This window comes from Papio anubis, chromosome 1 (assembly GCF_008728515.1).
Source record: "Papio anubis isolate 15944 chromosome 1, Panubis1.0, whole genome shotgun sequence".
Taxonomy (NCBI): Eukaryota; Metazoa; Chordata; class Mammalia; order Primates; family Cercopithecidae; genus Papio; species Papio anubis.
The window spans coordinates 11742108-11812464 of NC_044976.1; the positions used below are offsets into that span (position 1 = coordinate 11742108).

The window sequence follows — 70357 nt, forward strand, 5'->3', positions numbered from 1 at the left end:
ATCACTGGTCATTTGATTTGCATTAGAGAAATGCAAATCAAAACCACAATGAGATGCTATCTCACACCAGTTAGAATGGTGATCATTAAAAAGTCAGGAAAAAACAGATGCTAGAAAGGATGTGGAGAAATAGGAATGCTTTTATACTGTTGGTGGGAGCGTAAATTAGTTCAACCATTGTGAAAGACAGTGTGGCGATTCCTCAAGGATCTAGAACCAGAAATACCATTTGATCCAGCCATCCCATTACTGGGTATATATCCAAAGGATTATAAATCATTCTATAAAGACACATGCACCGTACATGTTTATTGCAACACTATTCACAACAGCAAAGACTTGGAACCAACCCAAATGCCCATCGAGTGATAGATTGGATAAAAGAAATGTAGCTATATACCATAGAATACTATGCAGTCATAAAAAAATTAGTTTAGGCGAGGCGGTGGCTCAAACCTGTAATCCCAACACTTTGGGAGGCAGAGGCAGTGAGGATCTAAAGGTCAGGAGATGAGACCACCCACAGCTAACATGGAGTGAAACCCTATCTCTACTAAAAAATACAAAAACTAGCAGGCAGTGAGGCATACGAGTCCCAGCTACTCGGGAGGCTGAGGCAGGAGAATAAGTAAACCGGGGCCGGAGCTTGCAGTGAGCGAGTTCCGGTACTGCACTCAGCCCTGGGGGACAAGCCCGAGGGCTCAGATCTCAAAATTAGTTCATGTTCTTTGCAGGGACATGGATGAAGCTAGAAATCGTCATTCTCAGCAAACTAACACAGAAACAGAAAACCAAACACCACATGTTCTCATTTGCAAGTGGAAGTTGAACAGTGAGAACTCATGGACACAAGTAGGGGAATATCACACACTGGGACCTCTCGGGGTGTGGAGGGCTAGGGGAGAGCGGGAGGCGGAGCTTGCAGTGAGCTGAGATCCGGCCACTGCACTCCAGCCTGGGCGACAGAGCGAGACTCCGTCTCAAAAAAAAAAAAAAAAAAAAGAGAAATATCTAATGTAGATGATGGGTGCAGCAAACCACCATGGCATGTGTCTACCTATGTAACAAAACTGCACGTTCTGCACATGTATTGCAGAACTTAAAGTATGAAAAAAAAAGAAAAAAAGAAAGAAAAGAAATACCCGTAAAATAATAGGAATGTTGGCTGGTCACAACAGAAGCAAGAAAATATCAAGCACTGATTTCATATAGTAGCAAGGAAAGAGCTTGCAAAATTAGCTACAAGAATAAGGATAAGCCTTGACCAATAAGACCCAAAGAAGCAGGACAGGGCTAAGCTGGTTGACACTGACTGGGTCTAACATGGCATTGGGTTTGACCTATGCCCTATCCCAGAGCTAATTATACACTCGTTATGACACCAAGTCACACACCAGTGCCAGGACAGTTCTGAGCATGTCCATATTTAGTATAAAAATAGGTGACATCTAGCCAGGCACAGTGGCTCGTGCCTGTAATCCCAACACTTTGGGAGCCCAAGGCAGGCGGATCAGCTGAGGTCAGGAGTTTGAGACCAATCTGACCAACATGGAGAAATCCCATCTCTACTACAAATTCAAAATTAGCCAAGTGTGGTGGCGCATGGCTGTAATCCCAGCAACTCACAAGGCTGAGGCAGAAGAATTGCTAGAATCTGGGAGGCAGAGGTTGCAGTGAGCCAAGATCCCGCTATTGCACTCTAGCCTGCGCAACGAGAGCAAAACTCCATCTCAAAATACATAAAAAATAGGTGACAGACACCTCAGTTCTAAGAAAACTTCACCATTTTTTCTTGAAATCCTAATAATTATTCCATCCTCTCCTTAGAGATCCTATAAAATTAGAAACCCAAACTCCCTTGCACACGACTCACTCTCCTGAGTACGCCCTCTTAAGTGTGTACCTTTGCTTTGCAAAAGACACTTCCGTTTTGCTTCATTCTGCCCGCTTCCTAAACTCTTTCTTGCAGCGATGTCAAGAATGTGGACACCAGCTGGTGATTGAGTCTCTTGAGCACCTGGAGACGACCTAAGCACTATGGCAGTAGGCAGAGTCTAAAAATCAAACAGGGTATCACAATTCACTCTCTGGTTTTTCTTGGCGGAAAAATCCAACAACTTTGGCCCCATATTACAACATTTGGTTGTAAGTATGTGGCTTTATTTCTGGGTTTTCTGTTCCATTGGTCTATGTCTCGACCTTTATACTGGCACCATGCAGTTTTGCTTACTATTGCCTTACCATATAATTTGAAGTCAGGTAATGTGATGCCTCCATATTTGTTCATTTTGCCTAAGATTGCTTTGGCCCTTCAGCTTCTTTTTCAGCTTCATATGAATTTTAGGATTCTTTTTGTAATCTTGTGAAAAATGATGTTTGTATTTTGGTGTGTGCAATTTTTAGATTGACGTTTTTAGATTGATGTTTGATGTTTGCAGTTTTTAGATTGCTTTGGGCAGTGTGATCATTTTCATGACATTGTGCCTGTCAATCCATGAGCATGGGGTGTTTTTCCTTTTTTTTGTCATCTATGATTTTTATCAGCAGTGTCTTCTAATTCTCCTTGTAGAGATCCTTTACCTAATGGTTAAGTGCATTCCTAGGTTATTTTTGCTGTTGTCACTGTTTTTGTTGTTGCTGTTTTGCAACCATTGTAATGGGATTCTGTTCTTGATTTGATTCTCAGCTTCCTTGTTGTTGGTTTAAAACAGTGGTACTGATTTGTACGTATAGATTTTGTACCTGAGACTTAACTGAATTCATTTATCTCATCTACCAGTCTTTTCGTGGAATCTTTCGGGTTTTCTAAGCACATATCATCATATCATTGGCAAACACAGGTAGTTTTACTTCCTTCTTTCCAATTTAAATGTCCTTTATTTCTTTCACTTGCCAGATTGCTCTGACAAGAACTTTCAGTCCTTCATTGATTACAGTGGGTGAAGTGAGCATCTTTGTCTGCTTGTAGATCTTACTGGGAATACTTTCAACATTTCTTCATTCAATATGATGTTGCATGTGGATTTGTCATTTTTGGCTTCTATTATTTTGATGTATATTCTTTCTATGGATAGTTTGTGTAAGCGTAGTCTATTATTTTACAAACTTAGGTTTGTATTCTATTTTACCTGAGTACATTCTGCATTTGGCACCTATTTTACCTGATGTAAGTACAGCTACTGTTGCTGTTTTTTGGTTTCCAGTTGCATGGAATATCTTTTTCTACCCCTTCACTTTCAGTCTACATGTATCCTTATAGGTGAAATGAGTTTCTGGAAAGCAGCATATAGTTGGGTCTTATTCTTTTACTCATTCAAGGACTCTATGCCTTTCACTTGCAGAATTGAGATAAATTGTATTCATTGTTATTATTGATAAAGGCTTAGTACTCTCATTTCATTTCTTGTTGTCTGGTTGTTTGGAGACTTCTCTCTTCCATCCTTCTTTTCTTATTGTCTTTCTTTGTGTTTAGGTAATTTTCTCTAATGGAATCCTTGGGATGTGACTTTTCTGGCCAGAAACCTCTGTAGCTCAGGGCACTTTTGCCAGAGTTTTGATGGGGTTCACTGGGTTTTTTCTGCCCACTCAGCCTGGTAGACTCTGTTTGACTCATGCTTCAGGTCTGGATCACATGCCTATTAAGGGCAGATCAGAGCTGGAATGGTGAGGGGTGTGTGAGTGAGCAGGGGATCTGGCCACTTTGGACAGTCACTGGTCCCTGCAGCAGTGGGGCAGGCAGCTCCAGCAGCCAGCACAGGTGCCAGACTTTTGCAAGGCTGCAAATGAACCAGGCACAACACAGGCAGCTTCCATGTTTGTCCCTGGAGTACACGGTGGGGTCTGAAAACTTGGAAATGCCAGAAAGTGCAGAACCCTGAAAAGGGAGTCACAGACCTGGCTTGGGAAGCTCCCACATCTGGGCTCCTGGAAGAGCTCCAGTAGTAGCTCTTCTCTTTCTCTCTTCACCTACAACTTGGTGAGCAAGGGGCACATTTCAGCTTTCTTTGTGTTATTGCTCTTTTAGCCCTACCATTAGGTGGGTCCTGAGTTCTTGTCCTATGACCAGGAAGAATGAAATATGCAGACAAGTAGAGGGTGAGCAGGACAAAGAGGAGCTTTATTGAGCAATAGAACAACTCAGAGACCCACAGTGGGTAGCTTCTTTCTGCAGCCAGGGTGTCCTGATGAGTGTTCAGCCCTGAGCAGAGAGGAGGCCCTGGGGTGGGTGGCCCCTCTCTCCTGGCAGGTTGTTCCATCATCACCACAGCCCTCAGTAGAGAGGAGGCCCTGAAGTGGGCTGCTGCTCTCTCCAGGAAAGTCACCTCATCATCTCCACAGCTCTCAGGAGAGAAAAGGCCCCGGACTGGGTTGCTTCACTCTGCAGGAAAATCATCCCAAGAGTGGGTAGTTTCTCTGCTGCTGCTCATCCTGATGTTCTCCCTGAGTCTAGGGCTCTTTTGGGCATCATGGGGGAGGAAGTATGTGCCGCTTGGGTCATAGGTAGCTATGGACAGGCACAGAAAAGGCACCACATGTCCCCACTCTGGTCAGTAGGACTGGTGGCCCGTCCACGGGCTTCAGGCCCTCCTTGGTCAGAAGGTAGAGCCTCACCAGGGACCCTCACCTTCCCATCCAGGAGTCTGTCTGCCTCCCACCACCACCCACGGCGCCCAGGTCACTCGCACCAAGGAGCATCCAAAGGCCAGCGCTGATCTGTCCTCAGTCCCCTCTCAGCCTCCCTCCTATGCTCATCAGGGCCCAAAGCCCAGAGTGTTATGACAGCAGGGGACGGCGCATCAGCATTAACCTGAGTGTGCACACACTCACCTGGGCTGCGACAGCATACAGGTTCAACTCCAACCCCGCTCCAAAATTAGAGCAGGTGCCAGGAGGGACCACGCAGTTGGAGCAGACACCCCCTTGCTGCAGGGGAAGGGGAGACTTCCTGGGGTCTCAAGAGTACTGGGGGACCTTGGTTGCAACTGTGACCGGGGCAGCTTCAGTTGCGTCCTTGGAGCTACTGTCCTGCCAACTCAGGAGGGCCAGGACTCCCTCTTGTCCCAGGCTCCCATCAGCTGCAAAGTGTGCACAGCCTCAGCGGTGCCCTCTCTCTGTGTTTCCCCACAGAGGTGACGGGTGAGATGCAGGTTCACAGCAGCTCTGGCCAACCCTGCAAAACAAACCCCATGCTTCTGGGTCTGGTTTAATGAGTCCCAACTGCTCTCTAGTTAAGTATATTGCAGGTTAACTGCAGGCAGTGAGGAGTGAGGTCAAGGCTTTGTAGAGGCTCCAGACCTGGGAGCAGGTCCCATTTAGCCATGAGAGGGTATGGGTGGCAGAGCTGGCTGCCTCAGGGACATGGGACGCAGGCCTGGTTCACAACCCTGCCAAGGTGGGGTGCCTCCAGGGGTGGATCGTGGTCCCCAGACCCAGCAATTAGGAACATCAGGCTCTGCGGTCACCCCTGTAGGGGGCAGATCTTGGAAATGCAGCCTCAGGAGGATTAGCACAGAACCTTCCTTCCAGACCCAGGACCTTGGAACTGTTAGCAGAGTGGGCACAGTGGCCCCAAAGCTAGCCAGGTCATTGAACTGGATGCCATTTGTGCTTCCCAACACAGGCCCCTGTAGCTTGACCCCAGCTTGCCTACCACCTCTACCTACCACCTCAAGCCCATCTTCTCCTCAGGGCCCCTCCCTGCCTGTCCCTTTGTGCCTGACTGAGCTGCTCCTTGCAGGCAAAAAAATAAGGAAAAAACAGATGACTGAAGAGAAGTAAAGAATTGGAGATCATTAGCACATCCATAATCCCAGCACTTTGGGAGGCCAAGGTCAGCAGATCACTGGAAGCCAGGAGCTCAAGACCAGCCTGGCAAACACGGAAAAACCCCGTCTCTACCAAAAATACAAAAATTAGCAGGCTTGGTGGCACTTACATGTAATCCCAGCTACTGGAGTGGCTGAGGCATGAAAATCATTTGAACCCCGAAGAAAAGGATTGCAGTGAGCCCAGAAGGCACCACTGCACTGCAGCCTGGGTGACAAAGCAAGATTTTATCTCAAAAAAAAAAAAAAAAGCAAAGAACAAGAATAGGCGGGAATTAGATGTTCTGCAACTCAACCTGAATCACAGATGACAGAGTACTTCGTTATTTTTCCATCAATCACTAAATAGCTAGATATTTCTGATGTATAAATCACTAAAACAAGTCAATCAAATGCAGAGGACACCGGAAAGTTTTCATTGAGGTTCTTTATTTCTGATATTTCTGGGTAACCATCCTTGCAGGGATAACATGCTCATCACTGTAGAACTTTAGCTTCTCTTTCTGACTCTGCAGGACACGGGTCCCAGAAGGTCTCATTGACTCCACCTCAACATTTTCCTCCAGTCTTGCCCCCTGCTGTTATGTTTTTTCCCTCACAGTGAGCACTTGCCTGAAGCAAAGAGTTCTGTGCTTCCTGTAAGTTGCATGTGGCCTGGTCACAGTCATTCATGCCAGTAATCCCAGCACTTTAGGAGACTGAGGCAGGAGAATCCCATGCGCCCAGCCGTTTGAGACCCGCTGGTACAACACAGCAAAATCTTGTCTCAAATTTTCTTTAATAAAATTTTAGAATTATTAAAAAAGTAAATAAGAAAAAAAAAAACCTAACTTGCACGTACATACTAGATTTTAGTGTCCAAGAGCCTGGAAGAGAACTTTGGATGTATCTACCCCGCTAGGCACGCCTTCCCTAGCAGCAAAGATGGAGCTCCAGTTCCTCAGACGGTGATGAGCCGCAGGAAGGGCAGGGGGTGGGGCCAATGAAGATCCTCCTGGGCTGCCTGACTTCCCTCAGTGTCCGCATCAGCTCAGCCCGAAGCGGAGTGAAGATCTCCCAATCGACACGAACCAAGGAATTCAAACTCTCATCAGGGGCGGGATATGTCTCCAGGCTTAACTTGCTCAGCCCGCTGGTGTGGCGCAGCAGGTCCTTCAGGGCATCCACAGACATGAAATTTCTGCCAAAGTAGAAGGTGGTGAGCTGGGAGCAGCAACTCAGGCCAGGCAGGATGGCACTGAGTTGGGAGTAGTGGATCTGACAGCCCTCCAAGATGAGGGTCTCAAGAGTGGCAGCAACTTTCTCTAGCAGAGCTCCGAGGGGCTCAAGACTGACGCGGAACAGCGGCACGTAGCTGAGATTCAGATGCTTCAGGTAACCGAGGCTTGGGTACTGGGAGAGACACTTCACGTCCTCTTCCAATAGGTAGCCACAAGTCAATTCCAAGTTCTCCAAGGGGTTCTGGAGGCACCTATGGAGATCAAGAAGTTAGTTCTGGGCAATGGCACCAGTTAGATGAAGGTAGTGGGGAATAACCTCAAGGGAAATGTCTGCTTCACCGAAACACAAGTTTATTCCCATCACGTGATGGTGGTCCGCATGCAAGTTGCTACGTGATGAGGACTCTGATCATTCAGGACAGTCCCATTTTAGGCTCAGCCCTTTCACCATTGCTTGTGTGATTGGTTCAAGGCCACAAAATCTCTAAAACCTTGTTTCTTTTAGCAGAAAACTTCATCTCTGGGCCACAGGTACCCAGTGGGAGATGTGCACAAAGAACTCAATTCAGCAAGGTCTAGGGACATCAGCCAGGGCTACGTGCCGGCAGGGGCTCCCGGACATGCCTGCATCTGCAAAGCAACTATCACTTTTTACCACTCTCATGCCTACTTCCTCACCCTCCATTCAAGAAGCAGGCATTTCCCATGTCAACTACCTTTCCTGGGGTTCAAAACAACCTTTTACAGACAGGAAATTAGAAACAGAATCATTCATGATCACTAAGCTGTTGAGGACAGAGCTTCTACTGTGACATGCACAGGTTTGATGCACCTTCCCTCCTTTCATACCCTCATCTATTACCTCTTTTATATCATATCAACTTGAAACACACTTTGTACAAGAAATTCGCACGTGCACCCCGGTAGAGCCAAAACCCCCACTAACTAGCTTGTACGTGATGTCCCTCTCTAGCCTCTACCCCAGGTGACCCCGCTGCCCACATTGGATCGATCCTGTGATAGCCACTCCAGGACACGGAGCCCTGAATGGGACAATGTGTTAACATTCTGGTGTCCCCTTCACTGTGACGTTGCCACTGACTGGCACACAGTACATGCCTTCCAGTGTTTGCTGTAACAAAACAAGGCTGTGCTGTGGTCCGCAGAAAAAGTGCACTATCCTTTCTTACCTGATCAGCTGTTCCAGGTGTCCACTGAAGAAGGTGACCAATTTTATTTTAAGCGACTGGAGGTGTTCCAGCCTGAGGAACACAGAGCCGAATTTGGCGACTAACCGTCCCTCGAGGTCATTGTCTGACGTGTAATGATGGCACCTGGAGAAAATGAGTTTGCGAAGATTCTTCATCTCCTTCAGGTAACAATGAAGCTTTCTTATCAGACGTGGCCAAGACATGTTGCGGATTTCCAGCTCCTGAATACTATCCAGGTGGATTATTTTCAATGACTTTCTGAGATATTTAATCGGCGTTAGATAATTCACCAGCTTACTACAGCACAGGTGTACTAAACCTCTCCTTTGGTAAACCCACCGAAAGAGGTATCTCAGGCATTCATCCTGAGGTATTTCCTTGACGCAGATGTCTATGAACACCTTCAAGGGCTGGTGCTCTCCCATCCTCGGACAGTCCTCTGCTGTCTGCCTCATACTCGTGGCCTCTGGGGAGCAGGACAGGGCCCAGGCTCCAGGCTGTACAGCCCAGAAATTCTCATCAACATCCCGCAAATCCAGAACTTGAAGTTTCCACCTCCTGTAGGTAAAGTAAGGGAGAGGCTCAGAATTTAGAAGGACCCATCCCTGACCTTTGCTTTCATTCTCATCCCATTAATCAGCTGCTCCTGTCCTCGGTGCTCCCTGTTCTCTCTCTGTCTTTCTCGATCCCTTTTCCCTTTCAATTCTGACTGGTCCCCACTTGTATTCCCTTTGCCTTCCACTGTGAATAGGCAGGTTTCTGTTCCCATGGTGGACCCTGTATGAGGAGCAGTCCTTTCCCTGAGGATCTGGACAATGGCCAAAGCCTCGCTGAGCTTCCTCACCAGCACCATCCGAAGACACTGGGCCACCGTTGGGCTACTTCTCAGCCTGACCCTGCTGTTCTTTCCCTGGACACCTGAGCCCTATCTACCAGCCCACCTGGGTCACCTCACCTGGGGCGATCCTTCTGTGTAAGCACCATATGAAGCCCTTCCAGCAATGCTTTTAAAGTCTCCAGATGAAGCGTCTTCATCAGCGATCCCAGAGGGAGGCGGGTGAAGGGCCAGGCCTGCACCATCACCGTCAGAGCCTCGAAGTGTCTCCTGCTGAAGGCCTCCATGAAGAGTGGGAGATAGAGCACCCTGGGCAGCTCCTCCATGGCAGAGACGGCCAAGGCCTGGTCTCTCAGCAGGCTCTGCCCCGCCAGCTCCAGGAGCCTGGGTGGGGCCCGGATGCTCATCCTGATGGATTTGCAAGGAAAACACTCTAGAAGACAAACCCAGGGAAAACGCATCACTCTCGGAGCAAACGCAATCACCTCGTCTTCTCCTAGGACCATATCCTTGCTCTGGTAGAGGTAGAAAAATTACCAGTTTACCCCAATTCCACTCCACACTTTGTGGCCTCAAATCTATATTTCTGCTGCTGCTGGTACCAGGAAGAATGTCTTCCACACACCAAGGAGGGAGGGGTGAAGGAGACCACTGGCCCATTAATTTTCATCCATTGCTTGATTGAATCCCAGAACCACCGGACAGTGTCACTGAGGATCCTGAAAGCCAAACTCTACCTCTTTGAGGAAAAATGTCTTGTCACTTACCACCCTAAGCAATGAGAATGACAGTATCCTGTGGCCCCAGACAGCCTACATTCTCAGTTCACACCATGAACATGCTGGGGGAACAGTAAAGGGACTCCCTAAAATCAATGCCATTATTTTTTATCTTGAAAATTTTCAACCAGAAAGGGACCGGGTGCTGTGGCTTATGTCTGAAATCCCATCACTGCTGGAAGCCAAGGCAGGCAGATCACTTGAGGTCAGGAGTTCGAGAACAGCCTGGCTTACATGAAACCCTGTCTCCACTAAATATAAAAAAAATTAAGAATCATATGACTCCAGAAGACAGAGATCGCAGCACTGCACTCCAGCATGGGTGACAGAGTTAGACTCTGACTCAAAAAGAAACAAATTGATTAATTAATTAATTTAAATATTAACCAGGCATGGTGGTGCATGACTGTAATCCTAGCTACTCTAGAGACAGAGGAAAGAGAATCACTTGAACCGCAGAGGCAGAGTTTTCAGTGAGCCCAGCTCAGGACCTGCACTCAACCCTGGGTGAAAGAGTGAGACTCCATCTCAGAAAAAAGGAAAAAAATTCACCGAAACTGTGAAAGTGGTGTGATGGTATTCTACAGCATGTGGAAGGTATGTATAGAAATACTAACTGTAGGTGGGTGTGGTAGCTCACTCCTGTAATCTCAGCACTTTGGGAGTCCGAGGCGGGCAGACCACTTGAGGTCGGGAGTTTGAGACCAGCATGGCCAACATGGCGAAACCCCATGTCTACTAAAAATACAAAAATGAGCTGGGCATGGTGGTGAGTGCCTGTAATCCAAGCTACTCAGGAGGCTGAGGCAGGAGAATCTCGTGAACCCGGGAGGCAGAGGTTGCAGTGAGCTGAGATCACCCACCCCATGGCACTCCAGCCTGGGCAATAAGAGGGAAACTCCATCGCAAAAGAAAAAAAAAAAAAATAACCAGAAACTGTAAAAGTGGTATGATGCTATTCTAGAGCATTCTAACTCTAAGATGAAGGTTCCAATACACATCGCTTCCACATATTCACAATTACCCACTTTTGGACGGATCCCAGGGGCAAAGATAAATCCCGTGATCTCAGCAAAACTCCACTCTGGAGATGGTGTGTGGGATGCCTTTAAGGATTTTATGAAAATGAAAGCACACTTGGAGAATCACAATAACACCAAGTCTATGAACTGTTACTGAAGGCACAGAAACAAATAACTGCAAATGTCAAGAAATAAAAATTCAGTTAACTGTAAATTTTAATATATTTTTTAAAAAACTGCTTTGATAAGAACTTTAAAATGACAAAAACCAAGCACAAGTCACAATTTGAGGGATGAAGACAAAACTACATTTAGAGGAGAAATGAAAGCCTAACTCTGTTCATCTCACGAAACAGACAGGAAATTCTCTGTGCCACCTTGGGCTGCGTGTCTCCATTCCTGACTGAAGGGCTGCAGATCAGACGGGCATGACCCTACGAAGGTGGTGACTTACCAGAGCTGGACTCACTTGGCAGAGTTCTGGGACCTCTCAGAGAACCAAGCAGTAGCTCCAGGGCTGTGCGTCTCTTCTGTGCACCCTCAGGAGCTTTTATGGACCTTTCTAACCCCACCCTTCCCTTCTCAATCACCAGCTTCCAATCAGAACGTGATACCTGATTAGATCTTGTAGTTCCACCCAGTTAATCCTGATTGAGTTTTCAGCTTTCTTCTGCCTAACTGATTGAATTAGATACACATTTATGAAAATGAAAGAATCGATAATAGAGTAAAAGTCCAAAAGTCATTCGTTCATTTATTCTCCAAACACTGATGAAGTTTGGCTAATAGATGACTTTCATAGTGATACAGGGAAGGGATGAATCTGTTCCTGATATTAGACAAAACAAAACAAAACAAAACTGAAGGTGTCCTTATTGGAGGATGTTTGACCGCAGAGAAATTATCAGAATGTTTCAGAGTTAAAACAGCTGGAAGAAGATAGTGATGTCATTCCCAAGAAAACAGAATAAAAAGCTGTGTATATTCAATGGTTGCCCGGGTTTTATGCTGTCTAACATAGCAGATCATACGCACATTCAAGTAGAAGAAAGAAACCACTGAGGGTGTGATCCATCTCAAGACTAAGTCAAGGCTTCACTGAAGGAAATCAGGAGCTTTTATGAACCTTTCTGACCCGACCCTGTGGGGTGACCAAGTGAGGTGGGGACTGAGAAGAATGGGTCGATGTGTTCTAATGGGACCCTGGAAGGGAACCAAGACTATATAAAATATGGCAATTATCTTGTGGGCATCTAGATGTCGGGACTGAAGGTCTTTTGTCTAGATTGAGTTGATTGATGATTGATTGATTGACTGATTGATTGATTTTGAGACAGGGCTTCGTGTGTCACCCAGGCTGCAGTGCAGTGGCAAGATTTTGGCTCACTGCAGCCTCGACCTTCCGGGTTCAAGCAGTTCTCCCACCTCTGCCTCCCAAGTAGCTAGGATTACAGGCGCACTCCACCATGCCCACTAATTTTTGTAATTTTAGTCGTGATGGGGTTTCATCATGTTGGCCCGGCTGGTCTCGACCTCTTGACCTCAAGTGATCTGCCCATCTCAGCCTTCCAAAGTGCTGGGATTACAGGCTTGAGCCATCTCACCCAGCCTAGAGTAAGTTCAGAAATTAAAAGGGGAATCATCAAAAGAGACAGTGCAGACTCTTAAACCATAACATTGGCTTTGAGGACACGGGGCAGGCACAGTCTTGGCCCTACTAGAAGGTGAAGTGTGTTTATTCACAAAAATGATGGGCTACGCTCAGAAAACCAGCTTGGGAAGATAGAATCTGAGAATGTGAGCTGGGGCAGATGCCAAAGAGAAGCAGTGTGGCCAGACCTGGGAAGGGAGATTTTCCCAAGCTAGGAGTCACGGAGGAAGAAACTGTGGGCTCTACAGGATGTGAGAGAGAAATGAATGAGGGTCCGTAAGTCCCTGTCATGGCGCTGTCATCTGGAAACCTTTCCTTTAGACTCAGGGATCTTCCCACAGTGGAACATTTCCCAGCAACCATCAGCCCCAGTCATTTTCCAGGACCCTTCACCCAAATCTTAATCTCACCGCCTCCCTTCCTACTCTAACTTGATAATTCATGTTTCCTCCTTCTTAGAGTCCTTTCCTGTCCCTAATATTGAACATAGAGATTCTTATCAGAGTGTCACCATTAGGCCTACACAGAAAACTCAGGACTAGGCACAGTGGCTCATGCCTGTAACGTCAGCACTTTGGGAGGCCAAGGTAGGTGGATCACGAGGTCAGGAGACAGAGATGATTCTGACTAATACAGTGAAACCCCGTCTCTACTAAAAATACAAAAAATTCGCTAAGCATAGTGGCAGGTGCCGGCACTCTCAGCTACTCAGAAGGCTGAGGCAGGAGAATCGCTTGAACCTGGGATGCGGAACTTGCGGTAAGCTGAGATGGCGCCACTGTCCTCCACCCTGGGTGACAGCGTGACATTCTGTCTCAAAAAAGAATGAAAGAAAAAGCAAGCAAGCAAGAAAGAAAGAAACCAACCTCAGGCCTCTAATCCCAGCACTTTGGGAAGCCAAGAAAGGCAGAGTGCTAGAGCTCAGGAGTTTGTGAGGAACATGGGCAATGTGGTGAAACCCTGTCTCTAATAAAAATACACACTATTAGTCGGGGGTGGCAGTGTGCACCTGTAGGCCAGGCTGCCCAAGAAGTTAAGGCGGGAGGATCACCTGAGCCCAGTGGGGCTTCTGCTTCCCACGCCCCACTTTGTAAACCTGAGGCTGAGAGTGAGCTCAGCACCAAGAATGGTTGTGAGAATCTCTGTTGACTGAGCATCCACAAGGCACAACAGACGGCTGGTACCGAGCATCCCGGACCTCAGCTCTCCTTCATGGAGAATCTAAAGCACGTTCCTATTTTCCCCATTTTTAACCTGGTAAACCTGAGACTTGACCAGAGAAAAACCTGCCCGTGTTCTGGCAGCAGATGATTGGCAGACCCCTCAGGTGAGGGGCTCAGTGGAACCGCCAAGGTGTTCAACAACCTAAATGTTGGAAAGAACTGACTGACTTCCCATTCCTGCCCATTTCAGGGGGCCCAGCAGCACCCCCAGGACCCCAGCAAGAATCCTGCACTCGGGGGCTTTTCTACCACGTCCTGTCGCCTGTTCTTCTCAAGGTGCTCATCTGCTGCCCAGCTCCGAGCAGCCTTTGAAGCCCATCTCAAGAAACGACCTGACCTATTCTCCAGTCCCACAATCCACACTGGGATTCCAAAGCTCCTACAAGGACCTTGCTCAGGTTCTCTAGAATATTCCTGAGCCTCTGTTTTCTCTCCCAGTCTAAGCTGATGGGGCCGGTGTCACTTTATGCATCCCAAGGACATCAGCCCATCTCTATTTTCCCCAATTTATATTGACCGATTTTGGTGAACATGGCAAGGCACAAAGCAGGGAGCTCCACAGCTGCTGCTCTGGACCTAAAGAGGCACCCTGGATTTCTGGGTGCTGACACTGCCTGGCTTGCAGAGGAAGACCTGACCCCTCTGGTCTTCCAAGGCTGCCAGGATGATGGCAGAGCCTAGGACAGGTCCCCAGTGCAGGGGCCATCCCTTCCCACGTCCCCCTGGCCCAGCCTTAGAGTTGACAAGGCTGCACCTGGAATGCAGTAGGTATTTTTTTGTCCAAGTCAGGTCTCTTCTTAGCCTTAGGTGAGGCTTTTTTCAGGCGGGTGCTATGGAAGAACCCCAGGCCGTGGGCATCACTGCCGTGACCACATGGTATGCATGCGTGTGTGTGTGTGTGTGTGCAGCCACCTAGAAAGGTAAAACTCTACCTGTCAGAGCTGATTCCATGGAAGATAAAAGTATAGCATCCCATGTCCCTGGGAGGACAACTTCCTCTAGGAGTCCAGCAAGAAGATGTGGGACCTGTGGACAAGAGGTCCCTGAGTAAAAGCCCTCATTTGAGGATAATGTGTAAAGTTGAACTTTAGACCCTGAGGACTCTATACCCTTCCCACAGGGTTGCAGTGGAGCCAGCACTGACTCCCAGGCACAATAGCCCAGAGAGATCTTGGGAGGGAGGTAAACCTGCTGGGGCCTCAGGGCTCAGAAAAAGCCCTGGACCTATCACCCAGTCACGCCTCTCCCAATCCCAAGTGCCTCTGGCCCTGGAACTGTCGGAGACCTCTGTGTCTTTCCCATGTGCTCCTCTTCTCCTTTCACTCAGACCTGCCTTTGCCAATGCTCCCTGCATTTGCCTCCATGTGGGGCCCCCTACCCCAGGCTCTGGCAGTGGCTGGGAAGCTAGAGGTTTTTGTGCCCACCTGGAGAAAGCCTCACTCAGCACGGGCGGCCCATGTGGATTCTGCAATCTTTTCCTACACAGGGCCACCTACAGGTGTCATAGATGCATCTTCCCTAGAAGAGCCAATGGGGGTGGGTGAGGAATCTGCAATCACTCAAGCACCCCACATACAAATGAGAGCGAGGATCCCTGCAAGCACAGGCCCCGGGGTAGGTCCTGGCCCTTGTTGCTGCCTTCTGATCCCAGAGGCCTTGGGTTTGTGGTCATAGGAGCCCTACCTACTCCCTATGCACCCCCAGCCCAAGATAAACAAATTCCTGCAGATTCCCTGGTCCATGTACTTGAGATCCCCAGATCGTGCCACTTCACTCCAGCCTGGGTGACAGAGCAAGACTCAGGGCCGAAAAAACAAAAATGTAGCCAAGCATGGTGGCGGGCACTTGTAGTTTCAGCTATTCGGGAGGCTGAGGCAGGAGAATCGCTTGAATCTGGGGGGCAGAGGTTTCAGTGAGCTGAGATCGTGCCACTACACTCCAGCCTGAGCAACAGAGCAAGATTCCATCTAAAAAAAAAAAAAAGAAAAAGAAAAGAAAAGAAAATCAAAAGCACTAAGCTGTGTTTTTAATGAGATTCTGCCCCAGGAAGTCAGACATCCAAATGAAATTTCCTCATTTTTATCAGTTCCCTCCTGTTCTTTACTTCTCTTTACAAATCTATTACCTCCTCGCTTTGTTCTGTGGCTGATCAGTGGGTTAATACACACAAGATGCACACACAGGGCCTGGACATTCTATGTGGGCAATGAGTGTGAGTCACTCAAATAAAACCCCTTCTCAGGGTCCCTCCCTGCTAACCAGATGCTGAGACCCTGTTCAGTCCTAATGGGCAGATCCAGAAGAATCCATTTCTGACCATTAGCTGTGCTGGGAAAGAGCTTCGCTGCACAAGGCATGGCCCCTGCTTTGGAAGGGGACATTTACACCAGTGATTATCTGGAGCCTCAGGGCATCACCAAGACATACCTGTCCTGATGGTGGGCAGTGGTCCTTCCTTAATTAACCTAATTGTGTCTTATAAAGATATCAAAATTCCCTTGTAGCAAAATGCTACCAATAATATAAAAATATGGCCGTGCACAGTGGCTCATGCCTGTAACAGTAGCACTTTGGGAGGCTGAGGCGGGTGGATCACAAGATCAAGGGATCGAGGCCATCCTAGCTAACACGGTGAAACCCTGTCTCTACTAAGAATACAAAAATTAGCTGGGCATGATGGTGCGTGCCTATACTCCCAGCTACTCGAGAGGCTGAGGCAGGAGAATTGCTTGAACCTGGGGGTTGGAGGTTGCAGTGAGCCGAGACTCTGCCACCACACTCAAGCCTGGTGACAGAGCAAGACTCCATCTCAAAAACAAAACAAAATAATATATGAACACTAACAATCATATAGACATAAAACATGTTTAAAAATTTCTTTACCACATTCAAAAATCAAGCATGTTTTTTGGGGGCTAAGTCATACTGATGAGAGATCTTTTCTTAACACTCTTCCCATATCTAGCAGAATAAAGAAGAAGACTAGTGTATATAAGGAAAAGAGAGATCAGACTGTTACTGTGTCTGTGTAGAAAAGGAAGACATAAGAAACTTCATTTTGACCTGTACCCTGAACAATTACTTTGCCCTGAGATGCTGTTAATCTGTAACTTTTAGCCCCAACCTTGAGCTCACAGAAACATGTGTTGTATAGAATCAAGGTTTAAGGGATCTAGGGCTGTGCAGGATGTGCTTTGCTAACAAAATGTTTACAGGCAGTATACTTGATAAAAGTCATCGCCATTCTCCATTCTCAAGTAACCAGGGGCACAATGCACTGTGGAAAGCTGCAGGGACCTCTGCCCTGGAAAGCCAGGTATTGTCCAAGGTTTCTCCACATGTGATGGTCTGAAATATGGCCTCGAGGGATGGAAAAGACCTGACCGTCCCCCCAGCCCGACACCCGTGAAGGGGCTGTGTGAGGAGGATTAGTAAAAGAGGAAGGCCTCTTGCAGTTGAGATAAGAGGAAGGCCTCTGTCTCCTGCCTGCCCCTGGGAATGCAATGTCTCAGCATAAAACCCGATTGTACCTTTGTTCTATTCTGAGATAGGAGAAAAAATTGCTTTGTGGCAGGAGGTGAGACATGTTGGCAGCAATGCTGCTTTGTTGCCCTTTACTCCACTGAGATGTTTGGGTGGAGAGAAACATAAACCTGGCCTATGTGCACATCCAGGCATCGTATCTTCCCTTGAACTTATTTGTGACACGGATTCCTTTGCTCACATGTTTTCTTGCTGACCTTCTCCCCACTATCACCCTACTCTTCTGCCACATTCCCCTTACTGAGATAGTGAAAATAGTAATCAATAAATGCTGAGGGAACTCAGAGACCGGTGCCAGTGTGGGTCCTCCGTATGCTGAGTGCTGGTCCCCTGGGCCCATTTTTCTTTCTCTATACTTTGTCTCTGTGTCTTATTTATTTTCTCAGTCTCTCATCCCACCTGATATGAAGTACCCACAGGTGTGGCAGGGCAGGCCCCCTTCAAGTGTATAAAATTGGAGTGTGACAGGTCCCATCAGGTTACGTAAGGGCACATGTCCCCTGCCTGAACCCTGAAGGCCAGGTGGGAAGCCAAGACTCTCGTGCCCAGCCAAGAAGCAGGTGTCCCCGAGAACCCAAGCATCCCAGAGAGTATCTCAGAACCTACCAAGCAAATGAAACTGATTGCTCAAAATCAGTGGACAAAGAGCTAGAAAATTCACTTAAAAGCAGTTTGGAGACAGGAGGTGGTGCAGATTTTGGGGGCTGTTGCTGCTGCTGCCCAGGAGTGCCCTGCATGTGAATCCTAATCAACTCATGTATTTGCCAAGCTGGGCTCGTCTGAGTCATCCTTTGATCTCTTGACTCCTCTCCGGTTTGGCGGGGAAAATGATACAGCCCGGTTTTTCTCGGAGCAAGCATGTTTTGGAATCGCACATCCTTAGAGGGCAGATAATAGTCAAGTGCCTGTGGGTGATGAGTGACCTTCCCTACGGTGAGAAACCTTACACAAAGGGCATCCGAGTGAGGACCCTGCTGAGGACTCAGGTGAGAAACCCTACACAAAGGGCATCCGAGTGAGGACCCTGCTGAGGACTCAGGGCCTGGTGTTGTTAGGCAGGGACCTTGAGCAAGAGCCTCAGTTTTCCTGAAAAATGAGGATAGTGATGCCCACCACCTGTGTGACCCTGGTAGGATCCAATGAGATGGGGCAAGTTAAGGGCTTGGCATAGGGCCTGGCATCCAGGAAGAGTGAAATTAATGCATTTTTTTCCTCCTTTTTCCCTTCCAGCAGAAGCCCCCATGATTATTCATCCGTTGTTCTGAAAACTAAAAATAAAATCCTAAGCTCCCCCTATGTACTGAACAGATTCCCTCTCGGTCAAGTGTGCCCACCAGAGAAATCTTTAAAACTGTTCCTGGCCATGGCGGGATGGGAGGTTAGACACGTCTCATTTTATTTCCTTCCTTTCATGGTTTAGACACAAAAACTGACCAGCATTCATGTTAAAATAGAGATTATAAGGCTGACTGAATAGACTATTTAGGGTCATAAGATACCAAGTTATATACAGGACCTAAGGTCTTCCCAGGCAAGGGTTAAGTCAGGGGCCCCTATCCTTAAAAAATTAACTATACACCTTTTTAATTAATTTTTTTTTGAGGTGGAGTCTCGCTCTGTAGCCCAGACTGAAGGGCAGTGGCATGATCTTGGCTCACTGCAATCTCCGCCTCCCAGGTTCAAGCAATTCTCCTGCCTTAGCCTCCCGAGTAGCTGGGATTACAGGTGCACACCACCACACCTGGCTAATTTTTTGTATTTTTAGTAGAGACAGGGTTTCACCGTCTTGGCCAGGCAGGTCTTGAACTGCTGACCTCGTTATCCACCCACTTCAGCCTCCCAAAGTGCTGGGATTACAGGCAAGAGCCACTGCGCCCGGCTGAATGAACTATATTCTAACTGCCACAGGGTTTTTCTCTTCCTCTAGCAGCTGAACAAGCACTGGCCCTAAGATAAGCAATATTGAAACGATCGCGGCTCATCCATCCCAGATTCTGACTAACTGACCCCCTGCTCCACGTGCCATGACTCCAGCTTTGATTGGACAAGAGATTGATTCCAGTTACTTTCTCCGGATGAGAGACCTCTGGCCATTGACTGGTTCTGACCACTTGAAAGAGACTTAGCACACGAGTGTCTTCGTGTCTCTGATGCAGCCTTTGATGTAGAGGGTATAGCTATAATGCACTGAAATGTGAAGTCTCGGTGCAGTGTGGTGGTTCACACCTGTAATCTCAGCACTTTGGGAGACCGAGGCAGGCAGGTCACCTGAGGTCAGGAGTTCCAGACCAGGCTGACCAACACAGTGAAATCCTATCTCTACTAAAAATACAAAAAGTAGCCAGGTGTGGCGACACGTACCTGTAGTCTCAGCTCCTTGGCTGAGGCAGGAGAATCGCTTGAACCCGGGAGGCAGAGGATACAGTGAGCCGAGATGGTGCCATTGCACTCCAGCCTGGGTGACAGAGCAAGACTCTGTCTCAAAAAAGAAAAAGAAATGTGAAGTCTCCACCCCAAAGTGAACATGGGAGGTAAGCCACGTGTGTGTTTATTCAATATGCATGTGTTAGGCCTCCTTCATGAATACTCATAGCCCATTTCATAACCTGTTGGGTGGATATACTTGCCAGCCCACTCAGCATACATTCCTGCCTCGTCACTTCCTCCCTGGAAGTGCCAGTGACGGATCTTTTCTGAAAGCTGCACTTTCCAGCCTGAGGCATGGCCAGCCTGCAGGCCGTAAGCTACAGAAATATATATATATTTTTTTCTTTTTAAGTAGAGACAGGGTTTTGCCTTGTTGTCCGGGCTAGAACTCCTTGGCTCAAGTAATCCACCCACACTGGCCTCCCAAAATGCTGGAATTACAGGCATGAGCCACCTCCCTTGGCCTATAGAAATAGATTTTTTTTTTTTTTTTTTTTTTAAGAGGGAGTCTCGCTCTTTGCCCAGGCTGGAGTTCAGTGGCACGATCTCGGCTCACTGCAATCTCCACCTCCCAGGTTCAAGTGATTCTCCTGCCTCAGCCTCCCGAGTAGCTGGGATTACAGGCATGTGCCACCACGCCCAACTAATTTTTGTATTTTTTAGTAGAGACCGGGTTTCACCATGTTGGCCAAGATGGTCTCGATCTCTTGACCTTGTGATCCACCCACCTCGGCCTCCCAAAGTGCTGGGATTACAGGTATGAACCACTGCGCCCAGCCTAGAAATATATGTTATAATAAAAAAGAGCCATGTGTGGTGTCTCATGCCTGTAATCCCAATACTTTGGAAGGCTAAGATTGAAGCACTGATTGAGCCTGGCAGTTCTAGACCAGTCCAGGTAATACAGAGAGACTCCAGCAACATGAGACCTCCAGTACATGTTGAATAGGAGTGGTCACGTGTAGATGCTCATCACAGCACTATTCACAATAGCAAAGACATGGAATCCACTGGAATGCCCATCAGTGGTGAACTGGATTAACAAAATGTGGTACATATACACCATGGAAATCTACACAGCCATAAACAAGAACAAGATAACGCCCTTTCACCAGGTCCTCTTCCTCCCTTTGCAGCAACATAGATGAAGCTAGAAGCCATTATGCTAAGCAAACTGAAGCAGGAACAGAAAACCAAACACTACATGTTCTCACTTATAAATGGGAGCCAAACATTAAGTATACATGACATAATAATGGAAACAATAGATGCTCAGGACTACTGGGGAGTGGAGGGTGGAAGCGGGGTGAGTATCAAAAAACTAGCAAAACTGGCTGGGCATGGTGTCTCACACCTGTAATCCCAGCACTGTAGGAGGCCAAGGCTGGTGCACCATTTGAGGTCAGGAGTTCAAGACCAGCCTGACCAACATGGTGAAACTCTGTGTCTACTAAAAATACAAAAACTTAGCCGGGCATGGTAATGCAAATCTGTAGTCTCAGCTACTTGGCAGGCCAAGGCGGGTTAATTGCTTGACTCTGGGAGGCAGAGGTTGCAGTGAGCTGAGATCAGGGCACTACACTCCAGCCTGGGTGGCAGAGTAAGATGCTGCCTCAAAAAACAACAAACAAACAAACAAACAAAATACCAAAATTATCTGATAGTTTGTCTATGATCTATAGAACAAACCTGCATCTGTCTTTCTGAAACTAAAATACAAGTGTGAAAACCTGTGATTTTCAGTGATTGGTTAGAGAGCTGACAACTCACCATCTCTTTAGAGTCACCCACTAGATTTTGGTTTTGTCATTTTGGGGAGGTCACGGTTTCCTGTTTGCTCTAGTTTGTTGTAGATGTAGATCTATAGTTTTGCACTGAAGGAGGAATGATTTGCTCCAGTTTTCCGTCTGGCTTGTTTTGATTTGGACTGAATACATTCCCTTGGTGAATCTTCACCACTAGGTTGCTGCTGCTTCTTGACTCCAGGTGGTGGTTTAAGCTCAGGTTTACCTAAGTTTTAGTAAACCACGAGAGTGCTGCCAGTCCCAAATGGGAGAAGTCCCAAAGGGATTCTCATGGCAGTGTAGGAGCGCTAGCTAGGTCGAGCCCAGGTTTTTCTGTTTTTTGATAAGGAGAGAAGGGAGGTGACAGGAAGATCTCTCATTGAAATGAGTTCGTTTCCAAAAGGATATCTATTTCCATTAATGTGGGCTGGAAATATTTAGAATGTATTATCCACCTAAATGATTTTAGCAGTATTCTGAAGGAGAAATTGGATATCTTTACTGGACACAGTTACTTTAATTCAGTAAACCCCACTAGTCACCATGAGGACAGGTCACTGCCCTGGTTTTCCTGTTTTTTGATAAGGTGTTACAGGAAGGTCTCTCCTTGAAATGACTTAATTTCCAAAAGGATGCATATTTCTATTGATGTGGGCTAGAAATGTTTAGAATGTATTATCTACCTAAATGATTTTAGCATTTTTCTAAGAGAAATTGGACATCTTTACTAGACACAATTACGTTAATTCAGTAAAACCCACCAGCCAGCATGAGGACAGGCAAAGGTTGGCGATGCCATGAGGCTCCCGCTAATACACACTACGGCCATTCCCTTCCAAGGCAGGGGGCCGCATCTTTGTGCGGTGAAGCCCTTTCCTGACATGGCCAATGATCAGGAACAGATTCTCCTGGATCTGCCCATGAGGAGTGAACAGGGTCTCAGTATCTGGGGCGCAGTGAGGGCCCCTGACAAGAAGAGGGTTGACTCAATGGCTCATCATCACTGCCCACACAGAATGGTCCAGGTCCCAGGCATGCATCTTTTGTGGCTGAACCCGGTGAACAACTACAAGAGAAAGTCAGGAACAGATGACTGGAAAGGTAAAGAATGGGCATAAATCAATCAAAATAATCGAAGTTTAGGCCGGGCACGGTGGTTCACGCCTGTAATCCTAGCACTTTGGGAGGCTTCCTTGAGGTCACTTGGGGTTAGGAGTTTGAGACCAGTCAGGCCAACATGGTGAGACCCCGTCTCTACCAAAAATGCAAATTCCCTTGAACCTGGGAGGTGGAGGTTGCAGTGAGCCAAGATCGCACCACTGCACTCCAGCCTAGGTGACAGAGCAAGACTCCATCTAAAAAAAAAAAACAAGTCAGGCTCAGTGGCTCATGCCTGTAGTCCTAGCACTTCGGGAGGCCAAGGTGGGCAGATTACCTGAGGTAGGGAGTTCGAGACCAATTTGACCAACATGGGGAAAACCCCATTTCTATTAAAAATACAAAATTAGCCAGGCATGGTGGTGCCTGCCTGTGATCCCAGCTACTCAGAAGACTGAGGCAGGAGAATCGCTTGAACCTGGGAGGTGGAGGTGCGGTGAGCCAAGATCACACCATTTCTCTCCAACTTAGGCAACAAGAGCAAATCTCTAAAACAAAAAACAAAAAACAAAAAAAAACAAAAAGAAAGAAAAGAAAAAAACAACAACAAAACGAAGTTTATTTGGATTCCTTTATTTCCTGCAGATGAACCTAAATCACAGATGAACTAGTATCTCTTTTTTGAATTCACCAGTAACTAAAGATTTCTGATGTATAAATCGCTAAAACAGGCTAATCAATCATGAAGGACAGCAGAGTTGCCATTTAGGTTCTCTTTACTGCCGAAATTTCTTTGTATCCATCCTTGCTGAGATAACTCCCTCACTCTAGAACTTCAGGTTCTATTTCTGACTGTCTAGGACACAGGTCCCTGAGTCTCATTGACTCCATTCAACCTTTTCCCTAGTGCTGCCCCCTACTGGTTTTTGTTTTTTTTTGTTTGTTTGTTTTTTCCACTCACAGGAAGCACATGCCTGAAGCAAAGGATTCTCTGCTCCCTTTATAACGCACCTATAGAACTGGCACAGCAGCTCCTGCCTGTAATCCCAGAATCTTGGGAGGCCAAGCAGGAGGCTCGCTTGAGCCTAAGAGTTTGAGAACAGCCTGGACAACATGGGGAAACCCTGTCTCAAATTTTTAAATAAAAATTGTAAAATAAGGAAAAAGAAAAAGAAAAGGCATCTATGTCCCAGATTTTAGTTTCCAAGTGCCTGGAGAAAAAGCTTTTTATACCTCCACCCCACTAGGCAGGGCTTCTCCAGAAGCAAAAACTGAGCTCCAGTTGTTCAGTGAGCGACGTGCCACAGCAAGGGCAGGAGACGGGACCGAAGAAGATCCTGTTGGGCTGCCTTACTTCCCTCAGTATACGCATCAGCTCAGCCTGAAGTGGGGTGAGGAGCTCCCAAACGACACGACCCCTGTTGTCAAGACTCTCCCGAGGGGCAGGATATGTTTCCAGGCTCAGCTTGCTCAGCCTGCCTGTGTGACGCAGCAGGTCCTTCAGAGTATCCATGGAGGTGTCATTGCCGTGAAAGCAGAAAGTGGTGAGGTTGGAGCAGCGACTCAGGGCAGGCAGGATGACCCTGAGTTTGGAGTTCCCAATCCCACAGTCCACTAAGAAGAGGGTCTGAAGAGTGGCAGCAACTTTCTCTAGCAGAGCTCGGAGGGGCTCAAGACGGAGGAAGCGCAGCACACCGTGACTCAGATTCAGCTGCTTCAGTTGACTGAGACTTGGGTACCGGGGCAGACACTTCAAGTCCTCTTCCTCTAGGGAGCCATAAGTTAATGCCAACGTCTCCAACGGGCTCTTGAGGCACCTGGGGAGAGCTAGAAGTTAGTTCTGGGCAATGGTACCAGTTAGAGGAGGGTGGTGGAAAATAACCTCAAGGGAAGAGCCTGGTCCACCGAAACACAAGTTTGTTATCTAATCACGGTCCTCCTGCAAGGTGCTGCCTGGTGAGGACTCTGATCATTCAGGGGCAGTCCCATTTTAGGCTCAGTCCTTTCACCATCACTCGTGTGATTGGTTCAAGGCCACAAAATCTCTAACGCCTCTTTTCTTCATCTTCTAGCAGAAATCTTCATCTCTGGGCCACAGGGGGCCTGTGGAAGATATGCCCAAAGAACTGACCTGAGCAAGGTCTAGGGACGTCAGTTAGGGCTGCCTGCCTTCAGAGGTTTCCTGACATGGCCACATCTGCAAACCACCTATCTCTTTGTACCACTCTCATGCCTGCTCCCTCACCTCCATCCCAGAAGCATGCATTTCCCATGTCAATTACCTTTCCTAGAGTTCAAAACAACCATTTACAGACAGAGAATCAGAGACAGGATCATTCACGTTCACTAAGCTGTGAAGACAGAGCGTCTTCTGTGAAACGCACAGGTTTGATGCACTTTCTCTTCTTTCATACCCTCCTTTCTGTTGCCTCTTTTTTTTTTTTTTATCATATTAACTTTAAACACACTTCCTAACCAGGAATTCACAAACAAAAGCACCCTCACTACATCTGAACCCCCACTAACCAGCTCCCCACACGATGTCCCTCTCTGTAGCATCGACCCCCGGTCATCCCTCTGCCCTTACTGGAGCCATCCTGTGATACTCACTTCAGGATATAGAGCACCAAACAGGACAATACATTCTAGTGTCCCCTTCCCTGTGACATCGTCAGTGGCTGGCACACAGTAGATGCCCACTAGTGTTTACTGTAACAAAAAAAGGCTGTGCCATGGCCCACAGAGAAAGCTCACCATCCTTCCTCACCTGATCAACCGGTCCAGGTAGCCTTTGAAGAAGCAGATCCTTCTTATATAAAGCGTCTGGAGGTAGTCCAGCCTGCGGAACACAGCGCTGAATGCAGCAACTAACTGTTCTTTGCTGTCAGGGCTTGGCAGGTAACAATGACAGCCATCGGAGACAAAGAGTTTGCGAAGATTCCTTATCTGGCTCAGGTAACGGCTAAACTCTACTATGATACATGACCAGCACATGTTCCAAATTTCCAACACTTGGATACTGTCTGGGTGTACTGTTTCCAATATGTTTCTGAGATTTAGAATGCACGTTGAATAATTCACCACCTTAGTACAGCACAGGTATACTGAACCTCTTCTGTGCTGGACCCACCCAGAGAGGAAGCTCAGACTTTCATCCAGGGATTCCTCCTTGAAGCAAACATCCATGAACACCTTCAAGGGCTGCTTCTCTCCTGTCCTTGGACAGTCCTCCACTGTCTGCGTCTTACTCATGGCCTTTGAGGAGCAGGACAGGGGCCTGGCTCCAGACCATATGGTCCAGAAATTCTCATCAACATCCCGCAAATCCAGCACCTGCAGTTTCCACCTCCTGTGAGTCACATGGGGGAAAAGCTCAGAATGTAGGCAAGGACCCACCCCCGACCTGGGCTTTCACTCCGCATCGAGGACCTCAGCTGCTTTTGTCCTCAGTGCCCCTCCTTCTGTCTCTTCTCCATCCCTTTCCCCCTTGGATTCTACCTGGTCCCCGCTTCTAGTGCTTTTACCTTCCACTGGGAGGAAGCAGGTTCCTGTTTCCTCGGTGGACCCTGCATGGTGAGCAGTCCTTTCCCAGAGGAGCTGGGCCATGGCCAAGAACTGTCCCAGCTTTCTCACTGGCACCATCAGAAGCCCCCGGACCACCCTCGGGCTCCCAATTTTCCTGACCCAGCTGTTTATTCCCTGGACACCTAGGCCCTCCCCACCTGGGTCACTCACCTGGGGCGAACCTTTTGGGCAAGCAGGCAATCAATCCCATCCACTACATAATGTAAGATCTCCAGATCAGGCGTCTTCATCAGGGACCCCAGAGGGAGGCGGGGGAAGGGCCAGGCCCGCACCATCACCTTCAGAACCTCGCAGCGTCTCCTAATGAAGGCCTCTACAAACAGCAGGGGGAAGAGCTCCCTGGGCAGCTCCTCCAGGACGGAGATGGCCAAGGCCTCCTCCCTCAGCAGGCTCTGCCCTGCCAGCTCCAGTAGTCTGGGTGGAGTCTGGAGGTTCATCCTGATGCAAATCTGCAAGAAAGCAAATCCAGAGAAAAGACGAACTTCTCAGGCCAGTCCTCTCACACCCTGACTTCTCCTAGGGCAGAAGTCACTACTCTGGCAGGTGTGAAAGGGTCCTTAGTTTACCCCAATTCCATTCTGCAATAATTGCCCACAGAGACATAGTTCCGCCCTTCTGGTACCAGGAAGAGTGTCTTCCAACCTCCAAGGAGCAGGCAAGACCACTCCTACTCCATGAATATTCATTCATTGCTCCCCCCAACTTTATTAGCTCTGGGAAGTGTTACTCAGGATCTCCAAAGCTCAGCTCCTTTTTTGAGGAAAAAAATGTCTTCTCAATGTAAAGGTCTAAAACAATGGTCATGTGGCTGGGCTTAGTGGCTCACACCTGTAGTCCCAGCACTTTGGAGGCCCAGGTGGGCGGCTCACTTGAGGTCAGGAGTTAAGAGCTAGGAGTTAGGAGTTGTTGGCCAGCCTGGTCAACAAGGTGAAACCCAGTCTCTGCTAAAAATACAAAAAGTAGCCAGGCATGGTGGTGGGTGCCTGTAATCCCAGCTACTTGGGAGGCTGAGGCACAAGAATCGCTTGAACCCAGGAGGCGAATGTTGCAGTGAGCCTAGATAGCGCCACTGCACTCCAGCCTGGGCAATAGAGCGAGACTCAGTCTCAAAAAGAAAAACAAAACAAAACAATAAAACAGTAAAACAATGGTAATGGGAGTCTCCTGTGACCCCAAACAGCCTGCAGTCTCAGTTCCCACGATGAACTTGGCTGGGAGAGACTCAAGGGATTTTTTTAAATTAGATGCCATTATGTTCTCTCTAAGAAGAGTAATGAGGGGCAATGCATGGAGGCTCAGAACTGTAATTCCAACACTTTGGGAAGCCAAGGCAGAACAATCACTTAAGCCCAGGAGTGGCTGACCAGCCTGGGCTACGTAGTGAGACCCTGTCTCTCCAAAAAAATATAAAAACTAGCTGGATGTTGTGGTGCACACCTGTAGTCCCAGTTACTCTGCAGGCTGAGGTGGAAGGATGGCTTGTGTCTGGGAAGCAGAAGTTACAGTGATCTGAGACTGTGCCACTGCACCCCCAGCCTGGGCAGAAGAGAAAGAGTCTGTCTTAAAAAAATAAATAAATAAATAAATGGAGTGGAGTCCAGAGAAACAAATGGATCCCACATTCAGAACAAAGACTCCATTCTTGAAAATGGTGCATGAGACTAGTCATGCTGGCTCATGCCAGTAGTCCCAAGACTTTAGAAGACGAAGTAGGAGGTTTGCTTGAATCTAGGTGTCCCAGACCAGCCTGGGTAACAAACTAAGACCCCATCACTATTAAAAAAAAAAAAAAAAAAAGGCCCGGCACAGTGGCTCACACCTGTAATATCAGCACTTTGGGAGGCCGAGGCAGGCAGATCACCTGAGTTTGGGGGTTCAAGACCAGCCTGGCCAACATAGTGAAACCCCGTCCCTATTAAAAATATAAAAATTGGCTGGGCGCGGTGGCTCAAGCCTGTAATCCCAGCACTTTGGGAGGCCGAGACGGGCGGATCACGAGGTCAGGAGATCGAGACCATCCTGGCTAACACAGTGAAACCCCGTCTCTACTAAAAATACAAAAACTTAGCCGGGCGAGGTGGCGGGCGCCTGTAGTCCCAGCTACTCGGGAGGCTGAGGCAGGAGAATGGCGTAAACCCGGGAGGCGGAGCTTGCAGTGAGCTGAGATCCGGCCACTGCACTCCAGCCTGGGTGACAGAGCGAGACTCCGTCTCAAAAAAAAAAATAAAAAAAAAAAATATAAAAATTAGCCAGGCATGGTGGCGCACACCTGTAGTCTCAGCTACTCAGGAGGCTGAAGCAGAAGAATCACTTGAACCCGGGAAGCAGAAGTTGCAGTGAGCCAAGATCGTGCCGCTGCACTAGAACCTGGGCAACAGAGTGAGATCTCGTTTCAAAAAAAAAAAAAAAAACACGACAACAAAAAATTAGCCAGTTATGCTGGTGCATGCCTAAAGTTTCAGCTACTCAGAAGGCTGAGAGAGGAGGATTGCTTGAGCCCGGAAGACAGAGGTTGCAGTGAGTCGAGATTGCAACATTGCAACACTGCACTTCACTGCACACAGCAAGACACTATCTCAAAGAAGAAGAAGAAAAAAAGACTTCAGTCAGTTTCATTCTTTTTTAACTGCTTGATTAGGAACTTTGAGGTTGGGCATGGTGGCTCACGCCTATAATCCCAGCACTTTGGGAGGCCGAGGTGGGCAGATCACGAGGTCAGGTGTTTGAGACCAGCCTGGCCAACATGGTGAAACCCTGTCTCTACTAAAAATACAAAAATTAGCCAGGCATGGTGGTGGGCTCCTGTAACCCCAGCTACTCAGAAGGCTAAGGCAGGAGAATCGGTTAAACCCGGGAGGTGGAAGTTGCAGTGTGCCAAGACCACACCATTGCACTCCAGCCTGAGCAACAGAACAAGACTCCATCTCAGAAAAAAAAAAAGAAAAAACTTTGAAATAACATCAACTAAAACACAAATAAAATATTTGGAGTGAAGAGATAAAACTGCATTAGAGAAAAAATTAAAGCCTACATCTGTTTATCTGAAAATCGGGCAGGAAAATTCTCTGCGCCGCCTTGACCTGCATGTCACCATCTCTGCTGGCTGACTGTGGGCCACAGGAGTGCCCTTGTGGAGGTCCCTGACTTACCAGATCTCGACTCACTTTGCAGTCTGCTGGGACCTCTTGGAGAACCAAGCAATAACTCCAGGCACCACAGCTCGGGGTCTCTTCTGCGGATGTTCACAAGGTTTCTTGGACCTTTTTTTTTCTTCTTTTGTTCTTTTTTTTTCCCCCCGAGATGGAGCGTCGCTCTTGTTGCCCAGCCTGGAGTGCAATGGCGCGATCTCGGCTCACCGCAACCTCCACCTCCCAGGTTCAAGTGATTCTCCTGCCTCAGCCTCCAAAGTAGCTGGAATTACAGGCAAGCGCCACCACGCCCAGCTAATTTTGTGTTTTTAGTAGAGACGGGGTTTCACCATATTGGCCAGGCTGGTCTTGGGAACTTCTGATCTCATGATCCGCCCGCCTCGGCCTCCTAAAGCGCTGGGATTACAGGCGTGAGCCACCACACCTGCGGCACCTTTCTTAGACCTTCCTAATCCCACCTCCCTTATCAACTTCCAGCTTCTCATTAGAGAGTGATGCCTGATTGGATTTCTGAGCCCCACCCAGTTAAGTCTGACTGAAGTTTTGGCTTTCAGCAGAATACTGAATGGAATCAGGTATCCAATCATGAAACTGAAAGCACTGTAATTAGGGTGGAAGTCAAGAACTCATTCTGATGATTTTGATGTGACCAAAAAACTCCCAACCATAAGACTTTCAGGTTTTGTTTTTCTGTCTAATCTCAGGAATAGGTTGAACCCTTCCCTGTCTTCCACTCAGGACTACCGAGGTCACATATTACTACCACTCATCTCTGTTTGTGGAGTGCATTAATGAATGAATTCTTGACTTCCACCCTAACCTTAACAGGCACCGATGGAAATTACCAGTATGTGACCTTCTTTGTCCTCAGTGTGAGACAGGGAAGCTTTCACTCTGTTCCTGACATTACACAGAAAAACAAAATCTATAAAGATTAATGTTGGGGAAATGTTTGGCCCCATCAAAAGTATCAAAATGGGCCGGGCACGGTAGCTCTCGCCTGTAATCCCAGCATAATCCCAGCACTTTGGCAGGCCCAGGCGGGTGGATCATGAAGTCAGGAGATCAAGACCATCCTGGCCAACATGGTGAAACCCTGTCTCTACTAAAAATACAAAATTAGGCTGGGCGTGGTGGCTCAAGCCTGTAATCCCAACACTTTGGGAGGCGGAGGTGGGTGGATCACGAGGTCAGGAGATCGAGACCATCCTGGCTAACACGGTGAAACCTTGTCTCTACTAAAAAATACAAAAAAACTAGCCAGCCGAGGTGGCGGGCGCCTGTAGTCCCAGCTACTCGGGAGGCTGAGGCAGGAGAATGGCGTAAACCTGGGAGGTGGAGCTTGCAGTGAGCTGAGATCCGGCCACTGCACTCCAGCCTGGGAGACAGAGCGAGACTCCATCTCAAAAAAAAAAAAACAAAATTAGCCAGGCATGGTGGTGGGCACCTGTAGTCCCAGGTACTCAGGAGGCTAAGACAGGAGAATCGCTTGAACCCAGGAGACAGAGGTTACAGTGAGCCAAGATCGTGCCACTGCACTGCAGCCTAGGTGACAGAGAGAGACTCCATCTCAAAAAGCAAAACAAAACAAAACTATAAAATGTTTCAGCCAGGCACGGTGGCTTATGCCTGTAATCCTAGCACTCTGGGAGGCCAAGGCAGGTGAATCACAAGGTCAGGAGATCGAGACCATCCTGGCTAACACAGTGAAACCCCATCTATACATATATATGTGTGTGTGTATATATATATGTGTGTGTGTGTATATGTGTGTGTGTGTATATATGTGTGTGTGTATATATATTAGCCAGGTGTGTTGGTGCATGCCTGTAATCCCAGCTGCTTGGGAGGCTGAGGCAGGAGAATTGCTTGAACCAGGGAGGTGGACGTTGCAGTGAGCCAAGACTGCGCCGTTGCACTCCAGCCTGGGTTACAGAGTGAGACTCCACCTCAAAAAAAACAAAAACGAAAACCTACAGATCACAGTTGGCAGGCTTCCAAGCCAACTATCCGGGGAAGGACTTAGGATGCAAGGCTTACATCCTGTCCCTGCGTAAATATGCTCATCATGAGCTTCTCAGACTCTTCAACTACTCACGAAGGCTTCACCTTCTGACATTGAGAAGGACACTGATTTGATTTTGATCATGAAGTTTGGCTGATTGTCTTGTGCATCATCAAGCATTTTGGCCTGTTCGTTGTCATCCTTGGCCAATGATTGTAACTGCTGTATTGTACCCATCATTGAAGAAGGACAGCTCAGCCATGAGGAGTCCCACTGCCTTCTACACTCTCATGAAAGCATTCCAACTTGTAACAGACTTTGGAACACACTCACTTTGTTGCTGTGGGTTCTTGGGTCAATTCTCACATTCGGCTTCCAATAAACTTTTATCAAATTATTTCTCCTCAACAGTCTTAATTTCCACTGACACCAGATTGCGTGATGGTGGTTTACATTGGGATAGAGGAGCAAGTATGGTGGTTAACACCAGTAATCCCAGCATTTTGGAAAGCCCAAGTGGGCAGATTGTTGAGTCCAGGAGTTCAAGACCAGCCTGGGCAATGTGGCAAACAAAACCTCATCTCTACAAAAAATACAAAAATTAGCTGTGCATGGTGGCATGCACCAGTACTCTCAGTGACTTGGGGGGCTCAGGTGGAAGGATCACTTGAGCCCAGGAGGCAGTGAGCTGAGATCTGCCACTGCACTCCAGCCTGGGTGACAGAGTTAGAACCTGTCTTATAAATAAATAAATAAATAAATAAATAAATAAATAAATAAAACTGGGCTTGGTGGCTTACTCCTGTAATCCCAGCACTTTGGGAGGCCGAGGCGGGCGGATCACCTGAGGTCAGGAGTTTAAGACCAGCCTGACCAACATGGAGAAATCCTGTCTCTACTAAAAATACAAAATTAGCCGGGCGTGGTGGCACATGCCTGTAATCCCAGCTACTAGGGAGGCTGAGGCTGGAGAATCACTTGAACCAGGAGGCAGAGGTTGCAGTGAGCCGAGATCACACCAATGCACTCCAGCCTGGGCAACAAGAGTGAAACTCCATCTCAAAAAATAAATAAATAAATAAATAAATAAAAATAAATAAATGTAGGAAGAAAAAGTATTTTAATGAATTAGATGAAGTAACCATTGCATGCTACCTCCATTAAAGGATAAGCAGCTTCCTCTACAAAATGCCCTGATTATTGATGCATCTAATAAACCAAACTATTGGCCGGGTGCAGTGGCTCATGCCTGTAATCTCAGCACTTTGGGAGGCCAAGGTAGGTGGATCACTTGGGCTCAGGAGTTTCCGACCAGCCTGGCCAACATGGCAAAACTTCTTCACTACTAAAAATACAAAAAATTAGCCAGGCGTGGCGGAGAGCTCATGTAATCCTAGCTCCTTGGAGGCTGAGGCAGGAGAACTGCTTGAACCCAGGAGGCAGGGGTTGCAGTGAGCCAAGATTGAGCCATTGCACTCCAGCCTGGGTGACAGAGTGAGACTCTGTCTCAAAAAAAATAAAAACAAGACAAGCAAACAAAAAAAGCTATTATTTATTTCAAATAGTAGAACTGTAGAGACATTCCCTTTGCCTCTCGTGTTTCCATTAAACCAATGTCTAGTTTTTTGCTTTTTGGTTTTTTTTTTTGAGACGGAGTCTTGCTATGTCACCCAGGCTGGAGTGCAATGGCATGATCTCGGTTCACTGCAACCTCTGTCTCCCAGATTCCAGAGATTCTCCTGCCTCAGCCTCCCAAGTAGCTGGAATTACAGGCACTCACCATAATGCCCAGCTGATTTTTGTTTGTTTGTTTGTTTGTTTTTGTATTTTTTGTAGAAACAGGGTTTCACCATGTTGGCCAGGCTGGTCTTGAACTCCTGACCTCAGGTGTTGATTACGTAGTAGAGGGTAACATGATCATGGTCATGTTTTGTTTTGTTGTTTTGCTTTGTTTTAGACAGAGTCTCACTCTGTTGCCCAGGCTGGAGTGTAGTGTTGCCATCTCAGCTCACTGCAACCTGTACCTCCTGGGTTCAAGCTATTTTCATGGCTCAGCCTCCCAAGTAGCTTGGATTACAGGTGCCTGCCACCACACCCAGCTAATTTTTCCTGTATACCACACCCATCAATTTTTCTTGTAGTGATGGGGTTTCACCATGTTGACCAGGCTGGTCTTGAACTCCTGACCTCAAGTGATCCGCCCTCTTCAGCCTCCAAAAGTGCTGGGATTACAGGCATGAACCACTACCCCTGCCTGTTGCTTTTTTGTTGTTGTGTTTGTTTTATTTTTTGAGATAAGGCCTTCTTCACTCTGTTGCCCAGGCTAGAGCTCAGTGGCACAATCATAGCTCATAGCAGCCTTGAACTCCTGGACTCAAGTGATCCTTCTGCTGCAGCCTCCTAAGTAGTGGTCATGTTCCAATTCTATATCTATTTCCCTTACACATAGGCTTCCAATCTCCATAATGTGTGTCAAACCAAAGAGTCTGATTACAGAGGGAGTCTGGAACACTGCCTAGTTAAACCCAGTTGCACTAAGGTTTTCTATGCACAGAAATAAATTTCCAGGCCTTGCTTGGTGGCTCACACCTCTAATCCCAGCACTTTTGGAAGCCGAGTCAGGCAGATTGCTTGAGCCCAGAGGCCAGGAGTTAGTGACCAGCCAGGGCAGCATGGTGAAACTCTGTCTCTACAAAAAATAAAAAAACACAAAACCTAGCCAGGCATGGCAGCACATGCCTGTAATCCTAGTTATTTAGGAGGCCGATTTGGAGGATTGATTGAGCCTGGCAGGTCAAGGCTGCAATAAGCTGTGATCGTGCCACTGCACTCCAGCCCGGGTTGCAAAACAAGACCCCGTCTCGAAAAAGAAAAACAAAAATAAAGATTTTTAAAAAAATGTATACATAGCCAGCAATTGCTTTGCTTAGTGAAAGAAGCTAAACTTTGCACAGTAGAACTTAGAAAATGTTCAGTTTGAGGCCAGGCACAGTGGCTCACACCTGTAATCCCAGCACTTTGGAAGGCCAAGGTGGGAGGATCGTTTGAGGTAAGGAGTTCGAGGCCAGCCTGGCCAACATGGTGAAACCCCGTCTCTACTAAAAATACAAAAATTAGCCCAGCATAGTGGCACACACCGGTAGTTACAGCTACTTGGGAGACTGAGGCAGGAGAATCGCTTGAACCCGGGAGGCAGAGGTTACAGTGAGCAGAGATCGCACAACTGCACTCCAGCCTGGTAACGCAGCAAGACTCCATCAAAAAAAAAAAAAAAAAAAGATCAGTGGTAAAACTTTTGGTTAGGGTAATCTAGTCTTCCCTGTAGATGTAGCTAATTTTATTTTATTTTTATTTATTATTTTTTTTTGAGACAGAGTCTTCCTCTGTTGCCCAGGCTGGGGTACAAAGGTATGATCTCGGCTCACTGCAACCTCTGCCTCCTGGGTTCAAGTGATTCTCCTGTCTCAGCCTCCCTAGTAGCTGGGAATACAGATGTGCACCACCATGTCCAGCTAATTTTTGTATTTTTAGTAGACAATGGGGTTTTTCACCATGTTGGCCAGGCTGGTCTCGAACTCTTGACCACAAGTGATCCACCCGCCTCAGCCTCCCAAAGTGCTGGGATTACAGACGTGAGCCACCCTGCCCGGCCTGATTTAGCTAATTTTTGTTTCAAGATACCATGTGTTCATTCAACCTTTGCAGAAGGCTGAGGATAACAAGAGCAATGGTAGTGCCATTAAATTTGTAAAATCTTCTTTAAGCATTTGATAACCTGTCCAGGAAAATGTGTTCCTGAGACAGGATTGTTTCTTTGACCTTGACCTTCATGCACAGGAACTAGAGTGGCTTATTTCACTCTGGCTGCAGTCTGTGGATGGCAAAGCGTGAACAGCTCAGTGTAGGGTCAGGGCGACAGCTTCCCGCACCTGCCCTTTTTAACACCCAAGTTCTTATTCAGTGTAAAGGAAGAACCAGGTCACATTAACTATTTAAAGAGTAGCATATGTCAAGGATTTTACTGGGCGACAAATGTGGCTCTCAGTGAAAAGGGGAGTTAGAAAGGGGATGGTGCAGCAAGAAGGTGATCTTCCCCTGAAGCCATACCACCTGAAGTCAGCTGCATCTCTCTCTAGGCTTTAATGCTCATCGGCTTGTATCCCCAACGTTCAGCCACTTGTATTCCGATGCTCAGCATCTTGCATCCCCGACCACTCGCAACAGCCGCTTGCTCTGCCAGCTGGTCTTTTTATGGGCCCAGGATAGGGTGTGGGGAAGGCCAAAAGGACAATCATTTGGACAGAAAAATGGGGTTAGCTGTTTTCACTTAAGGCCGAGGTTCCAGACTTGTAGGTGGGTTTAGCTGGGAGTCCAGCTGTTCTGTATCATTTCCCTATTGCTGGCCAACAAGGTAAAACCCTGTCTCTACCAAAAATACAAAAATGTGCTGGGCATGGTTGTGTGTGGCTGTAGTCCCACCTACTCAGGAGGCTGAGTCAGGAGAATCACTTGAAGCCAGGAGACAGAGGTTCCAGTGAGCTGAGATTGTGCCACTGCACTCCAGCCTGGGAGACAGAGCAAGACTCTGTCTCAAAAAGGAAAAAAGAAAAGAAAAGAAACACAATAATTTATTTGGTGTTTGTTTGTTTGTTTTTAGAGACACAGTCTGACTCTGCTGTCCAGGCTGGTGTGGCACGATCTCGCTCAAGTGATTCTCCTGCCTCAGCCTCCAAGTAGCTGGGACTACAGGCACCCACCACCATGCCCAGCTACTTTTTGTATGTTTAGTAGACATGGGGTTTCACCAAGCTGGCCAGGCTGATCTCAGGTAATCCAACCACCTTGGCCTTCCAAAAGTGCTGGGATTACAGGCATGAGCCACTGCGCCTGGTATAATTATGGTTTAGGAGTCACGCAGCTGGAGGCTACAAGATTCTGGTCCTCCCCAAAGTGCTCATGGGGGTCACATCACCATTATAAAGCCTAACATTGGTGCTTGAGATATTTTGCAGACCCTGCACTTGACAGATCAGCTGGCACCACTCACATCAGTAAAACGGCTCATCTGATCCCATGGCCCCCACCCAGGAACTGACTCAGTGCAAGAGGACAGTTTTGACTCCCAAAGATTTCATTTCTGACCCAATCGATAAGCACTCCTCGATGACTGGCTTTCCCTAACCCACCCAGTTGTCCTTAAAAGCTCTGATCCCTGTATGCTCCGGGAGACGGATTTGAGTAGTAAAATTTCGCTCTCCCACACAGCTGGTCTGTGTTAATTAACTTTTTCTCTATTGTAGTTCCCCCATCTTGATCAATTGGCTCTGTCTTGCCCAGGCTGGAGTGCAATGGCGTGATCTTGGCTCACCACAAGCTCCGCCTCCCAGGTTCAAGTAATTCTCCTGCCTCAGCCCCCCCGAGTAGCTGGGATTACAGGCATGCACCACCACACCTGGCTAATTTTGTACTTTTAGTAGAGACAGGGTTTCTCCACATTGCCCAGGCTGGTCTCGAACCCCCAACCTCAGGTGATCCACCCTCCTCGGCCTCCCAAAGTGCTGGGATTGCAGATGTGAGCCACCGCGCCCGGCGTAACTCATGATATATAGGGTTAAATAAAACCCATCTGATGAAAATTTATGGTTTGTAGGGCATGACTCCCCAGACTCCTTAGATAGGAATTTGCACAAGATAAAAAAAATCGAGTTTAGCCCTCATTATTTTTTTTTTTTTTTTTTTTTTTGAGACGGAATCTCGCTCTGTCGCCCAGGCTGGAGTGCAGTGGCCGGATCTCAGCTCACTGCAAGCTCCGCCTCCCGGGTTCACGCCATTCTCCTGCCTCAGCCTCCCGAGTAGCTGGGACCACAGGCGCCCGCCACCTCGCCCGGCTAGTTTTTTGTATTTTTTAGTAGTTACGGGGTTTCACTGTGTTAGCCAGGATGGTCTTGATCTTGTGACCTCGTGATCCGCCCGTCTCGGCCTCCCAAAGTGCTGGGATTACAGGCTTGAGCCACCGCGCCCGGCCTAGCCCTCATTATTAAAAAACAACATAAATAAAATGGAAACTGATAAGATTAAAACATAAGTCTTAACACTCCTAAAGGTTGAGCAGACCAAAGGGAGCCCCTAATGGTTCCTCAACATCAAAGGAGCCCAATCCAGTTTTCTGCATTTACCCAACATTGGAGAAATTACTCTTCTTTTCTTTTCTTTTTTTTTTTTTTTTTTTTTTGAGACAGGGTCTTACTCTGATGCCAAGGCTGGAATGCAATGGCGAGATCGTGGCTCACTACGACATTGACCTCCCAACCTCCCAAGCTCAAGCAGTCTTCCCACTTCACATTTCCAAAGTGCTGGGGTACGGGGGTGAGCCACCGTGCCCGGCCTGAAATTTCTTAGAAAGGAGGAGGCAAAGATCACAATGGGAAAGCTGACCTAGATGGCCGTGGTGGTACACGCCTGTAGACCCAGCTAATCAGGAGGCTGAGGTCGAAGGATTGCCTGAGCCCAAGAGGTTGAGGCTGCAGTGAGCTGACCTTGCCACTGCACTCCAGCCTGGGCAAAAGAGATCCTCTTAAAAAAAAAAAAAAAAAAGAGAGAGAGAGAGATTGAAAGACAGACAGAGAGAGAGGAAGGAAGGAAGGAAGGAAGGAAGGAAGGAAGGAAGGAAGGAAGTTAGTTAGTTGACCGCAATCACCTGGGGCAATGTTGCGATAGATAAATAAGAAAAGATTGACAAAGGATTCCAGTCCCTGGGCTCAACCCCCTGCAGGGATCCCAAATCCTTTTTCACTGGAAAGGGCAACAAGGTCTGGGGGTAAAGAAGAACAAAGATTCCTGAGACCAGTACGTTAAAATAAAGGGGTTGGTAAGATTATGCAAGTTAAAATAAAACAGGCTTTATGTAAAGTAGTAGTGACTCTTTTACCTACATGTTTTATATATATATTTATATATATATATATATATATTTTTTTTTTTAAGATGGAGTCTTACTCTGTTGCCGAGGCTGGAGTGCAGTGGCATGATCTCTTTTCACTGCAACTTCTGCCTCCCGGGTTCAAGCAATTCTCCCGCCTCAGCCTCCCGATTACAGGCACCTACCACCACACCTGGCTTTTTCTTTTTTTTTTTTTTTTTTTTTTTGAGATGTAATCTCGCTCCTGTTGCCCAGGCTGGAGTGCAGTGGCACAATTTTGGCTCCCTGCAACCTCCGCCTCCCGGGTTGAGGTGATTCTCCTGCCTCAGCCTCCCCAGTGGCTAGGATTATTGGCACCCACCACCACGCCCAGCTAAGTTTTGTATTTTTTTTTTTTAATAGAGACGGGGTTTCCCCACGTTGGCCAGGCTGGTCTGGATCTCCTGACCTCAGGTGATCTGCATTCCTCGGCCTCCCAAAGTGTTAGGATTACAGGTAAGAGCCACCACACCCAGCCAAAATTGTATCTGACTGCAGAGTATTTTCCCTACCTAGTACTGTGAAACACAAGGCATGTACATTCACCCTTCAAGCAATATTAACTGGATGTGCTAAATGGGAACCAGTAATGTTGCCCAAGACTACAGATTGTAGAATGGAAGCTAAGGTGCTGGTAGAAACGCATTCTCCACTCGATAGTTCCCTGTGGAGCATCTACTGGGCCTCATGACAAAAGCCTGTGACCATCTCCCAACAATGTATACTGCGGTCATTGCTGGACACATCCTTCCTGCCCACTGCACAGACTAAACCAGCTCACTGACACCATGGCATCACAGTAAAGAAAGAGTTTAACTGGTGCCCGGCATAGTGGCTCACGCCACTGCGTGATCTGCCCACCATGGCCTCCCAAAGTGCTGAAATTACAGGTGTGAGCCACTGTGCCCAGTCTAATTTTTGTATTTTTAGTAGAGACGGGATTTCACTGTGTTGGCCAGGCTGGTATCAAACTCCCGAACTCAGGAGGTGATCCACTCACCTCGGCCTCCCAAAGTGCTGGGATTACAGGTGTGAGCCACCGTGCCTGGCCCACAAATTGTTTTTACTGTAATTTTCCTTTGGCAGAAATGGAGGCTAGAGAGGAAAAAACATGTTTCATAGGAAAACTATAATACACTTGTTCCTAGATTTCAACCGTGACTTTCGTTTTTGAGTTTTTATTATTTGCCTACAAGTTGGGCTAAATCCTGAATTATTTCCTGGCTGCAATACGTCTCTAAAGAAGAACCGAGTGATATTTTTCTTTATGTTGTTTTTAATTGGCTCTTTAATGAAATAGATTTCTTTTTCATTGTGACACACCAATTTACTTTTGATCGTGAAATTATTAATGTTATTTACCTCTTATTCTTTCATTTCCTCTGAGAAAACCAGAATCACGTTATTCTGAAAACTAGAGATGATTTAACAAAGCCTGGGACTCTCCCTGTTTTAGAATCCCACTGGGCCCGATCTGTTCTGCATTGCCAATGTACTGCTTCTAAAACTACGGAAGTGCCCCACCCCCCAGGCCAAGGGATTATTGTGGAAGTCGTGGATGCATGAATTTGTAAGGGCTGGTTTTGAGGGACAGAATTATTTCAAATTCTCCAACTCAAGAATGGGCACAGCCAGGCGCCGTGGCTCACACCTGTAATCCTAGCACTTTGGGAAGCCAAGGCGGGCAGATCAAGAGGTCGAGAGATCAAGACCCTCGTGGCCAACATGGTGAAACCCTGTCTCCACTAAAAATACAAAACTTAGCTGGGTGTGGTGGGCGGGGGGCGCCTATAGTTCCAGCTACTTGGGAGGCTGAGGCAGGAGATTCCTTGAACCCGGGAGGAAGAGGTTGCAGTGAGCCGAGATCACGAGATCAGGCCACTGCACGCCAGCCTGGTGACAGAGCGAGACACTATAAAAAAAAACAAAAAAATTATGTTTTGTATAGCTAATCGCTACAAGTCTAACTGAAACCAAGGTTGCAGTAGCTCAATGCATAGAATTTACAGATAAGTCAGTTTTGTAACCTTGCTTTTTGGCTTTGGTTTTAGGCTTATGTTGCTTAAAAGGTTTTAAGGGTTGATGCATGCCTGCCCACCACTATGCTCATCTGGCCTAGGGTGCTTTAATTGGCTGTAAGTCTTTTGGCTCTGAATCTCATGTCCCTAGGAGTCCCACCTAAGGGCGGGGTGGACCGAGGCAGGTAGCTGCGCCACCCTGTCATCCACGAGACAAATTAAAACTTTGGCCATTGATGCTGCTTCTGGCATATCTTGGCGAACAGGGGGAAAATGAGAAATAACAGTGAATTTCTAAGCCTGCTGACTGAAGAAACAGACCCCCTGTTGGTCAAGAGGGACCCCCAGTTATCCTTGAAAACTGAGTTCTCAAGGAGAACAAGATGGTGGGCAGGGGGTTCCACACACTTCACTATACTCCCTCCCTTGCTAACCACCATTAGCCATTCTCTAGTAAAAATACAAAAATTAGCCAGGCGTGGTGGCACGCATTTGTAATCCCAGCCACTCAGGAGGCTGAGGCAGGAGAATCGATTGAACTCAGGAGGTGGAGGTTGTAGTGAGCCGAGATCGTGCCACTACACTCCAGCCTGGACCACAGAGCGAGACTCTGTTACAAAACAAAACAAAACAAAACATAATTAGTTGAACATTTGAATTCAACCAATGTATTTAAACAAATAAATAAGAACAAAAGCACCAGAAAATGATCATCTTAATTGATGTAGGAAAAACATTTGAAAAAATTCAATGACTCATTCAGGATTTTAAAAATATTCTCAGCAAATAAGAAAATAATTCCTCAATATGAATTACTCAATGGGATTACAGGCACACACCACCCTCCTTATCAGTCAGTCCCTTAGTAAATTCCATCAGCGTTTGTTAGGATTAGGGTGGAAGTCGAGAATTCGTTCATTAATGCCCTCCACGGAGAAGGAGTTGTTCTAATATGTGACCTTCCTAGTTTTGAGCTTGAGACAGGGAAGGGTTCAGTCTGTTCCTGAGATTAGACTGAAAAACAAAACTTGAGAGGTTTATGGTTCACAGACCTTTGGCTGGATCAACATTATCTAAATGAATTCTTGACTTGCACCCTAATACCAACACTTTCCGTTTCATGACTGGATATCCAAAGGATTGAATGGCCACCTGAATTCACAGGCTTAACTGGGTGGAACTTCAGAAATCCAATCAGGCATCGCCCTCTGATGGGAAGTTGGTGGTTAAAAAGGGGAGGTGTGATGAGAAAGGTTCAAGAAAACTTGTGAGCACCCCCGGAAGAGATCCAGAGCACACTCCAATGAGTGACCTCCATGAGGTCCCAGCACACTGCAAACTGAGTCCAGATCTGGTAAGTCAGGGACCTCCACAAAGGGCACTCCTATGACTCACAGTCAGCCAGTCAGGATGGCAACATTGCAGGTCAAGGCGACACAGAGAATTCTCCTGCCTGTTTTTCAGATGAACAGATATAGTCTTTGATTTTTCCTCTAATACAGTTTTATCTACACTCCAAATATATATATTTTTGTTTGTTTGTTTGTTTTTTGAGACAGAGTCTCACTCTTGCCCAGGCTGGAGTACAGTGGCACAATCTCGGCTCACTGCAACCTCTGCCTCCCGGGTTCAAGCAATTCTCCTGCCTCAGCCTCCTGAGTAGCTGGGAGTACAGGAGCACACCACCGCGCCTGGCTAATTTTTTGTATTTTTAGTAGAGACGGGGTTTCACCATGTTGGCCAGTATGATCTCCATCTCCGACCTCGTGATCCGCCCACCTCAGCCTCGTAAAGTGCTGGGATTACAGGCATGAGCCACCGCGCCTGGTGCCTATTCATTCTTCAATGGAGATGGCATGCGAGGATAACTTTATAAAATTCATAGAAATATTTTTTCTTCCCACCCCAATCCAAACCATTACCATGCAACTTGGTGTCAGTGGACGTTAAGGCTGTTGAGGCAGAAATAATTAATAAAGCTTCATTGGAAATTAAATGTGAGGATTGACCTGGAAGACACACTGACAAAGTGGGTGTGTACCAAAGTCTGTTACAAGTTGGAATGCTTTTGTGAGAAAGGTTACAAGAAGGGAATGGGACTCCTCATATCAGTTTGGTTTTTTGTTTCTTTGTTTTTGTTTTCTTGACCTGGCAAGCCTCAAATAGAGTTGTTTTTTGAATGTGTCCTTTCCACTGGAAGATATAATACAGAGGCTACCATCATTGGCCTTAGATGACAACATAATAGGCTAAAATATTCTGCAAGACAACCAGGCAAACCCTTCGCCATTCAGAACTCAAACAGTCCTTCCACCGGCCTGTAGGTGGAAGGCTTCACTGTAGTACCTGAAGAGTTTGAGGCACCTGAACTCACGACTGTGATTCTCAACAGGGACAGGATGTAACCCAATCCTAAGATCTCCACCAGGTTAATTAAAGCTCCTCGCCCCATGACCGCAGGTTTCACTGGCAATATGCAGGGTGGATATGGATAAGAATAACCATAACCTTCATATCACCCCCAGCTGGTTAAGAATGGGATCCTTTTGACCCTTTCTCTCCATAAAACCAGGTTACTCATCTTGTGTGGTGACAAAATATATGGTCTGCTTAACAGAGAAAGAGATTCCAGAAAAAATAAAAAATAAGGGACTTTATTATGAAATGAGCAAAACAATGGAATAATGTGGAGATTATCCATGGAGGTAAAAGAAGACAAAGATTTGAAAGGAAAAATAAGGGAAGACAGGAGTAAATCGTTTGAAAGACCCATGGCTCTTTAAGGATCAAAACCCAAAGGGGTGACAGTAATGTTGAATCGACCCTCCTCCACCCACCAATAACCCCCAACATGTTTCACCCTTGGTCCACTCCCAGGGATCCCATTAAAATCCCAGCCTAACCCTCCCTGCCCAGCCCCCACCCTCACTTTGTACTTCCTTGATGACTTTTATTAGGACTATCGAAATTCTATGCCTGTAGCATAGTAGCTACCAACATCTCCCAGAGACAAGCAGGGTTTTGCAGTGAGAGAGTTTTAATGATCACAGGTGGCTGGAATGAGAGAAGCCAGGGAGGAGAGATCCCTCAAATCTCATCTCCCAAGGATTACCTGTATTTCAGGGACTGGACAGCAAGGGGCTGGAAAGTTGGCGTATTTTGGTGGCGGTAAGAGGTATGAAGTCATCAGGATGTTGAAACTGCATTTTTTGGTGAGTTGGTGCCTTGCAGGGCCCTTCAGATCAGCTGGCATCAGTAGTTTCACTGACATGCAGAACCTGAAAGAATATCTCAGATGAAAAGTTAATGTTTTACAATGTTTAAATTGTTGTCTGCAGGGCAGTTAAGGGGAACATGTAATCTAAGGTCCACATGATTTTGGGACAGCAGGCTGCCAGCAACCATGAGGAAGCAGGTCAGAGAGCAAGCTGACCTCATGATGAATGCTGAGTGCGCTGCAAGCTTGGTTTATTTTGGTTTCTCCCCCTCCCTTCTTCACTGATTAAATTTATAAAGTTTATAGGTATGGTTTGAATTTCTTCCAAAGAAGTCTTAACCTAAGCCCTGAGATCACTCATGCCCTCAGTGGCACCTCTCTTCCACCAGAATGAGTGTATAATCTGCTACATTAGGTGATATAAAACCCAGAAGACCATTCGATACATGGAGATTTTTATTCTGATTTTGTAGGGACGACACCTCTGTTTTTACAAATCTATTTTCACTATAAAGCATTTTTTTTTTTTTTTGAGATGGAGTCTTGCTCTGTCGCCCAGGCTGGAGTGCCTCAGCCTCCTGAGTAGCTGCGATTACAGGCGTATGTCACCAAGCCCAGCTAATTTTTGTATTTTTAGTAGAAACCAGGTTTCACCATGTTGGTCAGGCTGGTCTCGAACCCCTGACCTCATGATCCACCCACCTTGGCCTCCCAAAGGGCTGGAATTACAGGTGTGCGCCACCGCGCCCAGCCACTGTAAAGTGTTTTTATAATTTTGATGTGGCCAAAGATCTCCCAACAATACTACTTTCAGATTTTATTTTTCTCTCTAATATCTTGATCAAACCCTTCCCTGCCTCACACTCAGGACTGTGCAGGTCACATATTAGTAAAATTCCATCAGTGGGAGTTCAAGTGAATGAATGAATTCTTTTTTTCTTTCTTTTTTTCTTTTTTCTTTCTTTTTTTTTTTTTTTTTTTTTGACAGAGTCTCCCCTCTGTCGCCTCAGGCTGGAGTGGTACAATCTCTGCTCACTGCAACTCTGTCTCCGGTTTGAGAGTACTCCTCCCTACTTCAGCCTCCCAAGTAGCTGCATTACAGGCCCCCACCATCATGCCCAGCCAATTATTTTATTTTATTTTATTTTGAGACAGAGACGGGGTTTCACCATGTTGGCCATGCTGGTCTCGAACTCCTAACCTCAGGTGGTCCACCCACCTCAGTCTCCCAAAGTAAGTGATCCACCTCATGCCTGTCTTAATTTTTCATTTTAGAGACAGGGAGCCACCATGCTGGTTGTATTGACTTTAAACCCCACCCTGCATTGTCCCACCTCCCCTGGCCTGATGGGATTACAGGCCTGAGCCACCGAGCCTTGAATGAATGAATTCTTGACTTCCACCCTATCCCTAATGCTGTCACTTTCTTGATTCATGAAATGAATCATATCTGATATGAATGGATATCTGGTTCAATCCATTAATCTGTGGAGAACCAAAACCCCAAATCAGGAATCAGTAGAGCCTTGTGAAATGCAATCAGATAATACCTTTTGATTGGAATTTAGCAGTGATATGTGTGGAGGGGTGCGGGAAGGTGATTAGGGCACACACTAAAGCTTAAAGACCCACAGAGACCCAAAGTCTTCAAGTCTGGAGTTACTGCTCGTTCTTCTGGAGGTCCAAGGGATAGCACCTGCAAACTCTGTAGTCCATGACCAGGTAAAGTCCCTAATCTCTACAAGGAGAAGCCCATTTGATTCAAGGCCAACCCGTGTGGATGGTGACAGTGTAAGCACAGAGAGTTATATATCCTGTTTTTTGTTTGGTTTTTGGTTTTTTTTTGTAGGCTTTAACACCTGTGAAGCTTTGAATTTTTCTTTTAATGCAATTTTCTTGTATTCTATTTCAAAACATTTTGTTTCTTTTGTTTTTTTGGAGACTGAGTCTCACTGTGTTCCCAGGTTGAGCAAAAAAGTATCCTGCCTCTCATACTGTAAGCTCCTCACTGGTTCATTTATTCTCCCTACTTCAGTCTCCTAAGTAGTTGGATCTATACTGCCCACTGCCTCCCTCCTCCTGGCTTTTTTTTTTTTTTATTTTAGTAGAGGATTTGGTTTCACCATGTTGTGTCACAGATAGTCCTCGGATTCCTTTGACCCAGATCCACCCTGGCCTCGGCCTCCAAAGTGCTGGGATTTCATAGGTATTTTTCTGAGTCACACCGGGCCTGGTTTCAAATACTCTGATTTTGTGCTTACTTTTATGTCATTTCTTTTTTTTTTTTTTTTTTTTTGAGGATGAGTCTCTCACTCTGTCACCAGGGTTGAGTGTGGCACTCCATCTCGCTCTCACTGGTAAGCCTCAGCCTGGTTCAGCCATTTCCTCCTGCCCTAGCCTCCCGAGTAGCTGGGACTATACAGGCGCCTGCCACTGTGTCTCGCTAATTTTTGTATTTTAGTAGAGACGGGAGCCCACCGTGCCAGGGATGGTCTCTGATCTCCTGACTGCATCCTCACTGCTCCTCCCAGTGTCAGCTGGATTACAGGCGTGAGCCTCACACTCGCTGTTTTTATGTCATTTCAGAATTGGAAATGTAATTCATGCCTTGAAGGTGGCTCTGCCCTCCACACCTGTGTGCTCAGTGAACGTGAGACTGGCAAAAGGTAAGAAATAAGACACAGAGACAAAGTATAGAGAAAGAAAAGCGGGGGCCCAGGGGGACCGGCGCTCAGCTTACAGAGGACCCACGCCGGCACCGGCCTCTGAATTCCCTTAGTATTTATAGATAATTGTCTTTACCATCTTAAAGATAAGGGAGTGGCAGGACAATAGGATCGTTTTTAGGGAGGAAATTAGCAGTAAGACATAAGAACAAGGATCTCTGTGACATGAATAAGTTTAAAGGAAAATCCTGTGCCTTGAGATAAACCTTTTAGCAACATTGTTTCATCCTATCACATGGGGATAAACCTTGGACAATACCTAGCTTTTCTAGGAACAAAGACACACCCTGCACGCCCAAAATCCATTAAACCTTGAGTTACCACAGCACATGTCTCTTGCAAGGATAAGGTTGGGGGTAGGGTCACAGATTAACAGCATCTCAAATACAGAACAAAATGGAGTCTCTTATGTCTACTTCTTTCTATATAGACACAGTAACAGGCTGATCTCTTTCTTTTCCCCACAATGCCTATAACTGTGGGAGCAGTAATTCATGCCTATAACCCGAACACTGGGAGGCCAAGGTGGGAGGATCATTTGAGCCCAGGATTTCAAGACCAATCTGGGCAACATGGCAAAACTCTATTTCCACAAAACATTTTTTTTTTGGTGGGGGATAGAGTCTTGCTCTGTTGGCCAGGCTGGAGTGCAGTGGCGTGATCTCGGCTCACTGCAACCTCCACCTCCCAGGCTCAAGCAATTCTCATGCCTCAGCCTCCTGAGTAGCTGGGATTACAGCTGCCTGCCACCATGCCTGGCTAATTTTTGTATTTTTAGTAGAGGTGGGGTTTCACCATGTTGGCCAGACTGGTCTCGAACTCTTGACCTCAAGTGATCCACCCATCTTGGCCTCACAAAGTGCTGGGATTATAACCATGAACTACCAGTCCCCAGCATCTACATAAAATATTTTTAAATTAGCCAAGCGTGGTGGCATGCATCTGTAGTCCCAGCTATTTGGGTGGCTGAGGTGGGAGAATCCCTTGAGGCTGGAAGTTTGAGGCTGCAGTGAGCCATCCTCCCACCACTGCTATACTCTAGCCTGGGCAACAGAGTGAGACCTTTCCCCCCCACAGAAAAAAAGTCTTAAGCAAACAGCTAAAAAAAATCCAACTACTTGAAATCAGTAGGCAGATCCCAACCCACCCCCCAACCCTCAAAAAAGGGGAGAAAGAGTTGAGAAGCCTCTACATACTAGCATCCCATTCAGACTATTTAATCCTACAATTGTGGTTTTGTAAGAAAAACAGTCTTAAAGATTTCCAATAATTCCCACAGTGGCCATACATTATCCTGGGTGTGTAATTTTCCCATCAGTTTAAAAATGCATATGAGAATAACCATGAATTTTGAATGTATAGCTGGTTGGAGTCCCAGAAGCTTTGTCTGGGATGCCTTAGAATTTTGAGGATCCTATTCCACTTCTTAATAATATCTGTAGAGCAAAGGAAATCTTAAATTCTGTTGGAATGTGAAGTTTGGGCAAAGTGATTTGCTTTGACAAGTGTTCCTTGTACAGAATTCTCTTTTTATACTTGGTGGCGGCCTGTGCCCACATTGTTCCACCAGTGACCAAGTCTTTCCGAGTTGCATGAAAATTGTCTTGAGACTTGCTTATGTCCTAGTGGTAATTTTTGCCCACCCATGACCAGATTATCCTGACACTAGAGACTTTCTCTCTGGAGTCCTTTATACTTGGCTGTGACCACCATAGTGGCGTTTAATTGGTCATCCTGTGCTGCCTTTAATTTAATTTAATTTTTTTTTTTTTTTAAGCAGAGTTTTGCTCTGTCACTCAGGCTAGAGAGCAGTGGCGCCATCTTGGCTCACTACAACCCGCCTCCCAGGTTCAAGTGATTCTCATGCTTCAGCCTCTCAAGTAGCTGGGATTAGAGGCATGAGCCACCACACCAAGTTAATTTTTGTATTTCTAGTAGAGACAGGATTTCATTGTGTTTCCTAGGCTGGTCTCCAGCTCCTGGCTTCAAGTGATCAACCCACCTCGGCCTCCCAAAGTGTTGGGATTACAGGCATGAGCCACCACGCCTGGCCTCACATTCCTTAATTTTCTCAAACTGCTTTGCTGAGCTAAGCCCATGTCTTTGGGGAGGAAACACCCTTTAACTTCTTGGAAACATTGAACTTCTCTCACTCCTCTCAAGGATAATGTTGAATTTTCAGATTCTACATCTTCTCTTTTGTAGCTACTTAACCTTTTAATTTTTAACCTCAATCTAGACACAAGACTTTCAATTCTTGCAAGATCCCCAACAGATCCCCCAAGATCCCCCAACATATTCACATGTCGTGGTTTCTTCCCCAAATTTCATTTAAAACAATCAGCCCCACCCTGCCCGGCTCCCACCCTTCTTTTTCCTATCTAGTTTTCATTGTAACTGAATTATCCTGTCTAGTTTTTCATGGTAATTTTGGCCTGATTTCCTTCAGAGAATCTTTGACCTTAATTTTAAACTGATCATATCCTCACTGTAACTCTTCCACCCAAATGGAGACGTGGGGGTGCATGCCTGTAATCCCAGCTACATGGAAGGATGAAGCATGACAATCACCTGAACCTGGGAGGTGGAGGTTACAGTGAGCCGAGATGACACCACTGCACTCCAGCCTGGGCTAGGAAGTGAGACTCAGCCCCCAACCCCACCACACCAAAAAAAAATTAAATTATACCACCCAGGTAATCATTGGATACATGATGATTTCTATTGTGTTTTCTTAGGGAATGTCATCTCTTGTCTTTGTAAAACTTTTTAAACTCTGAAATATTTTGATACATTTGTGACCAGGGATCCCTCAACAAAGATACTTTCAAGTTTTTTCTTTCTGTCTAATGTCAGAGAGAGATTCAACCCTTCCCTATCTCACACTCAGGACTATGAAGGACACATATTAGTAAAGCTCCATGTTTGTGGAGTGAATCAGTGAATGAGTCCTAGACTTTCACCCTATCCATAAATCTTTCACTTTGATGGATGAATATTTAAGTTCATCAGCTAATCTGGAAGAAAGCCAAAAATCCAATCAGGATTAACTGGGTGGAGCTTAAGAAATCTAATCAAATGTAGTTTTCTTTTTTTCTTTTTCTTTTTCTTTTTTTTCCTGCTTTTATTTTTGAGATGAATCTAGCCTATTTCTCAGGCTGGACTGCAGTGATACAATCTCAGCTCACTGTAACCTCCGCCTCCTGGGTTCAAGTGATCCTCCTGCCTCAGTCTCCCTAGTAGCTGGGACTACAGGCACACACCACTGCACCTGGCTAATTTTTGTATTTTTAGTAGAGACAGCTTTTTGCCATGTTGGCCAAGCTGGTCTCAAACCCCTGACCTCAAGGGATCTACCCTTCTCAGCCCCCTAAACTGCTGACACTACAGGTGTGAGCCACTGTGCCAAGCCAAGGTGTTTTCTGATTGGCAAAGGGGTGATGTGATTAGAAAGGTCCATAAAATCCTCTAAAGATCTATGGGAGAGACCTGAGGCCTGGAGTTACTTCTTGATACTGTGAGGAGTCCAAGCACCCTGAACACTGAGTCCAGATCTGGTAAGTTACCACCTCCATAAAGACACTCCCATTTGATCTGCAGTCAGCCAGTTTCAGATGGCTTCAGGCAGCCCAAGATGGCACAGAGAATTATCCTATCTGTTTTATCAGATGAACGGATTTTGGCTTTGAATTTTTCTCTAAATGCAGCTTTGTCTTTATCCTCAACATTTTGATTTATGCTTTGGTTTTTGCCGTTTCAAAATTCTTAGACAGGCAGTTTTTGTGTTTTTGTTTTTTGTTTATTTGTTTGTTTGAGAAGGAGTCTCACTCTGTTGCCCAGGCTGGAGTGCAGTGGCGTGATCTCGGCTCACTGCAACCTCCGACTCCCTGGTTCAAGCAATTCCCCTGACTCAGCCTCTCAAGTAGCTGGGACTACAGGCGCCCGCCATCATGCCTGGATAATTTTTTTTTTCTTTAGTAGAGATGGGATATCACTGTTTTCCAGGCTGGTCTTGAACTCCTGACCTTGGGATCCACTCACCTCAGCCTCCCAAAGTGCTGGGATTACAGGCGTGAGCCACCACACCCAGACTTTCTTGACATTTTAAATACATATTTTGTGATTTTGTGTGCCCTTAAATTATAGTTCATAGACTTTGGGGTATTGTGATTCTACAAGTTAGGTTTTCCTTTTTACTAAAAGTTTTTTTTTTTGAGACAGGGTTTCACCCTGTCAACCAGGCTGGAGTGCAGTGGCGCAATCTCTGCTTCCTGGGTTGAAGCGATTCTCGTGCCTCAATCTTCCAAGTAACTGCAATGGCAGGTGCATGCCACCACACTCAGCTAATTTTTGTGGGCTTTTTTTTTAGTAGAGACGGGGTTTCACCATGTTGGCCAGGCTAGTCTCCAACTCCTGACCTCAGGTGATACAACCGCTGTGGCCTCCTAAAGTGCTGGGATTACAGGTGTGAGCCACCACACCCGGCCCCTTCAATAAAAGTTTTAAAACATTGTATGTAATATATATATATATATATTATGTAATTACATTCTATGTAATATATATATATAGACATAGTCTTGCTCTGTCACTCAGGCTGCAGTGGAGTGGCCCGATCTCAGCTCACTGCAACATCCACCTCCCAGGTTCAAGTTATTCTCCAGCTTCAGCTTCCCGAGTAGCTGGGATTACAGGTGTGTACCACCATGCCCAGCTAATTTTTTGTATTTTTAGTACAGACAGGATTTCACCATGTTGGCCAGGCTGACCTCAATCTATCTGCCTGCCTCAGCCTCTCAGAGTGCTGGGATTACAGGCATAAGTCACCATGCCCAGCCATTTTTAATGGTTCATTTTTAATATGTGTAAGAGGTGTGTATGCAAACATCTCTGTCTTGCGAATGATGCATAACACTGTCACATAGCTTTCAAAGTTTCCCACTGAAATTTTCAATAATGAGGCTGGGACGGATGCTCATGTGTGTAATCCCAGCACTTTGGCAGGCCAAGGCGGGTGGATTGCTTGACTATAGGAGTTCAAGACCAGCCTGGACAACATAGGGAAACCCATTGTCTTTAAAAAACATCAAAAACTAAAAGGTTAGCTAGGCATGGTGATGCATGCCTGTGGTCCCAGCTGCTTGGGAGACTGAGGTGGAAGAATCCTCTGAGCCTGGGAGGTCGAGGTTGCACTGAGCGGAGATTGTACCACTGCACTCCAGCCTGGGTGACACAGCAAGACCCTGTCGAACAAAAAAAAAAAAGAAAAAAAAGGAGGAAGGGAGGGATGAGGGAAAGAAGAGAGAGAGAAAGGGAAAGAAGAGAGACAGAAAGAGAAAGAAAGAAAGCTTAAATAATGAAAAGAAAGCAAATGGAACCCATTCTAGGGATGCCCTGTGAATGTTCCCAACCAGCTAATTTGTAGGAACTGGGAATGTAGGCACGTAGGCTTGTGACACTCCCATTCCCAATGTTTTAGAACCTTGAGTAATTAGAAATTTCCCTCAAAGGTGGGAGGGATGAACTTTCAGGTTCCTCCATGCTCACTAGTCACTGGCTGGAGCACTGGATAGAGAGGAAGGGCTAGTGCGGGTCCTGCCTCCTCACTGCTTGGGAGACGCTCGTGCTGATGCAGCAGAGGCAGAAGGCTGGCTTTGTGGCCATGAGTACAGAGTAGAATTGGAGTAAACTGAGGACTCTTTCACCCTCGCCAGAGCAGTGACTTTGGCCCTGAGAGAAGATGAGATTGCAGGAGCTTGGCCTAAGAGTGATGCCTTTTCTCTGCATTTGTCCTCTGGAACTTTTCCTTGCAGATTCATGAAGATGCGCATCCGGACTCCACCCAGACTCCTGGAGCTGGCGGGGCGGAGCCTGCTGAGGGACCAGGCCTTGACCATGTCCACCCTGGAGGAGCTGCCCACGGAACTTTTTCCCCCGCTGTTCATGGAGGCCTTCAGCGGGAGACACTGTGAGGCCCTGAAGCTGATGGTGCAGGCCTGGCCTTTCCTCCGCCTTCCTCTGGGGTCTCTGATGAAGAGGCCTTGCCTGGAGACCTTCCAAGCTGTGCTCGATGGGCTTGATGCACTGGTTACCCAGAGGGTTCGTCTCAGGTGAGGTGGCCCAGATGGGCTGGTGGGGAGGGCCCAGGTGTCCAACAGAAGGAACAGCTGGGTCATGAGGAGTGAGGAGGTCCAAGGGGGGCCCACAGGCTTCTGATGGTGCTGGTGAGGAAGCTCAGAGAGGCCTTGGCCATTGCCCAGCTCCTCAGGGAAAGGACTGCTCACCACACAGGATCCACTGAGGTAACAGGAACCTCTCTTCTAGTGGCACTGAAAGGCACCACTGAAAGTGGGAAGTAGGCTGGGCACAGTGGCTCACACCTGTAATCCCAGCATTTTGGGAGGCCAAGGCAGGTGGATCGCCTGATGTCAGGAGTTGGAGACCAGCCTGGCCAACATTGTCTCCAGAATCGGTTCCTGCCGGTGCATTCGTAGTCTTGCTGAGTTCAAAAATGAAGCCACGGACCTTCGTGGTGAGTGTTACAGCCCTTAAAGATGGCACGAACCCAAAGAGTGAGTGGTGGCAAGGTTTATGGTGAAGAGCGAAAGGACAAAGCTTCCACAGCATGGAAGGTTGCCGTGGAAGCAAGCAGGTTGCCGCTGCTGACTGGGGTGGCCAGCTTTTATTCCCTTATTGTCTCCTCCCATGTTCCATTTCTGTCCTATCAGAGTTCGTTTTTTTCAGTCCTCCCCATGATTGGCTACTTTTAGAATCCTGCTGATTGGTGTGTTTTACAGAGCACTGATTGGTGCATTTTACAATCCTCTTGTAAGACAGGAAAGTTCCCCAAGTCCCCACTCGACCCAGGAAGTCCAACTGGCCTCACCTCTCAATCCCCCCTCTAAACAGGACACCCCAACTGCTGTTGGGAACTGGGTGGTGACCGCTCTAGCTACTTCCCGCTGGATAGAGGCAAAGAAGGAGCCCTGCAGTTGTAGCATCCTCCAGAGGGGAGCTCTCTAGGCCAGTCAAAGGGCCAGTGGGTCAGTCCAGAGGTTCTAAGTAGAAGTTGTGAGTGGAGCTCATTTGGGGTTCCATTTGTAAGACTGTCTGTAGCTTGATGACCTTGATCCTGGAGGAAACAAATTTGACAAGGAGGTTAAAAATACAGGGCCCGAAGGCGAGTAATAACAAGATGGGTGTCACTGGATGTAGAAAGGGGAGAAGCCAGGTCACCCAACTCCAGAGGTTGGTATAAGAGTTGGAAAGGCGTTGTCTGACGTCAGAAGCCTTTTCCTGTAAACACCGGGCAGCATCTCATACTATCCCTGACTGGTTAGTGTAAAAACAACACTCTTCTCCTAAGAAGGTGCAAAGTCCTCCTTTCTCAGCAATGAGGAGGCCTGGGCCTTGGCAGTTTTGGAGAGTCACTGCTGCCAAAGGGTCTATTTGGGATTGTAGATTAAGGATAGATTTTGTTATTTCTTGCAAACTGCCTGAGAAATCCTTTCAGCGTGGTAGTAGGATAATGATTTAGATAAACTAGCTATTCTGGTTCCTGTAACTGTGGCCATTCCTAACCCTATAAGTAGGGTTATTAGTTGTATGACTCTGCACTGACAGACTTGAGCTTCGAGGGGCACTGATAGGGTCTGATTTCCTGGGGCAATGTCAATGTTGGGACTTAGGAAGACTAAGGTGCAGGTGCCTGTCCAGTTGGTGGGGAGGCAGATATAGGTTGAAATTCCATATTCTTATAGAATATGCCTTGGCTGGGTAGGCAGAACTGGTTGTGTACGTTAAAAAGCAGTGTGAGTTTGTTGTTTTCAGTTTCCATACTCCTAGAGTACTTGCCAAGGTAGTTCCCGTGAGCGGCTGGAAAGGGGCACTGGGAGCAAACTGAGTGGCTCCCTGTGTTCTATTTTCCCATTGGAGAAGAAAAATTTTGTATCTACTAGGAACCATTCAAGAAAGTAATTGAAAGAGGAGATGAGAAGGCATTCACTAGTGGTGGCGGCGCTGCTGCAGGGGGTTCCAGGGGTGAATGGTCATGCAGGGAATATGTTTGCCATTACCAAACCCAGACTGTTTGTTAAGCAGGGAGGAGGTGATGGCTTTTGGGGTCCCTGAGAAGCAGACAAGCTGTCTGAATGGAGCTGTTTGGGTGACTCGGAAGTCACTATGATCAATGGGGACTTGAAGCTGTAGGGTGTAATTACTCTGCAGGCCTGATAACAGATTGGGTTGGATGCATAAAGGGACTTAGAAAGTTAAGATGTTATTCATGGTTACAGGGCCGCATATGGGTTTTTCATTGCTCATGTGACAGGTGAGGTTGGAAATGTAAGAGCATACAAGCTGGATTGTGCATCCTGTTAGGGTATTTTTGGTCCTATCAGAGATGGGGAAGTCGGCTAATGATTGCATATTTAGAAGTTGGAGAGGGTCTTTTCCTTCATAATGGGGGTGGTAAGTTAAGTTAGTAAAGACCCAGTTTTTTGGCGGAAAGGGGAGGGCAATGAAAGAAGGGCCGGATGAGAGATACAAAGCCAACAGTCATTTGCCAGGGGAAGGTTAGGATTGGTTTGGTTGAAAAGTGTGTGGGGTGATTTGTGTTTATAATTATTTTATAATTTTTTTTTTTTTTTTTTTTTTTTTTGAGACGGAGTCTCTCTATGTCGCCCAGGCTAGAGTGCAGTGGTGCGATCTCGGCTCACTGCAAGCTCCATCTCCCGGGTTCACACCATTCTCCTGCCTCAGCCTTCCAAGTAGCTGGGACTACAGGCACCCACCACCAAATCCAGCTAATTTTTTGTATTTTTGGTAGAGACGGGGTTTCACCGCGTTAGCCAGGATGGTCTTGATCCCCTGACCTCGTGATCCGCTCTCCTCCGCCTCCCAAAGTGCTGGGATTACAGGCGGGAGCCACCGCGCCTGGCCTTCACTTATCTTTTTAAGGAGGAAGGGGTTTTTCCTCAGGATCAGTTGTAGGAGCCTTTTTAGTCTGGGATGTTTCCTTCCAAAATAGGAGACGCAAGTCCTCCAGTGGTTCACAGTTGTATTGAGGCTGATCTGGCTGATCTTGGGACTCCTGAGCTGAGGGTCCCATAGGTTCTTCAGGGGGTGTCCAAAGTTTAACTTGGCTGTGGTGAATCCAATATTCCACTCCTGCCACCTTAACTGAAGTAGGGGTAGAAATGATTACCAAGTATGGTCTTTCCCACAAGGAATTCATAGATGGGGAGGTAGAGGGGAGGGACTTGTCCAACACTAGATCTCCCGGTTGGAACAACTCTATTCCCTTGTCTCTGTGACATCCATCGGGTAGGTTTTTAAGGTTTTGTTGATATTTTGTCAAGGAAGTTATATCCTTGACCAGGTTGGCCATTTCCTGATCAAGTAGGAGGTCATTTGTGAGAAAATGTTGTCCATACAGTATTTCATATGGACCAAGCCCCATTTTGTGAGGAGAATTTCGGATTCTCAACAAGGCAGTGGGCAAGAGAGTAGGCCATGGGAGATGAGTTTCTCGTTAGTATCCTTAAGTGTCTCTTGAGTGTTTCTTTTGCCTTCCCGACCTTCCCTGAGGATTGTGGCCTCCAGGTGCAGTAAAGGTGATATTGTATCCCTAGGGCCCTGGAAATTCCCTGAGTTATCGTGGCTTTAAAAGCCAGATCATTGTCACTTTGGGGAAGCCCAAATCTAGGAATTATTTCATGAATTAGGACTTTAACCACTTCCTGAGCCTTCTCTGTCTTGCAGGAGAAGGCTTCTCTCCAATTTGTAGAGGTATCAACACAGACCAACAAGTATTGAAATCCCCTTGACTTAGGCATATGCGTGAAGTCTAACAATAATAATTGAAAACTTATATACCTCTACAAGACTCTCAACTTAACCCACTCTCTGTTAAACCAGTCTAACTGCCAGTCCTCTCTGGGATAGTGCCCTATTCTTTGTTCCCCCAGAGAGGCCTTATGATGAACCAAGGGATTATTCCTTTGGCACACCTCATAGGCTTTGACTACTTGTCAGATGGTCAGGAGGAGATTTGGCCCTGTAAATAGGGATTTGGCCATTTGATGAGTGCTCTCAATACCCATATGAAAAGTTTACTGGAGGGTCTTAAGTATTTACCACTGGCTGGCTTCGGGTATGAGTACCTTTCCCTCTTCTATCGTTGACCACCCCGGGAGGAGAAAACTATGCCCCCGTGAAAGTCCCCATTCTGTTTCTGTCGGGAAATACTGGGGCTTAATCTCTTGGAGAGGGTTGTTCCATACCAAGTGTCCTTCCACAGGAATTTCTAATGGGAGGTTCTGCCTGGCAGCAATTTTGGCCTCAGTGTCTGCCTGACAGTCTCCTTCTGCCTTTTCTCTTTACCTTTTTGATGGTTTCAGCAGTGTAAGACTGCCACCTCCTTGGGTTTTTGCACTGTGTGCAATAACTCCATGATTTCCTTGTGTTATTTAATGGGGGTTCCCCCAGAGGTTAGGCACTCCATTTCTTTCCATATTGCCGCATGGGCATGTATGATTAGATAAGCCTACTTGCTATCTGTATACACATTTATTATTTTTTCCTTTCCCAGTTCTAACACTCGGGTAAGTGCCACTAGTTCTGCTAACTGGGGGCTGGTCCCTGGGGGAAGAGGCTTACTTTCAAGTACTGTTACGTCACTAACCATGGCATAACCTGCCCTTCGTATCCCATTCCCCACAAATGAGTTTTCATCGGTTTATGGGTTAAGGTCAGGATTAGCTAAGGGGATTTCTAAGAGATCCTCTCAGGCGGCATAAGTCTTGGCTACAATTTGTTTGCAGTCAGGCTCAATTGGTTCCCCATCCTCTGGGAGAAAAGTAGCCGGGTTGAGGGTCACTATGTGCATATTCGAAGCACCGGTCCCTCAAAGAGTAGCACCTGGTATCTAAGCAGGTGGTTGCCTGATAGCCATAAATTTCCTTTGGCACCTAGTATGCCATTTACATCATAAGTAGTCCAGTGAGATCCTTTCCTTGTATTATTTGATAGCCTCTGATACTAAGATGGCCACTGCCGCAATTACCCGTAAACTGTGAGGCCAGCCTTTTGCTGCTACATCAATTTCCTTACTTAGGTATGCCGCTGGTTGTGGGGTTCTCCCACAGTCTGAGTAAAGACTCCAAGAGCTATTCCCACTCTGTATGTGACATATACAGAGAAGTTTTGTCCTGTGGGAAGGCTTAAGGCTAGAGCTTGTACTAGGGCCTGCTTTAAGGTTTTGAAGGCTGTTTCTGCCTCTGGTTGCCATCCTACTAGATGAGTATATAGAGGAATTACTGTCTCATTGATGGCACTAGGTCTCCACTGACCATTTGGTTTTTGCACTCCTAGAATTGGGGTGTTGCAGGGACTGCTGCATTTTCTTACTAAGACTTGAATTTTTAAATGTCTAACAATATCCTGCAATCCTTTACGAGCTTCAGGCCTTAAGGGATATTGCTTTTGATAAGGAAAAGTGTTGGGTTCTTTTAGCCTGATTTGGACTAGGCGGGCATTTTTTACCCTTCCAAATTGTCCTTCCAATGCCCAGACTTCAGGGTTGATTCCCTCCTCAAGTAGAGGACAACAAATGGCTAACTTGTTCCCCATATTCATATAGATAATAGCTCCAGCTTTGGCTAATATGTCCCTCCCTAATAAGGGTGTGGGACTTTCAGGCATAACAAGAAAGGCATGTGAAAAGAGCAAAGTCCCCCAATTACAACTGAGGAGGCGGGAGAAATACCTGGTTACAGGCTGTCCCAGGATTCCTCGGATGGTAATGGACCCTGAGGACAGCCATCTAGGGCAGGAGATTAACACTGAGAAAGCTGTGCCAGTGTCCAGGAGGAAGTCAATTTCCTGGCCTTCAATGGTTAAACTTACCCAGGGCTCAGTGAGGGTGATGATATGAGCTGGCACTTGCCCCAGGTGCCCTCAATCCTGTTGTTGGATTATCTGGTTGGGGGCTTCTGGCCCAGAGAACCTTTGTCCTCTGGGGCAGTGTGCCTTCCAGTGATTGCCTTGGCATAGTGGACATAGGTGAGGGGGTGTCTTGTTTCTCACTGGACAAATGTCCGGGCAAACCACACTGATAAAAAAGCCTTACCAGATGATTGGTCTGCTCCATTTTCTGTCTTCTCTGAACCACCAAGGTTTGTTTGTCTGAGGACCATGACTAAGGCTGTGGCCTTTCTCTTATCTTGTTTTTCCTTTTTGAACTGTTCGTCTTGGTCTCTATTATAGAACACCGAGGTTGCCAGGTTGAATAAAGCCTCAAAATTCTGTCCAGGGCCCCGGGCTAACTTTTGGAGTTTTCTCCTGATATCTGCGGCTGATTAGGTAATAAACTTAGGATCAATTGACCCTTGCGGGAGTCAGGTGACAAAGGAGTATATTTTCTTAAGGCCTCCCATAGGCGCTTGAGGAAGGCAGTAGGATTTTCTTCCTTTTCCTGAGTTATGGTGGACATCATTGAATAATTTATGGGGTTTTTCCCGTTTCTCCTTAGTCCTTCTAAAACACAGGTCAACAGATGTTTGCGACTCCAGTCCCCATGATCTGAGTTGAGGTCCCAGTGGGGATCCATACTGGGGATGGCTTGCTGACCAGTATAGAATTTGTCCCTTTCTTCAACTGTCATTCTATCATTTACTTGACTAAGATACCAGGTATCTCCAAACTCTCAGGCTGCAGCTAAAGCCACATTTTTTTCATTTAAGGCCAGGGTTTGATCTAACAATAGCATGATATCTCTCCAAGTGAGGTCAAAGGTTTGCCCTGGACCCTGTAGGACATCTATATACCTATCAGGATCATCTGAAAACTTCCCCAGGTCTACCTTGATCTGCTTTAAATCAGAGGTGAGAAGGGGACATGTACCTGAATTGCCAAATTCCCCTCTCCTTACAGCTTGAAGGGGTCATAACCGATAGCCTGGGATGGGGGGTTGTGGTCCCTTGGAGACTTCTTTTCTTGTTTCCTTCTGGGTGGGGGAGATTAGAGGAGGCTCATCATTAATAGGAAGGAGAGCTGTAGGGAGGCTAGGATATGGGTGTAAGCTGAGAGGTCCTCCTGTGGAATGTAGATTGCAAGCTTTGCATAGTTGTGGATTATCCTTCAATGAAAAGAAAGCTTGGACATGAGGTATTTCACTCCATTTGCTTTCCCTCTTGCAGGAAAGGTCAAGCTGCAGGATAGTATTGTAATTTATACTTCCCTCAGGTGGCCATTTTTCCCTCTCAGAGAGATAATAATGGGGCCAGGCTGTAGTGCAGAAAAAAATAAGCTGCTTCTTTTTCAGGGTTTGTGGGTCAAATTGGTCCCAATGGCTTAGAATGTATTTCAAGGGTGAGCTTGTTGATGCCTGAGTGTTTCCTATCTAAAACAGAAAAAAAACACCTGTGGTTTTGGTCTATTTTTTCCCCCATCCAAGAACCCACAATGGTCCCTGAACCCTGCTGTTCGGAATAGTTGTACTCACCGAAGCAGCAGCGGAAACACCTGTTTTCCTCCTGACCACGAAGAGGACTGAGGAAGGTTGGATTTAGTGGCCTTTACCAATGCATTCTCAAAAACCTGCACCCTTGCCATTCCTCTTAGACCACAAAGAGGACCAAGAAAGGTCGGATTTAGTGGCCCTTACCAATGCATTCTTGAAAACCTGCTAATTAGTGCTAAGCTTTTTCTCCTGTTGATATTGGGACCTTACCCTTGTCTTATAAAGATGATATTTCTCAAGTGGAGGACCATACCCTGAGGGAGGGAAGGGATCTCCAGGGTTGGAAGAGTGATGCCTTTTGTCCTCACTTCTCATCATATGACTAGGAAGGCTATCCCCCTCAATTTTGGAGTCTATAATTTCTGAGGCTCCCCATATCCTAGCTTCAGGAATAGCCTTTGTTAGACCTGCTAGTCTGAGGAGGGATCCTAAAATTCCAGATTGTCCCCCTCACAACAGGGCTGTGGGCAAAAATTGTCTTTCTGATTGGTGAGCCCAGGTGCCTAAAGAAGGGAACAGTGTCCCGAAATTTATATTAGAAATAATCCTTATAGAAGAAACTAGAAGAGCACCAGGGACAGGAAGTGGTTTCTAGATGCAGGACTAGCCTCGGAAAAAGAAGTGGGAGGAAGTTTGTCTGACAGGCATTAGGACCCAGGAGGCAAGGGTCAGGATAGATAGGATAGATGGGCAGGTCTCACTTGGGCAGCGTAACTTTGAGAGCTCCACTCATGGCTTCAGAGTTAACCAACTTTTTTGTTGGGACCCCGGAGCTGAATGGCTTTCCTCTCTGTTGACCCTCGGCTCAGCCCAGAAATGCAGGAAAAGTAGAAGCTGGTTTCAGGCAAACCAATGCTCCCAACTCCAAAGAGTCGGGGGTGTTAGTGGGCCCTTTCCCAGAAAGCCTGAGACCCATGTCTTTAGTCCAGCAGCTGTGCTAGTCGCTTTTAACCGGCTGATAGGTGCCCAGTAATTAGCCCCCGAATTCTAAGGAAAAATAGGACAGAATAGCAAGTGAAAGGGGTCTGATGGTACTCATCATGTGGTGAGATCCCAGACGAGCCCCCCAGATTTGTCCAAAGCTGGTTCCTGCTGGTGGGTTTGTGGTCTCACTGACTTCAAGAATGAAGCCGCAGACCTTGAAGTGATTGTTACAGCTCTTAAAAATGGCACAGATCCAAAGAATAAGCGGTAGCAAGGTTTATTGTGAAGAGCATAAAGACAAAGTCTCCACAGCATGGAAGGGAACCTAAGTGGACTGTCACTGCTGGCTGGAGTGGCCAGCTTTTATTCCCTTATTGTCCTCTCCCATGTTCCATTTCTGTCCTATCAGATTGCCCTTTTTTCAATACTCTCCACTATTGGCTACTTTTAGAATCCTGCTGATTGGTGCATGTTACAGAGCACCGATTGGTGCATTTTACAATCCTCATGTAAGACAGGAAAGTTCCCCAAGTACCCACTCGACCCAGGAAGTCCAACTGGCCTCACCTCTCAACATGGTGAAACCCCGAATCAGTTAAAAATACAAAAATTAGCTGGGCATGGTGGCAGACACCTGTAATCCCAGCTACTTGGGAGGTTGAGGCAGGAGAATTGCTTGAACCCAGGAGCTGGAGGTTGCAGTGAGCTGAGATTGCACCACTGCACTCCAGCCTGGGCAACAGAGGAAGACTTTATCTCAAAAAAAACCAAAAAACAAAAAACAAAACAAAACAAAAAAAACAGTGGAACTGGGCAGGATTCAAGGGTAAACCAGTGTGGAGAAAAGTCAGAGAGAGGGAGAAGAAGCAGGGAGGAGAGAAGCTGATATCCAGGATGTGAAGTATAAGTTCAGAAGTGGGTCCTTACATTCTCAGCTTCTCTTCTATTTTTCCACAGGAGGTGGAAGCTTCAAGTGCTAGATTTACAGGATGTCAGTGAGAACTTCTGGATGGTTTGGTCTGAAGTCATGGCCGGCGGGTGCTTACCAAATGATATGTGGAACAGAAAACCAGTGCAGGACTGTCCAAGGATGAGAGGACAGCAGCCCTTGACAGTGTTCATGGACCTTTGCCTCAAGACCAGGACTCTGGATGAATGCCTCACCTGCCTCTTTCTATGGGTCAAGCAAAGGGAAGGTTTACTACACCTGTGCTGTAAGAAGCTGAAAATGTTGGGAATGCCCCTCCACAATATCAGAAACGTCCTGAAAATAGTCAACCTAGACTGTATCCAGGAGGTGGAAGTGAATTGCAATTGGACACTACCCGTCCTGGCAGAGTTTACCCCATACCTGGGCCAGATGAGGAATCTTCACAGGCTCGTTCTCTCTGATGTGGATGTCTCTCGCTACATTTCCCCAGAGAAGAAGAAGGAGTTTGTTACCCAGTTCACTTCTCAGTTCCTCAAGCTGCGCTACCTCCAAAAGCTTTATATGAACTCTGTATCTTTCCTTGAAGGCCACCTGGACCAGCTGCTCAGGTGAGGAAGGGTGGTGAGCTTTCTCTGCAGACCACAGCAGAGCCTTTCTTGTTACAGTAAACGCTAGTGGGCATCTACTGTGAGCCAGCCTATGAGGATGGAACAGTAAAGGGGACACTAGAATGTCAGTGCATTTCCCTGTTGGAAGCTCTGTCCTGAAATGGGTATCACACATTCATCCCAATGAAGACCGAGGAATCAGCTGGAGTAGATGCTATAGAGAGGCTGCCATGCTAGGAAGCTAGCTACTGGAGGGTTCAGATTTAGTGAGGGTGCATTTGTGAATTCTTCCTGAGGATGTGTGTCTAAGTTAAGATGATGAGAAATAGGCCAGGGATGCTGGCTCATGCCTGTAATCCTAGCACTTTGGGAATCTGAGGCAAGAGGACAATTTGAGCCCAGGAGTTTAAGACCAGTCTGGGTAACATAGCAAAGACCCCTGCTAAAAAAAGAATAAATAAAAAATACAAACAAGATAATTTTGCTTTTTCTGAGATGAAATTTCACTTTTATCGCCCAGGCTGGAGTGCAGTGGTGTCATCTCGGCTTGCTGCAACCTCCGCCTCCTGGGTTCAAGCAATTCTCCTGCCTCAGCCTCCTGAGTAGCTGGGATTACAGGTGTGGGTCACCACACCTGGCTAATTATTTTTGGTAGAGGCAGGGTTTCACCGTATTGGCCAGGCTGGTCTCAAATTCCTGACCTCAGGTGATCCACCCACTTCGGCCTCCCAAAGTGTCAGGATTACAGGCGTGAGCCACCACACCCGACCCAAAAACAAGATAATTGTTAAGAAGATGGTGGGAAGTAGGGAAGTGAAGTGGGCACTGAAGAGGGGAATGCTCAGCAAACCTGCACATTTCAGAATATAAGCTCTGTGCTCAACAGCTTGGTGAACACGAATTACCCATCTCTAATTCCCTGTCCTAATGGTTGTTTTGCGTTCCAGGTAAGTTAATTACCTGAGAAATACATGATTCTGAAACAGAGGGTCAGGGAGCAGGCACAAAGAATGATGAAAGAGATAGATGGTTTGCTGATGATACAGGCATGTCGGGGACTCCTGCAGCCTGCCCACCTCAGCTGATGTTGCATTATCCTGCCTGGATTTGTCCCTTATGCCTGCATCTCCACTGGGCTCCTGTAGCCCACATATGTGTTTTTCTGCCTGACAGATGAGGAAAGGAAGCTTTAGGGATTCTGTGAACTTGATCCATTCCTATAAATGATGGTGAAAAGACTCAGCCTGAAATGGAATTTTTATTTCTTTTTCTTTTGAGCAGAGTCTCGCTCCGTCACTCAGGCTGGAGTGCAGTGGCATGATCTCTGCTCACTGCAACCTCCACCTCCTGGGTTCAAGCGATTCTCCTGCCTTACCCTCCCAAATAGCTGGAATTACAGACGTCCGCCACTATGCCCAGTTAATTTTTGCATTTTTAGTAGAGACGCGGTTTTGCCATGTTGGCCAGGCTGGTCTCAAACTCCTGACCCCCAGTGATCTGCCTGTCTCAGCCTCCCAAAGTTCTGGGATTACAGGTGTGAGTTACTGTGCTGGGCCTAAATGGAATCTACACACACTGATCTCAGTGCCTTTCTGTCACATGCAGCATCCTGCTGACCATCAGACAATCAGAAGACTCCTGGGCTTGGGCAAAATGGTCTGCCTCACCTTTGACATTCCCCTGCACCACCTCACCGTCCACTACCCCTGTGATTCCCAGAACTTCTTTGCTGCTCCCTCCTTTAGCTGCCTCCTGAAGACCCTCAAGTAAAGATCCCTCGCAATGTAACTAACTGTGTGTGACTTTGAGGCATTCGTCCGCCCAGCACGGGTCAACCAAAAGACCCTGACCTGACTGGCATCAGACTGGCCACCCCCAGCCTTGTGCCTCTCCAAGTTCTGCTAGGAGTTGTGGTACACCTGAGTACCTGGACTTAGGACTGTGGCATCGAGACTCCCACAAGTCAACACCATCCTGCCTGCCCTGAGCTGCTTGAGCTCTCACCACCTCTCACTTCCCCTGTGGAAATCCCGGGTCTCCATGGCTGGCCCTGGAGAACCCATGCCACACTATCAGATTGGACAACTTATGCTCTGAGCTGTAGTTCCCATGAGAGTTATGATGCTGGCGGTACTCTGCTGAGCAGACGGCTCCAACTCTTGGGGCTGAGCTGATGGGAGAGTGAGGGATTTGTGGTTCATAACCCTTGTTCCCCTGTACTGACCACTGCCCAGTGCAAATACACAGGTCATTTTATGACCTGGAGCATCAGTGCTGCCAAGCTGGAACACCTGCCTACATTTTGCAGATATACAACTCATTTTTCTGGACACCTGAAAACTAAAACCTAGGCCTTTTTGCACCCAGGCTGGAGTTCAGTGACACGATCCCCACTCACTGCAACCTCTGCCTCCTGAGTTCAAGTGATTCTCTTGCCTCAGACACACCCACAGTAATGCTTCTTAAATATTTCAATGCCACATTTTAAAAGTTTCATCTAGGCTAGGCACGGTGGCTCACGCCTGTAATCCTAGCACTTCAGGAGGCTGAGGCGGGCGGCTCACAGGGTCAAGAGATGGAGACCTTCCTGGCCAACACGGTGAAACCCCGTCTCTACTAAAAATACAAACATTAGCTGGGCATGGTCGTGCACGCCTGTAGTCCCAGCTACTTAGGAGGCTGAGGCAGGAGAATCACTTGAACCTGGGAGGCGGAGGGTGCAGTGAGCCGAGATCGTGCCACTGCACTCCAGTCTGGTGACAGAGCAAGACCCTGTCTCAAAAAAATAAATACAGGCTGGGCGCAGTGGCTCATGCCTGTAATCCCAGCACTTTGGGAGGCCGAGGCAAGCGGATCACGAGATCAGGAGATCAAGACCATCCTGGCTAACATGGTGAAACCCCGTCTCTACTAAAAATACAAAAAATTAGCTGGGCGTGGTGGCGGGTGCCTGTAGTCCCAGCTACTCGGGAAGCTGAGGCAGGAGAATGGCGTGAACCCGGGAGGCGGAGCTTGCAGTGAGTGGAGATAGTGCCACTGCACTCCAGCCTGGGCGACTGAGTGAGACTCCGTCTCAACAAAAAGAAAAAAATATATAAATACAAATAATCCGTCTCAAAAAAAAAAAAGTTACATCTTTTTGGGGAGCTGGGTCAGATCGATGAGAGATTTTCTCATAATTCCCCCCTCTAGAGCCCTATCAAGGAAGAGCCTCTGGGAGGCACCAACGCTTGACTTGTTCCCTGATGGCTAGCAGCCCTTCTTGAATTAAACTGGTTGTAGCCAGTAAAGACAGCCACATTGCCTTTAACCAAAATACTAAAACTATACAGGCATCAAACACTTTAAATATTTCCATCTGACATTTAAAAAGTTTCATCTTTTTGGGGAGCTATCACCAGATGGATGAGAGATTTTCTCATAACACCTCCTCTCTCTCTCCCTATCAAGGAAGAGACTGGTGCAGCGTATTTTGGAATCTCACATCATCCAAGGGTGGAGAACGATCAAGTGCCTGTGGGTGATGAGTGACCTTCCCTGAAGAGCCTCGGGTTCCCTGTAAAATGAGGATGATGATGTCCAACAGCTTATAGGACCCTGGTAGGATCCAATAAGATGGTTCATGTTTAGGGCTTGGCATAGGGCCTGGTATAAGATCAATACATCTTGTTGTCTTTTCTCAGCAGAAGTCCCAGCATTTTTCATTTTTCTTTTCTTTTTTCTTTTCTTTTTTTTTAAAGACAGAGGCCCTGCTCTTCTCACACACAGGCTGGAGGCGCGTGTGGCTTAACTCGCTCACTGGCAACCTCCGCCTCTGTCTAAGCCATTCTCCTGCCCAGTTCTGCCGAAAGCAGCTGACTACAGGCTGACGCCACCACGCCTCGGCTAGTTTGTATTTTTAGTACAGACGGAGTTTCACCACATGCTGGCCAGGGATGGTCTCAGCACTCTGACCTCGCGGATCTCACTTCCCCGCCAGGCCTCCCAAAGTGCTGGGATTTCAGGCAGACACACCGCACTCCAGCTTCCCATTTTTCACCCTTCAATCTCACCTCCTGATTCTGGTAACAGGGAGGCAAGCAACAAGCAGGGGCATGCAGTGGGGCTCAGGCTTGTAGACGTGCTACAATTTCTTCTTTTTTTTTTTTTTTTTTTTTGAGACGGACTTTCTGTCGCCCAGGCTGGAGTGCATGCCAACATCTTCGGCTCACTGCAAGCTCCGGCCTCCCGGTTTTCACTTTTATCTTCTTGCCTCTTTCACCTCCTGAGAGTAGCTGGGATCTCAGGTGCCTCACCCTCGCCCGCTACTTTTTGTATTTTTTAGTAGAGACGGGGTTTCACCATGTGCTAGCCAGATGGCCTCATCTCCTGCCTCCCTGCGGATCCTCGCCTCGCCTCCCAAAGTGCTGGGATGTTGGAGCTTCACACCTCGCCACACAATTTCATCATCATGATTCCTCCAAACAGCAGAGAGCTGTAGAGCCAAAAGCAGGTGGTGGGTGGGCTTGTGCAGGACTGGATTCATTTCTAGTGATTGTAAAATCAAAATTTCCAATCCATGGGTCTCCACTGCCATCTGCTGGTAGATCAGACCAGATGGTGTAATTTAGGGTTGCAAGGATTATATTTTATGGTATTTTTTAAATTTTACTATTAGGTAAATACTATTTGAGTATAAATATTTGTGTTGTCATTTATGTATATTAAAGATATAGAACTTCTAAAGAATGCAATGTGATATTTTAAGAATGGTTAACGACTGGGCGCGGCGGCTCACGCCTGTAATCCCAGCACTTTGGGAGGCCAAGGTGGGTGGATCACCAGGTCAGGAGCTCAAGACCAGCCTGGCCAAAATGGTGAAACCCCATCTCTACTAAAAACACAAAAAATTAGCCAGGCATGGTGGCACACACCTGTAATCCCAAGTACTAAGGAAGCTGAGGCAGGATAATCGCTTGAACCCAGGAGGCAGACGTTGCAGTGAGCCAAGATCATGCCACTGTACTCCAGCCTGGGCGACAGAGCAAGACTCCATCTCGGGGGAAAAAAACAGTGTGGGCGCAGTGGCTCATGCCTGAAATCCCAGCACTTTGGGAGGCAGGCGGATCACCTGAGGTCAGGAGTTTGAGACCAGTCTCGCAACATGGAGAAACCCTGTCTCTACTAAAAATACAAAAATTAGCCGGGCGTGGTGGCGCATGCCTGTAATCCCAGCTACTTGGGAGACTGAGGCAGGAGAATCACTTGAACCTGGGAGGCGGAGGTTGCAGTGAGCTGAGATCACGCCATTGCACTCCGGCCTGGGCAACAAGAGCGAAACTCCATCTCAAAAAAAAAAAGAATAAAAAAATGGTTACCTTAGCTTGGATTCTCAAAACGAAAGAGATTTTTAAAACTAATTTTAAAGACACTGAACAATAATCGTTTATTCTTTAAAATATACTTAGAATAATACAATTTTAGCACTGGAAAGAAGCATTACAGGTTTTTAAAAATATTGAGTTTATTTTATTTTATTTTGAGACCGGGACTCACTCTGTCATCCAGGCTGAAGTGCAGTGGCATGATCACGGCTCATTGCAGCCTTGACCTCCCAAGGATCAGGTAATCTTCCTGCTTCAGCCCACCTAGAAGCTAGAACAACAAGCATGCACCATCATGCCTGGCTTATTTTTGTATTTTTAGTAGAGACCAGGTTTCACCATGTTGCCCAGGCTGGTCTTGAACTTCTGGGCTTAAGCGATCCCAAAGTGCTAGGATTACAGGTATGAGCCACCGTGCCCAGACTTCAGTTTATTTATTTATTTATTTATTTATTTATTTATTTATGAGAACGAGTCTCACTCTGTCGCCCAGGCTGGAGCACAGTGGCACGAACTCAGCTCACTGCAACCTCCTCCTCCAGGGTTCAAACGATTCTACTGCCTCAGCCTCCCAAGTAGTTGGGATTACAGGCATGCACCACCACGCCTGGCTAAGTTTTGTATTATTATTTTTATTTTTAGTAGAGACAAGGCTTTGCCATGTTGGTCAGGCTGGTCTCGAACTCCGGACCTCAGGTGATCCACCCACCTTGGCCTCCCAAAGTGCTAGAACTACAGGCGTGAGCCACCGTGCCCGGCCTATTATTATCATTTATTTATTTACTCTGAGATGGAGTTTCACTCTTGTTGCCCAGGCTGGAGGCAATGGTGCTCTCTGCTCACGGCAACCTCCGCCTCCCGGGTTCAAGCAATTCTCCTGCCTCAGCCCCAGAGTAGCCTGGATTAGAGGCGCCCACCACAATGCCCGGCTAATTTTTTGTATTTTTAGTAGAGATGGGGTTTGACCATGTTAGCCAGGCTGGTCTCAAACTCCTGACCTCAAGTGATCCACCTGCCTCAGCCTCCTAAATTGATGGGATTTCAGGCTTGAGCCACCGCACCCGGCCTATTATTTTTTTTATAGCAGTTTTAGGTTCACAGAAAAACTAAACAGAAAGTTCTCATTTACCCTCTTCCCCCTTCAATATACAGCACCCCCACAGGATCAACACCCACACCAGCGCAGAGCATTCGGCACAGTCAATCAGCCACATGGACACATCACTATCACCCAATGTCCACAGTTTACATGACGGATCATTGCTGGTTTTTACATTCTATGGATTTTAACAAAGGGATAATGAGATATATCCACCATTAGAGCATCATGCAGAGTCGTTTTGTTTCCCTAAAAGTCCTCTGTCCTCTTCTCATTCATCCCACTGTGCTCCTAGCCCATGGCAACCACTGGACTTTCTACCGTTTCTATAGAAAAAGGCAAAAGCCTTTTCTGGAACGTCTAACAGGATGAGTCTTTTCACGTTGCCTTCTTTCACTTGTACAATAAAATCATGCATTTAGGAATCTTTCTTTGTTTTTTGTTTTTTTTTTTTTTTGACATGGAATCTTGTTCTGTTGCTCAGGCTGGAGTGCAGTGGCATGATCTTGGCTCACTCCAATCTCTGCCTCCTGGGTTCTCTTCCTCAGTCTCCCGAGTAGCTAGGATTACAGGCACCTGCCACCACACCCAGCTAATTTTTGTATTTTTAGTACAGACAAGGTTTCACCATCTTGACAGGGCTGGTCTTGAACTCCTGACCTTATGATCCACCCACCTCAGCCTCCCAAAGTGCTGGGATTACAGGTGTAAACCACCGCACCCAGCTAGGAATATTTCATGTCTTTTTATGGCTTTATAATAGTTTGCTGGATGAATCAGTTTGTTTATCCAGTCACCTACCATTCAGTAGGTGCCATTCAGCATCTCCCTTGCTTCCAAGTTTTGGCAATTAATAATAAAGCTGCTATAAACATCCAGGTGTGAGTTTACTCATTTTGTTAAATACCCAGGAGCATGATTACTGAATTGTACAGGTATGGTATGTTTTACAAGGTCACTGCAATCTCTGCCTCCCAGGTTCAAGTGATTCTCCTGCCTCAGCCTCTGGAGTAGCTGGGATTACAGGCACGTGCTACCACGCCAGCTAATTCTTATATTTTTTAGTAGGGTTTTGTATTTTTAGTAGAGACGGGGTTTCACCGTGGTCTCGAACTCCTGACCTTGTGATCCGCCCGCCTCGGCCTCCCAAAGTGCTGGGATTACAGGCGTGAGCCACCGCGCCCGGCCGGAGATGAGGTTTCACCATGTTGGCCAGGCTGGTCTCAAACTCCTGACCGCAGGTGATCCACCCGCCTCAGCCTCCCAAAGTGGTGGGATTACAGGCATGAGCCACCATGCCTAGCCTAAGGATTTTTTTCTTTCTTGACAATCTCACCTGTTAAATATTGCTTCTAAGGTCAGGGACTTTGTCTCCATCGTCCTGTGGTCCCATTGCTGAGCAGGGAACCTGGCACTTGGTAGCAAATGCTGTTGACCATGTGATGCAGGGAAATGTTTTGTCATCCGCTGGGCACTGTGGCTCATGCCTGTAATCCTAGAACTTTGAGAAGCTGAGGTGGGCAGATCACCTGAGGTCAAGAGTTCGAGACCAGCCTGACCAACATGGAGAAACCCTGTCTCTACTTTAAAAAAATACAAAATTAGCTGGGTATGGTGGCACATGCCTGTAACCC

General features: G+C 46.9%; 4 protein-coding genes across 4 annotated transcripts in view; 1 reads left to right on the plus strand and 3 right to left on the minus strand.

Moving 5' to 3' along the window:
* The window catches only part of LOC101003539 (PRAME family member 1-like), a 5381-nt gene extending 2243 nt beyond the window's left edge, over positions 1-3138 (minus strand). The window contains exon 1 of the mRNA XM_003891147.1: positions 3129-3138. Within this exon, the coding sequence (XP_003891196.1) occupies positions 3129-3138 (10 nt within the window). The remainder of the gene's footprint in view (positions 1-3128) is intronic.
* Positions 3139-6406: 3268 nt separating this feature from the next.
* LOC101001465 (PRAME family member 1) lies at positions 6407-10120 on the minus strand. Its single transcript, XM_021936200.2, has 3 exons — positions 9212-10120; positions 8236-8814; positions 6407-7296 (listed from the first exon to the last, which is right to left on the minus strand). Exons 1-3 carry the CDS (start codon positions 9595-9597, stop codon positions 6738-6740), a joined length of 1524 nt encoding a protein of 507 aa, XP_021791892.2. The 5' UTR covers positions 9598-10120; the 3' UTR covers positions 6407-6737.
* A 13090-nt stretch (positions 10121-23210) lies between these two features.
* Positions 23211-27109, minus strand: LOC110742900 (PRAME family member 18). The gene is made up of 3 exons (XM_021936202.2): positions 26354-27109; positions 25386-25967; positions 23211-24435 (listed from the first exon to the last, which is right to left on the minus strand). The coding sequence occupies exons 1-3, from the start codon at positions 26638-26640 to the stop codon at positions 23862-23864; spliced, it is 1443 nt and encodes a 480-aa protein (XP_021791894.1). The 5' UTR covers positions 26641-27109; the 3' UTR covers positions 23211-23861.
* Positions 27110-52066: 24957 nt separating this feature from the next.
* Positions 52067-62500, plus strand: LOC101002156 (PRAME family member 20). Its single transcript, XM_031664554.1, has 2 exons — positions 52067-52386; positions 61680-62500. The coding sequence occupies exons 1-2, from the start codon at positions 52094-52096 to the stop codon at positions 62263-62265; spliced, it is 879 nt and encodes a 292-aa protein (XP_031520414.1). The 5' UTR covers positions 52067-52093; the 3' UTR covers positions 62266-62500.
* Positions 62501-70357: the final 7857 nt, after the last annotated feature.

What these genes read in the sequence shown, in the direction of transcription:
- LOC101001465 (XM_021936200.2), bottom strand. Translation starts at nt 9,597, where the DNA reads ATGGTCCTAGGAGAAGACGAGGTGATTGCGTTTGCTCCGAGAGTGATG. An exon ending in ACACAGAAGGATCGCCCCAG is followed by an intron (nt 8,815 to 9,211) that starts GTGAGGTGACCC and finishes CTTTACCTACAG; the next exon opens with GAGGTGGAAACTTCAAGTTC. An exon ending in CACCTGGAACAGCTGATCAG is followed by an intron (nt 7,297 to 8,235) that starts GTAAGAAAGGAT and finishes TGATCTCCATAG; the next exon opens with GTGCCTCCAGAACCCCTTGG.
- LOC110742900 (XM_021936202.2), bottom strand. Translation starts at nt 26,640, where the DNA reads ATGAACCTCCAGACTCCACCCAGACTACTGGAGCTGGCAGGGCAGAGC. An exon ending in GCCCAAAAGGTTCGCCCCAG is followed by an intron (nt 25,968 to 26,353) that starts GTGAGTGACCCA and finishes TGTGACTCACAG; the next exon opens with GAGGTGGAAACTGCAGGTGC. An exon ending in TACCTGGACCGGTTGATCAG is followed by an intron (nt 24,436 to 25,385) that starts GTGAGGAAGGAT and finishes AGCTCTCCCCAG; the next exon opens with GTGCCTCAAGAGCCCGTTGG.
- LOC101002156 (XM_031664554.1), top strand. Translation starts at nt 52,094, where the DNA reads ATGAAGATGCGCATCCGGACTCCACCCAGACTCCTGGAGCTGGCGGGG. An exon ending in ACCCAGAGGGTTCGTCTCAG is followed by an intron (nt 52,387 to 61,679) that starts GTGAGGTGGCCC and finishes ATTTTTCCACAG; the next exon opens with GAGGTGGAAGCTTCAAGTGC.